A 72,089-nucleotide genomic window follows, 5' to 3' on the forward strand; every position below is an offset into this window, starting at 1 on the left:
AAAACTTTGGATTTTCAAGCCGACTGGCTTTCTACCTGCGAACTTGTCCTCTGCAATCGTTTACACACGTACACACGTGTACACACGTAATGAAGACTATGTAAAGTTGAATCTGCTTATGTTCGTCTGCTATACAGCACTGTCAGATTTACACTGTCAGACCACACACTCCTCAGATAGAATTCCAAGTCAGTGTCCACACCCACTCCCGGTTTAGCTGCTTGTTCACTGCTGGTATTGTAGGTGAGACATAAAAGACCACAATGTTTGTAATAGTTTTGTGCCTTACCCTCTCCTCAATTTTTGGCAAAGTGTCACAGTGCTCAACATTTATGATAAGAGTTTTAATAAGACAGAGTATTGATGTAATGTGGCGTAAAGGGAAGCATGAAAGGAAAGGGAGGGACTGAAGGCTGCTACAAGTGCAGTGAATGGATTGCAAAATGAATGACATATAAGCTGACCAATGATGGGAATCATGTGATGCGGAAAAAAAATAAGTAAAACTTTGCTTTGAGTGACAGAGTGGATCAGATGAGAGCCAGAATGGTGGTTGTTTAGTGACTCTGCACATAACGAGTCCCCTATTGAATTGTGCTGTACTATTCTTTGTGTTAGGGATCGCGTCACTTTGAAAAAATTTTGAGGTAGCCCTTGCCTTACAAAAGTCTGCCCACCCCTGATATAGGGGCTTGTCCAGTGCTAGAACTAATTAAATTATCAAAGCTGACCTTAAGTGTATACAGTTAGCATTTGGGGGATTTAAAATAGGAAGGTCTAAAATCATTTCCCAGTCTCACTGGTGCCATATGACCACTGCCAGTGCAGCCTACAAGATTAGGAAGAGTATTAACTGAGAAGCAGGTAGAGCCGTCACGGACCTGGTGGATTTGTGGTTAAACATGAGTCCATTAGACCTTTACAGATCTGATGGGGTACAGTTATCTGATGTAGGGATGGATTTATTTTTAGGGGATCTTAGAACAGCTATTGGCACTCGACTATGAGCATAGGATGGGTATAGGGTCACCTTCCTCTAAGAGATCTCTGGTGGTGAGAGGCAGCGGCAAGTTGCGTGAAGGAGAGGGAGAACAGGGGGAGTGATGGCCAGGCTGACGGGAGGGGCAGATCTCCGCAGGTTCACTTGTGTGCCCTTCCCCCATGTAGAAATAAAAGCAGCAGCACCAGTTGCAAAATTTTTATTAGGACAAGAGAACAAACAGACACAATGTTTCGGGGCTCATCCCTTAATCATGATTAAGGGGTGTGCCCCAAAATGTCTTGTCTGTTTGTTCTCTTGTCCTAATAAACGTTTTTCAACTGGTGCTGCTGCTTTTTTGCATTTTCTGGAGTACTGGGGAAACATCTCCTTCCTTGAAGCAGGCACAGTGTTGCTGGTTGTGCTGGATTCCGGTCTACACTGCTTCCCCCCGTGTAGGTAGGGCAGAAGATCTCATAACCCCTTAGTATCATCTCCAGCCGAGCAGAGAGCCCTCTATTATAGTCCGGGAGCCGCTGTCCTCTTGTTGTCCTGGGTCTCATAGTATCTCTATGCCGCCATAATCCTGTCAGCTCAAGTTATTTATATATGTATTGAATAAAGTTGGCCGTGATGGCCTGGTTTTTACCTTACACTAAAGTTGACTATGTCTCAGTTATTGTGTGTATGGGTTTTACTTCTACTGGGTAGTGAGCTGTGAGGCCTTTTACCCTTAGGCACAATGCCACTTATCTTTACATCAAGGGACAACCCACTTTTTTCTAACATTTCACCCAGTAGGCACTTGGCAAGACTGGGAAGACTGAAATAAGAATTTGTTGGCAGACATGATGATCCTTCTTGTATTGGGCCCATAGGTATACTAATGTAACGACATACAGCTTGTAAATTCTACATTAAACTGGAGGATTTTCACTTAATTGATCACATCAGCTGATAATTTGTGTTCAAATAATTATTTAATATAATTATGAGTAATGTTATAATTTACAGTTTAAAAAAACATTAAAGGGACAATAAACCCAATTTTTTTCTTTCATGATTCAGATAGAGCATGCAATTTTAAGCAACTTTCTAATTTACTCCTATCATCATTCTTTATTCATTCTCTTTCTATCTTTATTTGAAAAAGCAGGAATCTAAGCTTAGGAGCCGCCCCATTTTTGATTCAGCATCCTGGGTAGCGCTTGCTGATTGGTGGCTACAAGCAATGGGTGTTTATTATCTCTTTAAATGCCAAAAGTCTGGACAGCAATCATAAATTAAATTCTGATTACTGCATTTAAGTGGAGTGAAAGTATTGTAGTTTAAAAGTGTTATTTGAGATATATTTGCATCTACTTAGGAATATTTCTTTTATTAAGATTTAAAATAATTATATTCAGAAACATTATTATTGTGAAAATAAGACATCCAAACAGTAAATATATGCTGCTCAAAACAAGCCAAATCTGTATTTAAGAGTTGAAGGACGTAGAATTAAAGTGATAGTAAATCCTAGCATTTGTGAAACTCTAGGATTTACCAGTGGAACAAATAAAGGGGACTTTCAGTCATGAAGTATAAAATACTTCATGCTGAAAGTTCCTTTATTTTTCGAAGCATTCGCCACACTGAGCTCGTGAGACAGCCCACGGCAGAAAGCTATTTTGCTGTGAGATGACGTTTCCACCTCTTAGCCAATAGCCGTGCAGGCCAGCTGGTGCCATGCCGGATAGCTAGCGCGCTATTGGCTAAGATCACCTCACAGCAAAATAGCGTACTGCCGTGGGCTGCCTGGGGCACTCAGCACGGCAAACGCTTCAGACAAATAAAGGAAGTATCCTTTATTTGTTTCACTGGTAAATCCTAGCGTTTCGCAAATGCTAGAATTTATTATCACTTTAAAAAAATGTAACAGCTGCAACAACAAAAAACTGCTGTTGAGTTGTTGTCCCTATGCACGGTTTAGGTGATACAAGTGTAATAAGAATGCATCTGAAAATATGTTCAGAATTTGGATATCACAGGGCTTTACATTTACATACAAGGTACTCTGCACAGAATTTTTTTATAAATTGCAAAGTAATAGAGGTGAGTGTGTTTGCTAAATGTTTTACAGTTTTCCATCATTTTGAAATAATTGTTGATAGTCTACAAAACGTATTTCTATTGGCTTGGTAAAGTGACTTGACTCTGGATTAAAAACAATTATTTAGAAGTGACACAAATGAAAGAGCGATTTCAAAATGTTTTTTTTTTATTTTTTTTAAAGGGGCATCACATTGGAACAGTAAGTTAACTCTTGACAGCAAATGAAAAGCAATTAAATGCTCTAATGTGCTAAGTTATTTAATTCTGCACTATTACTTAAACAGAGCTGAACTGAACATCGCCAGTCAGGGGCAGCATATGTGCATAGCCATATTCAGCTCAGGATTAGCAGTGTACACACAGATATAAATTAAAATCTATTTAACGGAACACTAAATACATTTCATGCACCTCCCCCTAATCTAGGGTTCTGTCATTATGGAACCTAAGTTATACTGCAGGTACCTAAAGGATGGTTGCAGCACATGTGTAAATATGTAACAAGCTAGATTTCAAAATGGTGGTACCATTGTGTCTGAACACTCCATTGCAGCTGGACAATGAAGATGCCAGAGAAACTTTGCAAAGCTCGACTGACTTGCCTGCCAGTGATGCAATGCAAACAAGGTCAGGTCGATATATCAAAAAACCTAATCGTCTAATTGAACAATGTTAAAAGGGACTGAAGTTTTTTCACATAGACTACTTTAAGTTTTCTGTTGTTTAAAAAGAAAAGAAAAAGGGAAATGTGTGATATTGAGATTATCAGTTGGTATGAACCATATCAACCTGTTGTTATGTGCACAATGGTAGAGTCAGGTAGTGCCTCTTGCATAGACGTATGTTTGTATAGGATTCTTAATAAAGTTTACAGTTATTAAGACCTGTGCTTGATCTCCGGGGAGTACACTCACTGCTTATAAAATGTATTTAGTGTTGAATGTCCCTTTAATTAAAAATATCCTAAACAACTGGAGCTTTTTAATATTACTTGTATGGAATGTTTCATTACTGCTGAAAACAAAATTCACATATAATAGAAAAATGTGGATTTGCCACCAAAATGAGTATAAATTCTAATAACAGTGAGTGTTTAAAAGTAGGGGAAAAGCAGTTATAAAGGAGAAAAATAAAAGATAAACAGAATGTGTCAGCCTGCTTCACTCACTCTGTATTCAATCTGTATAGCGTTTCCTGCAAAGCCACATTAGCCCAGCATATTTTACAAAGAGTGAAATTCCTTTCTGACATGGAAGGGTTAAGCAGACTACTGCAAACTGCCAGCAAAACTAACAGGGAAACAAGCATGTGTTTGAGTTGAGCCCTCCTTCCTGTTCTCTTCATTGCTTTGAAAACTGGAGGAGGTGAGAGCATGGTCTGCACTTTCTAGGCCTGTGTTAGTTGTTGTTTGTCCGTGCATATTGTAATCTGTGTTAGTACCTAGGCTGTGTGTTTATCACACTAACTTTGTCACCGTTTGCGAAAGTAAATATATATTTATACCTTACCTAACTAATATTCGTATTCCTTGCTATAACTCTGGTACTATAGATTAGGAGCATTTACTTTTGTATTAGAACATTCCACATATATGGCTTTGAAGAATGTTTTTTTGAGAGAAGTGTGAATTTTAAGCAGGGTGATAATTAAAGGGACAGTATACACCAGTTTTAATCTATCTGCATGTAATAGACACTAATATAAAGAATAATATGCACAGAAACTGATATCAAAATCTAGTATAAAACCTTTTAAAAACTTACTTAGAAGCTCCCGGGTTAGCCCTGTTGATGAGATTAGTCTGAAAACCCCACTGAAAGGGGCTGAAAGCAGACCCTCCCCTGCATATGAATAGACCCATTATACAATCAGAAGCAATGTGAAGTCTGTATACATCTAAAACTTTGGAGCTTGTTTAGGAGTCTGAAAATCAGCGCAATGTTAAAAATAAGCAAAACTATACATTTTTACAAAAACACCCCCAGATGGGCTTTATAAATGAATAATCTACAACACATTTATACAGAGAACAATCTAGTGTGCAATGTCCCTTTAAATAGGAAGACTGTGTGACTAGATGTCACATGATCATCAGAATCGCTGCCAGTGGGTGTAACTTTGAGTTCAAGAAATCAGTTACAGTTATCTTGTGCAGAAATTGACATTTGCATACATTTTTACATATGTTTGTGTTTATTCAAATATGTATGTAATAAAAAATATATATGTGAGAGACAGAAATAAAATATTTATGAGGCTTTGTTCACTTGTTTTTGGTGCTTGTCAAATTGTGCTAGTATATTAAATGTTTAAAGGGACAGTGTACTTTTAAAAAAAACCTATAGATAACACCTTTACTATCCATTCCCCAGCTTTGCATAACCAACCTTGTTATATTAATATACTTTATAAACTCTAATTCTGTATTTTTCAAAGCCCCTGCAGGCTGCCACTTATCTCTATTCTTTCTATAAGCTTTTTACATCTTGCACAAGACAGTGCTAGTTTGTGTGTGCCGTATAGATAACATTGTGCTCACTCCTGTGGAGAATGATAATAGTTATACAGGAACCAGCACTGAGTGGTTAAAATGCAAGATTCTAAACAGCACTGAGCTAAGGGGCAGGATAAGATGCAGTCTGCAGGGGCTTAGGTGCAAGTAACCATAGAGGTAAAAAGTATATTAATATAACTGTTGGTTATGCAAAACTGGGGAATGAGTAATAATGGGATTGTCTATTTAAACAATAACAATTTTCAAGTAGACTGTCCCTTTAAGTAATGTTTTTAGCATAAATGGGCGATACAAGGTAACAAAATTATGCTTATTAAACAGGTTTTTTTGCATGAAATCAGCTTAAATAAAATGTTAGATATTGCATAAAGATTGCTGTTGGATCTTTTCTTCACAGATTGAGGCCTTTATATTGACAGTATACTGCACCTATTTTAGAAATGATATATTTTACAAGGTTGCTAGAATTACACTGACATAAAGGATGTGTGATGTGAAATGGAAGGTTTTTAAGTTTCCTTAGGGCAAGATTTGGGGGCTGAATTATCAAGCTCTGAATGGAGCTACTCCATAACTTGTCCGCCGCCTCTAAGGCCGCGGACATCAATCCGCCCGATCCTATACGATCAGGCTGATTGACCCCCTGCTAGCGGCCAAACTGCTTGTGCATGTCAGCATTTATCGATGTGCGGCGGACAGGATACACTACATCGTATCATGTCCGCTCGCACTTTGGTAAATTGGCCCCTAGATCTCAAATTGTGGAGCACATATGTTCCCCATATGTATCTGCTTCCCCCTACCCTCATGCAACCAATTGTGAGAGTAGGGCTTGTGAATCACCCCAGTTGAATAAATCAGGGGTGATTTACATCTGCCATCTCCTAGTTTGCAAGATCACCAGTTGCTTGAGACCAGCAGTTCTAATGTTCTAAACAATACCCACTAGTTGATAATGTGTCTTCAAAAAACAATTTGAGTAATGTTATAATAGTTCAAAAGGACATTAAACACCTCTTGCATTTGTGTAAAAGCGGTTCTTATCCCACGCTCCCTAGAAAGCCGAAAATTCAATCTGTTATATCCCTGAAAAGGGGGTTAAACACATAGTTAAAGTTTAGAATGCTAAAGACATGCTCCTATCAGCCTAGCTAGCTTTACTTTAAAAAAAGGATACTAAAAGAACAAAGCCAATTTCATAATAGAATTAAATTAGAACGTTGTTTAAAATTGCATGCTCTATCTGAATCATTAAAGGGACAGTGAACACCAGAATATTTTTTGTTTAAAAATGTAGACAATCCCTTTATTACCCATTTCCCAGTTTTGCATAACCAACACTGTTATATTAATACACTTTTTACCTCTGTGATTATCTTGTAACTAAGCTTCTGCAAACTGCCCCCTTATTTCAGTTCTTTTGACAGACTTACATTTTTAGCCAATTAGTGCTGACTCCTAGGAGCTTCACATGCATGAGCTCAATGTTATCTATGTGAAACACATGAACTAACGCCCTCTAGTGGTGAACAACTGTCAAAATGCTTTCAGATTAGAGGCGGCCTTCAAGGTCTAAGAAATTAGCTTATGAACCTCCTAGGTTTAGCTTTCAACTAAGAATACCAAGAGAACAAAGCAACATTGGTAATAAAAGTACATTGGAAAGTTGTTTAAAATTACATGCCCTATTTAAATCATGAAAGTTTTTTTTTTTTTACTTGACTGTCCCTTTAAAGTTTAATTTTCACTTTTCTGCCCCTTGAATTAAATGTTTATTTAAACTATCAAGAAATGCATATCCACAACTGATACTAGAATACGTTTTCTCACAGAAAAAAGGGACATGACAGAAAGTTGTTTTTATTAAGTACATCAATATTAAACATAACAAATAAGTTGATACATTCTTTTATAGCACTTGGTAATAAACAGGTCTTTTATAGCACTTGGTAATATACAGGTCTTTTATAGCACTTGGTAATATACAGGTCTTTTATAGCACTTGGTAATATACAGGTCTTTTATAGCACTTGGTAATATACAGGTCTTTTATAGCACTTGGTAATATACAGGTCTTTTATAGCACTTGGTAATATACAGGTCTTTTATAGCACTTGGTAATATACAGGTCTTGTATAGCACTTGGTAATATACAGGTCTTTTATAGCACTTGGTAATATACAGGTCTTTTATAGCACTTGGTAATATACAGGTCTTTTATAGCACTTGGTAATATAAAGGGAGTGCAGAATTATTAGGCAAATGAGTATTTTGACCACATCATCTTCTTTATGCATGTTGTCTTACTCCAAGCTGTATAGGCTCGAAAGCCTACTACCAATTAAGCATATTAGGTGATGTGCATCTGTGTAATGAGAAGGGGTGTGGTCTAATGACATCAACACCCTATATCAGTTGTGCATAATTATTAGGCAACTTCCTTTCCTTTGGCAAAATGGGTGAAAAGAAGGACTTGACAGGCTCAGAAAAGTCAAAAATAGTGAGATATCTTGCAGAGGGATGCAGAACTCTTAAAATTGCAAAGCTTCTGAAGCGTGATCATCGAACAATCAAGCGTTTCATTCAAAATAGTCAACAGGGTCGCAAGAAGCGTGTGGAAAAACCAAGGTGCAAAATAACTGCCCATGAACTGAGAAAAGTCAAGCGTGCAGCTGCCAAGATGCCACTTGCCACCAGTTTGGCCATATTTCAGAGCTGCAACATCACTGGAGTGCCCAAAAGCACAAGGTGTGCAATACTCAGAGACATGGCCAAGGTAAGAAAGGCTGAAAGACGACCACCACTGAACAAGACACGTCAAGACTGGGCCAAGAAATATCTCAAGACTGATTTTTCTAAGGTTTTATGGACTGATGAAATGAGAGTGAGTCTTGATGGGCCAGATGGATGGGCCCGTGGCTGGATTGGTAAAGGGCAGAGAGCTCCAGTCCGACTCAGACGCCAGCAAGGTGGAGGTGGAGTACTGGTTTGGGCTGGTATCATCAAAGATGAGCTTGTGGGGCCTTTTCGGGTTGAGGATGGAGTCAAGCTCAACTCCCAGTCCTACTGCCAGTTTCTGGAAGACACCTTCTTCAAGCAGTGGTACAGGAAGAAGTCTGCATCCTTCAAGAAAAACATGATTTTCATGCAGGACAATGCTCCATCACACATGTCCAAGTACTCCACAGCGTGGCTGGCAAGAAAGGGTATAAAAGAAGAAAATCTAATGACATGGCCTCCTTGTTCACCTGATCTGAACCCCATTGAGAACCTGTGGTCCATCATTAAATGTGAGATTTACAAGGAGGGAAAACAGTACACCTCTCTGAACAGTGTCTGGGAGGCTGTGGTTGCTGCTGCACGCAATGTTGATGGTGAACAGATCAAAACACTGACAGAATCCATGGATGGCAGGCTTTTGAGTGTCCTTGCAAAGAAATGTGGCTATATTGGTCACTGATTTGTTTTTGTTTTGTTTTTGAATGTCAGAAATGTATATTTGTGAATGTTGAGATGTTATATTGGTTTCACTGGTAAAAATAAATAATTGAAATGGGTATATATTTGTTTTTTGTTAAGTTGCCTAATAATTATGCACAGTAATAGTCACCTGCACACACAGATATCCCCCTAAAATAGCTATAACTAAAACAAACTAAAAACTACTTCCAAAATATTCAGCTTTGATATTAATGAGTTTTTTGGGTTCATTGAGAACATGGTTGTTGTTCAATAATAAAATTAATCCTCAAAAATACAACTTGCCTAATAATTCTGCACTCCCTGTACAGGTCTTTTATAGCACTTGGTAATATAGGTCTTTTATAGCACTTGGTAATATACAGGTCTTTTATAGCACTTGGTAATATACAGGTCTTTTATAGCACTTGGTAATATACAGGTCTTTTATAGCACTTGGTAATATACAGGTCTTTTATAGCACTTGGTAATATACAGGTCTTGTATAGCACTTGGTAATATACAGGTCTTTTATAGCACTTGGTAATATACAGGTCTTTTATAGCACTTGGTAATATACAGGTCTTGTATAGCACTTGGTAATATACAGGTTTAACTTTCATGAAGTGCTGCTTTTTTTCTTCCTTCAACTTATTTACACCAAGTTTCAGATATTCACCAGTCTAACTGAGTTATGTAGATGTCAGATGTCGCATGACAACTAGCTATGGTCACGAAAGAGCAGAAACCTATTTTGCCTTTGAATTGTTGATTGAGAGAGTTGTGGTCTGATTAAACTGTATCGCTATTATTATATATCATATTATTTTTATTATAGGAGTCATTTTTCTTTTTAATTCTTGCTTTACTTCTTGTGGGAATAAAAGTCTAAGCAGAGGAAATTTTTTTTTGTGAAAAGTCTAAACTGTACTGAATTTTACTTGACAGTAATGGTTTAGGAGGAGGTCTCCCTTCCCTATAAATTGCTAATAAATGTTCACTCTCTGAAAATGAGGACCCGGTAAGCCTTGCCCTTGGATCATCTAAACTATGCCCATGCCACGCCTTTACCCTTCCCATGTCACACCCTAATACCATCATTGTCAGAGCCCCTGAGTTGCCACACTCAGCTCATATTTACAGAGTCTCTCCTTCTCAGATTCTAGTGGGAAAATGTTGGGGGGAACGTGAGGTTTGTTTGTGTCCAAACACAGAGGTCTGTTAAACCAATGGTAAACTTTCCCCTTAGTATAAACAGATCTGAAATGTTAGTGATATTTGAGATGGAGTTTAATTAATCAGTTGTAGTGAAGATGCACTATAACTTAAATTTTAATGTAGCGCTGAAATTCAAATACAATTTGTTGAAAGCTAAACCTAGGTAGACTCATATGCTAATTTTTAAGCCCTTGAATGCCTTATCTCAGTGCATTTTGACAGTTTTTCACAGTTTGGCACTGCTAGTTCATGTTTGTCAAATGGGTAACATTGTACTCACTCCCATGGAGTTATTTATGAGTCAGCACTGATTTGTCTGTCAAAATAAAAGGGGGCAGTCTGCAGAGGCTTATATACAAGGTAATCACAGAGGTCAAAAGTGTATTAATATAACAGTGTTAGTTATCCAAAACCAATGACTAGTTAATAAAGGGATTATCTATCTTATTAAACAATAAACATTTGGTGTAGACTGTCCCTTTAAGTATGTGTAAGATGTTGTTATTAAAGTTTTGCAAAATCAACTAATTTGGTGCACGTTCTAGAAGGAAGCCTATACTTAGGGACAGTTATCATTAAAAATATTATTGTTTAAAAATTTAGATAATCCCTTTATGTACCTTTCCCAATGTTTGCATAACCAACACAGTTATAGAAATATACTTTTTACTTCTGTGATTACCTTGTATTTAAGCTTCTGAGATTGCCTCCTTATCTCAGCTGTTTTGACAGACTTGAATTTCTGGCAATTAGTGCTGACTCTTTAATTTCACGGGCGTGAGCACAATGTTATCTATATGGCACACATTAACTAATGCCCTCTAGCTGTGCAAAACTGTCAAATGCATTCAGATAAAAGGCAGCCTTCAGGGACTTATAAATTAGCATACAAGCCTACTTGGGTTCAGCTTTCAACTAATACCATTACCAAGAGAACTTGGAAAGCAAATTTGATAATAAAAGTAAACTGGAAAGTTGTATAAAATTGCCTGCCCTATCTGAATTCTGAAAGTTTAATTTGGACTTTACTGTCCTTTTAAATATCAAAACAAGAAACTATTTTGAAATATGTACTTTTCTGCATTTTGAAAAATTGATGCCTCTAAAAATGTTGTATTAAATTCCTAGATATTTCTCTGTTTACATTTTATAGGAGGACTCCTGTTTACAATCGCTAGAACAATATGGCTGAGAACCGTGCATCATCTTCTCTTTGTACAAAAGAACGTGGAGTTGTGGTAATTCTTTTCTTGCTCTTTGATATCACAGTTATTGATGGAACAGCCTCCTTTATACAATTTACCCCAAAAAGTTGAACTAGTATACAAGGTAACATATGCACTGTTTATTCCTTACACACCCTACACATTTCATAGGTGTGTTGTTAGCTTCAACAATGCCACTGTCAGCAATACAACAGACTACTGCGTTAGAATGCATTTCAATGAGCTATACAAAATGTACTTATTTAAACAGAGGATTTTTGATACATTAAAGGTAATAAAAACCCTGGTATTTGTGTAAAACCCTTAATGGTTTTTATACAATTTATCTGATTAATATGGGGCGTGTTTGTGGACTGCCCATGTTCCAAGATAAAATGAAACGTTATCAAATACATTTCTTTTTTTACTTATTCATTAAAAGCTGATTTTGTGCTTTGAAATCACAGCCTATTACAATGGGTTGAACTTAAAGGTGATATTATTATTATTATTATCAGTTATTTGTAGAGCGCCAACAGATTCTGCAGCGCTAATATCAGATCTCATTATGTTCTAAGTTTGTGTAAACAGACTTGCTTCCTTATCTTTTATTTGGCTGGAACACCAAAGCTCAAAACATATAGAGAACAATGGAAAATGATCATTTTATTACTTAACTATCCTGCATCCCACTGAGAGTGTAATCTCTTCTGCTGGCTGTGTATACTTAGACTATTCAATAGCCTATACTCCAGTATTAATTTGTTCAGTATAGGTGGCAATACCACAGGCTAAATCAGCTATTTCAAATGCTGAAATAGGAGTAAAGGAGCTACTTGCAACCAATTTAATACACTCTAGCAGGTTAAAAGGATCATAGGGAATAATTTAAAGGGGAGAAAAATTTTGGGTGAACTGTCCCTTTAAATGCTCATGCCACTCACTCATAGTACATACTGACCTCAGCGCTCCCACTTTTCACAAAATAAACCTGGAGGGATATTTATCAAAGTCTCAACTATGCTGCATTTGCTGGCACCAATACCCTCGCCTAACATCGCGGCCGTGGACCTGAATATGATCTCCATATTTATAAAAAAAGCCGGCAAAAAGCCAAGCACCAAGTACGGGGTGATGAGCATCGGACTGTTGTTAACTAGCAGTCATCAATCTCACGTCTATTCGTTTTTTTACCAACTTTATTTATACCCTGTCACTAAACACCTCCACTATACTAAAGTGTTTAACCCATATCCCGCCGCTCCTGGACTCCGCTGCAACTTTAATAAATGTATTAACCCCTATCCCTCCGCTCCCGGACCCTGCCGCCTCTAAATAAATGTATTAACCCCTGGCCTCCCACATCACTACCATTAACTAAACATATTAACCCCTAAACCGCCAGCCCCCCACATCGCCATAAACTAAATTAAGCTATTAACCCTTAAACCTAACAACCAGCTAACTTTAAATTAAAATTACCACATCCCTATCTTATAATAAATTAAAACTTACCTTTAGAATTAAAATAAACTATATTAAACTATTAATTAATCTACCCTAACTATTATACTTCAATTACATTAAACTAGCAATTAAATTAACTATATTACATATTGAAAAACCCTAACCTACTCAAATTATTTAAATATACTATTAAAAATTACTAAGTTACAAAAACAAACACTAAGTTACAACAAAAAACACAGTATAAAAATAAAAAACTAATTACACCTAATCTAATAGTCCTATCAACATAAAAAGCCCCCCCAAAATAAAAAAAAAACCTAGCTTACAATAAACTACCAATGGCCCTTAAAAGGGCCTTTTGCGGGGCATTGCCCCAAAGAAATTATCCAAGATGGTGTCCCTTGCATTCCTATTGGCTGAAAGTTTCCAATCAGTCAATAGAATTAAAGCTGGTAAAATCCTATTGGCTGTTCCAATCCAATTATTTTTCTAGTTTTTTTTTCTCTCTGTCTCATATTTTACAGCTTCCCATAGTGGTTCTGCTGCTCCAGTCAGTAAACTTATATTTGTCTGCACCTCCATGCTTCCTCCTCAGTCTTTCCCTTGCTTTGCTCCTGTTGGCTGCCCTAAATCTCTTTAAACAGCTCTAAATCTCTTTAACCAGCTAACCTCACACCAGAATTACATTCAAAAGCATATTAAATTAATCCACAGTGTAGGAATTTATATATTTATTTACTTATTAGTACTGCTTAGGTCCAGTTTCACATATTGCAATTTTTTAAATGATTAGCCCAGCAGTGGATGATCCACTTCTGGGCTAATAATTTAAAAAAATGATAAAATAAATTGATTTAGTTGTTTTTGGGATGTTGGGGTCGAGAGCGAAATTGCATCGGGGGGCACAAAAAAATGTTTGCCCAGGGTCCAGTCAATATTAAAGACGGCCCTGTCTTGCAGCATAGAACATAAGCTTTCGCTGCTTTCAGACTCCCATTGATTCCTATGGCATTCACGGCCTCCAGGGTGGCGGATTGAAAACCAGGTACACTGGGCCGGAATAGCTGCAAGCGTACCGGTTAACTATTTGATAACTTCGAAAAAGTGTTAAATAGTGCCGAATGTGTATTCGGAACATCTGTAATGATGTAAGCATCAATCTGTGTTGGATTGAGACCAGCGGATCTTATGTTACATCACAAATGTCTAATTTTTCCGGTCTGTAGGCTTTGATAACTAGGTCGAATCAAGCTTGCCACAATTACTCTGTGAAATTCCAGCGTATTTGCAGTTGACTGCTTGATAAATATCCCCCCCTGGTCTGGAAGCTCTGTCTCAATTTCCCTCATGTCACCACCCTTTCCCTATAAATGCCTTGGGTTCACTAAATGTAACCTGGGACCTCCTAGCCACTCCCCTGGCCTATACCACACTGGTGCTGCTCATTAAATCTGGCTTCACTCACATCATGAGCATTGATGATGAGCCTTTTTGGTAGGAAACAGTCCATTGTTGACCCTGCTGTGGTGAGCTATGCCCTACTGCTTTACAATATATATATTAATAAAGCATTGCAAGTTTTAAGTGAAAGTGCTACCTACTGAATGTTTTTTTTTTTGTCTATATTGAGAATCCACTCACTCACATGTAACCTAACTCTGCCCTGATCCATCCTGACTCCATCCTCAAGTTGCCACGGCTTCACCCAGCCATTCTCAATCCTCTGCTTAAAGGGATATTAAACAGTACTCATTTGGTAAAAACAAATATGTTAAATCAAAGTAAACATAAAAAGAAACATATTGTGTATAAAAACAGCACACAACTTAATTGTTTTCTTGCAAAATTATTAGAAATTATCAATGTAGCACTTACCCCAGTGTGATAAGAGTGGAGAATTTTTATTCTGTCGGTTCTGAGCATGAGCAAATCTGACTCTCGGTTAACCAGCTCATGTTACTGACATCAAGCTAGATAAACCTTCCTGTAGAGACCACAGCCACCTTGTAGGGCTGTGACAGGATGTAATGACACTACACAAAGTTAAAAAAAAAAGAAATAACAGGTAAAATCCATTTAAAATGATGAATAATACATATTGCAATTATTTCTATTATGTATAAGCAACTGCTTAGTATTTTTTTATGACAACAATGAAACAGACTGTTTCGTACCCTTTTAAGGATTCTTTCCATGTAAGAATTTGAGACTATTATTTCATGTGCCTGGATCAGCTTTATCAGTTGTGTATATCCTGAAATCAAGCTCTGTTAGATGTAGGGTTAACTCAAGTTATTTTGCTGCTTGAGTCCAATAATTAAATTACATCCACTACAGTTTAAACACAATCAAAGTTGATTAAAATTCCACAGATTGAAATTTCATGCAGGGGCATGCTCATTCCCAACCCCATATGAGAAGAATTTCTCTTGTGGGAAAAAAAATAGCTTGAATATGTTCTTCCTGTCAAATACAACCTGGGTCTTATGATACCACCTGGTTCAATGATAGAGCTGGCCCTGAACAAATGAAAAGCTTGTAAATATGTTGATATCCTAATGGATGTGTTCTTCCAGGGACTGATACCGACTTGCTGTGCTGATATTGAGAGATCCAGTTATTTGATCTGTTTACATATATTGTTGACTGGGTATTGAATTAAGTAGAAATGTAAAGAAAAAGCAAAGCAACATAATTAATTGTAACATTATACTCCTTATTGGGAAATAAACATTTTATTATTTTATTTTAGGAAACATTTAAAATGATTTTACTATATTAGTTATTGCCTCCTGCTGGAAGGTCATTAAACATCTGTTCCCTGCTTAGCATATTATAGAACGTGGATCAGACTGTTGACTCTGCAGATAGTTTCTACCATATTGCCATATCACACCTCAGATCAAGCCCATGGTTCTACAGCAACTCTCAACCATATTGCTACATCAGTCTTTAGATCAGACCCATGGTCCTACAGCAACTCTCAACCATATTGCTACATCAGTCTTTAGATCAGACCCATGGTCCTACAGCAACTCTCAACCATATTGCTACATCAGTCTTTAGATCAGACCCATGGTCCTACAGCAACTCTCAACCATATTGCTACATCAGTCTTTAGATCAGACCCATGGTCCTACAGCAACTCTCAACCATATTGCTACATCAGTCTTTAGATCAGACCCATGGTCCTACAGCAACTCTCAACCATATTGCTACATCAGTCTTTAGATCAGATGCATGGTCCTGCAGCCCCTCTGAAACACGTTGCCATTTCAAACTTCAGATCAGATACCATCTTAGTCATTTTTTTTTTACGTCAGACCTCAGATGATAACCCTGGCCCTGTAGCTGCTTGACTTAATATTCCCATCCTGGTTGCAACTTTTGGCTTTTGTTTCTGTTTTGGGAGCGAATTGTGGTTAAATCATAGGCATAGATTAAACTGAGAATTAAATACATTTTCTGTCAAGTATTATTTTTTCTCTCACCTTTATCCTAATGCTACTATTACTAGGATATGCACAAATTGAGTATAACATTATTTTATTTGAATAGAATGATTTAATTATGACAAACTTCAGAACTATGGTTTGATGTCATTTTGTTCAACAGATTCCCGATGAATGGCCTGGATACCAATTGGATGTGTTTTCATTACCTAACCATTACTGCGAAGATTTAGAATGTGTATATATTCCTCATGGTGTCATTGCTGACCGGTACGATTCCAAAGGACAAATTGATTCTTAACCAGTTTCTCTCTCTCTCTCTCTCTCTCTCTCTCTCTCTCTCTCTCTCTCTCTCTCTCACTCTCTCTCTCACTCTCTGCAAGATCATTTCTTATCTATTTTTACACATACAAATGAAATATTCATATGTCCTCTCCAACTATTATTCTAAACATACGTTTTTAATGATTTTTATACATACATAGACTAGTGCAATTAGAACAAGGCGCAACAAACTTAAAAGGCGCAAATTCCTTAAAATTAGGTCCTGGAACCCTGGTTTAGAGTCCCTAGGACACCCATAGCACCTTGGTGCTGCTGGATCCATTTAATTTAATATTATATAATGTATGTCTGTGTAATGTGTTACATTACTGGAGCCAGCTTCTTTGGCCCTTTGAGTTTATGTGTCAAATAGTCCAGTTCCCACTGTCTCTCTGAAAAATAGGTATTGCACAAGAGCTAAGTATTTCACAAACAGTAGTTAGTTTAAGTAAATACAACAGTCTAATATTGATTAGATATCTGCCAATTCAGTTATGAACTCTCGTGTGTAAATCTAAATTTTCAAACCGTCAGCTTTATAACCCTTCAGTTCCTTCCATCTCATCTTCCTAAGCCCCCTGGTGTGTATGTGCCACATGGGTAATTTAATAGCCTTTTACTTTAACAAATCCCACAGATGCAGGACAGTGAGGCAGTATCTGTCTGCCTGCCTATCTATATTACATAAAGTAAGGGGAGTCATTTTGGCCTAAGCCAACTAGGCCAGCAGAATTTGCATCACGTTATGAGGAGTAGTTCTGTGGCATGAATAATACTTTGCCATTTGACCTCATGTAGGCACTTACATTAGTTATTTCTTTGTAAAATTAATAATGAAATAAAAAATCCTGCATCTTCTATTACCTGTATTCAGTTAGTTCCAACACTGGATATATAAGAATAGTAAGGAAAGTCAAAAAGCCTTACTTTCACAGATATTTTAAGTGGCACTTCTGTTCTAATATATCTGGTGCCAGAAACAGAGGGGAATTTCGTTATTCATTTAAAAAACAAATGAACAAAATACAAAGTTTTTCAGATGTCTAATATCTAAATGTATTAGTACAAGTCAGTGATACATAGTTGTATAGTGCTGTGCATGAAAACACTAAAATTGTTGGGGGGTGTCTAGATTAAGTGGTTTTTTTTTTCCAGTGCCTTAATATATATTCATTTGTGAGCTTAATGTCCCTTTAATATTTAATATCTTTGCTTTTAAAACGCTCTTAATATTTGAAATCCTATAGATGAAACACATTTAAAAAATAAAATAGTTTGCAATAAACATAAAGGGACATGATACTAAAAAAAATCTCTGTTCCATTTTAAAGGGACAGTCAGCACCAGAATTATTGTTGTTTTAAAAGATAGATAATCCCTTAATTACCCATTCCCCAGTTTTCCATAACCAACACAGTTATAATAATACGCTATTTACTTCAGTGTTTACCTTGTATCTAAGCCTCTGCAGACTTATTTCAGTTCTTTTGACAGACTTGCATTTTAGCCAATTAGTGCTCACTGCTCGGTAAATTCACATGGATGAGCTCAATGTTATCTAAATGAAACACATGAACTAACACTGTCTAATGGTGAAAAACTGTCATATGCAGAGGCGGCCTTCAAGGTCTAAGAAATTAGCATATGAACCTCCTAGGTTTAGCTTTCAACTAAGAATACCAAGAGAACAAAGCAAAATTGGTGATAAAAGTAAATTGGAAAGTTGTTTAAAATTGCATGTCCTTTTCGAATCATGAAAGTTTTTTTTTTGGACTTGACTGTCCCTTTAAAGAGAATGTTGGTCTCAAAATATATTACAGTGCATTTGTTTGTGTTTTTGAAGGTAAAAAAAGGATATTCCTGTGCTAAACAAACCAGCTTTTTCTGAGGGAGTTGTCTCTATCAGTCAGATTCCCACACTGAGTTGTTCACAGTCATGCACTTCACCTTAAATTTACACAGCTTTTACTTTTCTTTTTGTTTCCTGCAAAATACCTTAAGAATGTTTATTTGCTGGATTTTCAAAGATAGACTTAGACAGAAATATTTTAAAGGGACAGTGTACTATAAAATTGTGTTTCCCTTAATGTGTTTCCAATGACTTGTTATACCTGAGTATGAAATGTATGAGAAATTTCTTCTTTACGTTTATTTTTTTACATGAAATACCTGTCTTTTGTTCTTTGAAACCACAACCCATTAAAATGGGTTGAGCTTGCAGTGAAATCAGATTTCCTTTTTTCATCACTTTCTTTACACATGCTTCTTTATATTATCTCTGCCTGTATACCATTTTATGGCGTATCTCTCCTACCTCCCACTGGGAGTGTAATATCTATTTGGATCATGAAAGTTTAATTTTGACTTGACTGTCCCTTTAAGTATAGAAACATTTAGTATAGGTAGGGATACTGCTGAGGAAATCAACTATTTCAAATATTGCCAATATAAAGGCAAAGGAGCTAGTTATAAACCATTTAATACACTCCAGCAGGTAAAATTGAAAATTGGGAACAAATTAAAGGGGAGAAAAATAGGGTAAACAGTCCCTTTAAGCGATATGTCCCATTTAAGGGACACAACATCCTTGTTTTTTTTTAAATTTATTTAAAAAAATAGATAATACCTTTACTACCTATTTGCAGTGCTTTTTAAATCTTGCGCAACAGCTAGGCAGTGGTAGTTTATGTGTGCCATATAAATAACATTGTGCTCACTCCCGTGGAGAATGATATTGGTTATACAAGGACCAGTATTGACTAACTAAAATGCAAGATTTTAAAAACACTGAGATTATGGGCAGTCTGCTGGTGCTTAGTGACAGGTAATTATAGAGATCACTCCCTTGATTTTCAGCTATCGATGCACTCTCTCAAACTTCACAAATTCCCCTTTTTCTCTTTCTGACCATCATCTCCCCCGTTACTGAGGAAGAAGTTTCTACCTTTATACTCTCCTCTCACCTCACTACCTGTCCCCTCGATCCCATCCCCACACAGCTACTCCTCTCCCTCTCTTCTACCCATACCCCTTTACTCCACCTCGGCACCGATATATTGTTCTCATCACTAAAAAATGCACTTGTCACACCAATCCTCAAAAAAACTTTCAATCCAACTAACACCCTATTTCCCTACCCTCCCCTTGCCTCAAAACTTCTTTAAAAGCTAGTTTATACACATCTATAACATTTTCTTACATTAAACTCACTCCTTGACCCACTGCCCTAACACTCCACAGAGACAGCAATCGTTAAGATAACAACATCCTATTTACAGCAACATCAAAAGGCCACTTTTCTCTGCTAATCCTCCTCGATTTACTGCAGCCTTTGATTCTGTTGACCACCCTCTTTTGCTCCAAACCCTCCAATGCTTCAGGCATTTGTGACACAGCCCTCTCGTGATTCTCTTCCTACCGGTCTAACCATACCTTCAGTTTAGCTTTCTCTGGCACATCTTCTGCCCGTTTATCACTTTCTGTTGGGGTACCACAAGGCACTGTCCTTGGCCCCCTTCTCTTCTCAATCTATACGTCATCATTTGTTTCCTTAATAAAGTTCCATGGGTTTCAATATAATTTGTATGCTGATGATGCCCAGATCTACCTCTACCTCTCTGCACCAGACCTATCTCCTTCCTTGTTAAAGTGTGTCACTAATTGTCTTTCTTATATTTCTCATCCTGGATGTCCTCTCACTACCTTAACCTAAACCTCTCCCTCATTTTTCTATAACTTTTGATAATTCCATTATTAACCCAACCCTGCATGCCTGATGTCTTGTGGTCACACTTGACTCAGATTTTTCTTTCACTCCTCACATTTAGTCTTTGGACAGTTACTGCTGCTTCCACCTTAAAAACATCTCTGAAATTCGACATTTCCTTACACAAGACACAACTAAGATTTTAATACACTATCTAATCCTTTCCCACCTTGACTACTGCAAATCCATCCTATCTGGTCTCCCTAGCTACCATCTAGCTCCTTTACAATCCATAATGAATGTCTCTGCCAGGCTTGTCTTCCTTACACATCATTCTTCATCTGCTGCACCTCTCTGCCAATCCCTTTGCTGGTTTCCTCTAGCCTACAGACTTAAAGGGACAGAAAAGGTTCAGAATAATGTTGTATAATTCTGAACACAGTGCAGAATTATATAATATTATTTAAGCGGTAACTTCGAAATTAAAAGTATTTCCCAATTTTGCTGTGTAACATTGGACTACGCTCCAGGATCTACTGAGCGGGTCTTGGATATCCAAAGCGCTTCGCAGGCTTGCTGGCTAGTCACAGCATGCCCGGTTGCTTTATTGGAATAAATGTAGCTCGCTCCCGCTCTGGTCTAGTAGCGGGAGCGAGTTACATTTATTCCAATAGCGCGACTGGGTTTGCTGTGACTAGCCAGCAAGCCCGCAAAGTGCTTTGGATATCCAAGACCCACTCAGTAGATCCTGGAGCGGAGTCCAACGTTACACAGCAAAATTGGGAAATACTTTAAATTTTCGAAGTTACCGCTTAAATAATATTCTATAATTCTGCACTGTGTGCAGAATTATATAACATTATTCTGAACCTTTACTGTCCCTTTAAACACAAAATTCTGACTGACATACTGTACAAGGCCTTCAATTGCACTGCTTTACCTTATATCTCAGACTTTGTCTCTCCCTCCCGTCCCATTCGCTCTGTTCACAACTTCCTCTCTTGTTATCTCCTCACATTCCTGTCTACAGGAATTCTCCTGACTGGCCCCTGTTTTGTGGAACTCTCTGCCTAGCTTCACAAGACTCTCTCCATTTTTCAAAATTTCAAGCGCTCCCTAAAGACTATACTGCTCAGGGATGCATACAACCTACACTAACATTTTCTAACCTCAGTTCCTCTTCTCCTTTATCCCCTTGAACCCTCTTAACATGTAAGCCTAAGAGTCCAGCTGTTTGCAGATCATCTTCATAAGAGCGGACTACAACAGTGCAACTCTTGGCAGGGCCCTCTTCCCACTTGATCCCTATAAAATTGCCTTGCATGTCATGCCTATATTTATAGCGCTACGGAATCTGTTGTCACTCTAAAAATAACTAATAATAATAAAAAGTATATTAATATAACAGTGTTGGTTATGCAAAACTGGGGAATGGGTATTGAATGGAAGAATGACATATCACATTATTGCTAAAAGTAATATGCCTTAAAGGGACAGTCTACTAATCCCTTTATTACCCATTCCCCAGTTTGCATAAATAACACAGTTATATTAATATACTTTCAACCTCTGTTATTACCTTGTATCTAAGCCTTTGCAGACTTCCTCCTTATCTCAGTGCTTTTTACAGACTTGCATCTTAGCTAATTAGTGCTGACTCATGAATACTCCACAAGAGTGAGCACAATGTTATCCATGTGACACACATGAACTAGCAGTGTTTTGCTGTGAAAAGCTATAAAAATGAACTGAGAAAAAGGCGGCCTTCAGGGGCTTAGAAACAGGCAGAAATTTAGAGGCTTAAATGTTATAAAGCATTTTAATATAACAATATTGGTTTTGCAAAGTTGGGGAATGGGCAGTAAAGGACTTATCTATCTTTTTGATTTTATAGGTTTCTGCTATAAACTAATTTTGCTTTTATCTTTCCCTGTTTAAAAAGGACACTATCAGAGCTCCTTTTCCTATCTTGTTCCAGAAATAATTATTTCATGTCAGTATCTGTAAAACAAATAAGTAATTGCTGGTTTGCTGTGTAAGGACTCTCTTCTTTGATCATCACTTGTGAGATTAAATCATAGACCTTTTGTAAATTATTATTTGTTTATTATTTTTTTGCAGGATTGAACGCATAGCTAACGACATAATGAAAGATATTGGGGATAACTATATTACTGTGCTGTGCGTACTGAAAGGAGGGTACAAGTTTTGCGCAGACCTTGTGGAACACATCAAGAATCTCAGTCGAAATTCTGAAAGGTTCATTTCTATGCGGGTTGAGTTTATCAGACTAAGAAGCTACTGTGTAAGTTTCATTTGTTAAAGGGACATTGTACACTAGATTTTTCGTTGCATAAATGTTTTGTAGATGATCCATTTATATTGCTGGTCTGGGAGTGTTTTTGTAAAAATGTATAGTTTTGCTTATTTTTTAATAACATTGTACTGATTTTCAGACTCCTAACCAAGCCCCAAAGTTTTAGATGTATACAGACTCCTGTTTGCTCTTGTTTGTGTAATGGGTCTTTTCATATGCAGGGGAAAGGGGGGGGGGTCTAATCTTACTGCTTTCTCAGCCTATTTTAGTGGGTGCCCCAGCCTAACCTCATCAACAGTGCTAAACTGTGAGCTTCTAAGTACATTTTTAAAAGGTTTTATACTGGATTTTTAGATCAGTATCTGTGCATATTCTTCTTTATAGTAGTGTCTATTGCATGCAGTTATATGAAACTTGGTGTATACTATTCCTTTAATATCAACAGTTGTAATGCCTAATAAACGGCTAGATTACGAGTTTTGCGTTATGAGCGGTGCGGTACTAACTTGCAACAAGTTATTGTCACCGCTCACTTCCCTACAGCGCTGGTATTACAGGTTTATAAAAACCCGGCATTATCAGGCAAAAAGTGAGCATAGAGCAAAATTGTGCTCCATACCGCACTCCAATACCAGAGCTGCTGAAAGCTGCGGTGAGCTGGTTTTACGTGCTCGTGCACGATTTCCCCATAGACATCAATGGGGAGACCTGACTGAAAAAAAGCCTAACACTTGCAAAAAAGCAGCGTAAAGCTCTGTAACGCAACCCCATTGATTCCTATGGGGAAACGTTTACACCTAACACCCTAACATAAACCCCGAGTCTAAATACCCCTAATCTTACACTTATTAACCCCTAATCTGCCGCCCTCGACATCGCCAACACCTACATTATATTTATTAACCCCTAATCTGCCGCCCCCGACATCGCAACACCTACATTATACTTATTAACCCTAATCTCCCGCCCTCAATGTCGCCGCAACCTACCTACACTTATTAACCCCTAATCTGCCGCCCCCAACGTCGCCGGCACTATAATAAACATATTAACCCCTAAACCGCCGCACTCCCGCATCACAAACACTAATTAAATATTATTAACCCCTAATCTGCCGCCCCTAACATCACCGCCACCTACCTACATTTATTAACCCCTAATCTGCCACCCCCAACGTCGCCGCCACTATACTAAATTTATTAACCCCTAAACCTAAGTCTAACCCTAACACCCCCTAACTTAAATATAATTAAAATAAATCTAAATAAAACTTACTATCATTACCTAAATAATTCCTATTTAAAACTATACATACCTGTAAAATAAACCCTAAGATAGCTACAATATAACTAATAGTTACATTGTAGCTAGCTTAGGGTTTATTTTTATTTTACAGGCAAGTTTGTATTTATTTTAACGAGGTAGAATAGTTACTAAATAGTTATTAACTATTTACTAACTACCTAGCTAAAATAAATACAAATTTACCTGTAAAATAAAACCTAACCTGTCTTTCACGAACACCTAACCTTACACTACAATTAAATAAATTACATAAATTAAATACAATTACCTAAATTACAAAAAAAAAACAAAACACTAAATTACACAAAATAAAAAAAGAAATGATCAGATATTTAAACTAATTACACCTAATCTAATAGGCCTATCAAAATAAAAAAAGCCCCCCCCCCCCTAAAATAAAAAATCACCCTAGCCTAAACTAAACTACCAGTATCCCTTAAAACGGCCTTTTGCAGGGTTTAGTTTTAAATAGGAATTATTTAGGTAATGATAGGAATTTTTTATTAGATTTATTTTAATTTATATTTAAGTTAGGGGGGTTAGGGTTAGACTTAGGTTTAGGGGTTAATAAATTTAGTATAGTGGTGGCGACATTGGGGGCGGCAGATTAGGGGTTAATAAATGTAGGTAGGTGGCGGCGATGTTAGGGGCGGCAGATTAGGGGTTAATAATATTTAACTAGTGTTTGTGATGCGGGAGTGCGGCAGTTTAGGGGTTAATATGTTTATTCTAGTGGTGGCGATGTCCGGAGCGGCAGATTAGGGGTTAATAATTTTATTTTAGTGTTTGCGATGTGGGAGGGCCTCGGTTTAGGGGTTAATAGGTAGTTTATGGGTGTTAGTGTACTTTTTAGCACTTTAGTTATGAGTTTTAGGCTACAGCTTTGTAACGTAAAACTCATAACTACTGACTTTCAGTTTACTGTATGGATCTTGACGGTATTGGCTGTACCGCTCACTTTTTGGCCTCCCAGACAGACTTGTAATACCGGCGCTATGGAAGTCCCATTGAAAAAGGACTTTTTGAAAGCTGCGGTAATTACGTTGCGTTACGGCCAAAAAAGTGTGCGGTGCAGGTAAACTTGCAAGACTCGTAATACCAGCGGTAGTGAAAAAGCAGCGTTATGAGCCTTAACGTTGCTTTTTCACCCATACCGCAAAACTCGTAATCTAGCCGAAAGTTACTTCTTCACCAAGCAATACATTTTGCAAGAAGTAAAAAATTAGCACGTCTGCAATTTAATCTATTAAAGGAACAATCTACTCCAGAATGTTTGTTAAAAAAGTTAGATAATGCCTTTATTACCCATTCCCCAGTTTTGCATAACCAACATGGTTATATTAATATACTTTTTACCTCTGTGATTACCTTGTATCTAAGCCTCTGCAGACTGTTATCTTATTTCAGTTTTTTTGACAGATATGCATCTTAGCCAATCGTTGCTGACTCATAAATAACTCTATGGTAGTGAGCACAATGTTCTCTTTGGTACCCATGAACTAACGCCCTGTAGCTGTGAAAACTGTCAAAAGCATTGAGATAAGAGGCAGTCTTCAAGGGGTTAGCAAATGAGCCTACCAAGGTTTAGCTTTCAACAAAGAATACCAAGAGAACAAAGTAAATTTGATGATAAAAGTAAATTGGAAAGTTGTTTAAAATTGCATGCCCTTTCTGAATCATGAAAGTTTAATTTTGACTAGACTGTCCCTTTAAATACATAGTTGCAATCAGTTTATGAGGCTAATGTTCTGTTATTTTTGTGTGGTTTGGTCAGAATATTCAAATTTATTTGATTAAACACTGTAGTTCGGCCAAGAACAAGATGTATTCTGCTTTACACCAGGGGTGGCGCTAGACCTGAAAATGTGGGGGTATTAACAGAAATGACCATAAACCTATATATTAAGTGTGGGCGTGGATGTGGGCTCTCACTTTCTACTACATTGTCCTGCTATTTATGTATAACTCCTTGTCCTAGTTAAACATATGTCATGAACATGGGACTATAATAATGATTAGGGTTCACAGAACCCTCAACACCTCCTAATAAACATCACTGTATTACACACAAGACTTAAGTGTTAATATTTTCTTTCATGCTATTCTCAAAGCAAATAGTTTGCTTCTTTCAGTCTGTTCCCTAATAGCCAAACCTTTAAAACATATTTGTTTAGCATAGTTTAGTTAATTACAGTAGCTTAGTGGTGTGTTTTGTTTTTGTGCTACCCCCTGAAGCCCCCGACAAAATGTTCCTCATATATTTCTCACAACCAAAGAGCAGAGATGCTTGGAGAGGTCATGAAACCCCTATTAGACAACAAGGGATTGGTGATCTGCAATACAATAATAAATAAAACGTGCTGGAAGCATACATATGGGAAGTCATCATGCTATAGAATTACCCCTCAAAATGTGCTTCCCTAGGCACAGGTCTAGTTGATCTAGGCAAAAGTACATTAAAGGGACACTAAACACAATTTTTTTTCTTTCATGGTTCAGATAGAGCATGCAATGTTAAGCAACTTTGTAATTTACTCCTATTATCAATTTTTCTTCGTTCTCTTGCTATCTTTATTTGAAAACGAAGGCATCTAAGCTATTTTTTTGGTTCAGAAACCGGACAGCACTTGTTTATTGGTCGGTTACATTAATCCACCAATCGGCAAGAACAACCCAGGTTGTTCACCAAAAATGGGCCGGCATCTAAACTTACATTCTTGCTTTTCAAATAAAGATACCAAGAGAATGAAGATAATTTTATAATAGGAGTAAATTAGAAAGTTGCTTAACCCCTTAACGACTGAGGACGTGCAGGGTACGTCCTCAGAAAAAAGCCAGTTAAAGCCTGAGAACGTACCCTGCACGTCCTCAGTGTGGAAAGCAGCTGGAAGCGATCCTGATCACTTCCAGCTGTTTTCCGGTTATTGCAGGATGCCTCGATATTGAGGCATCCTGCAATAACATTTTTTACCCCTCCGGTGCAGAGAGAGCCACTCTGTGGCCCTCTCTGCACCGGACATCGATGGCCGCATTCGTTGGTGGGTGGGAGCTGAAGTGGGAGGTGGGTGGGCGGCCATCGATGGCTTCTTGGTCAGAGAGGGGGGCGGGATCGGGGGCGGTATCGCCGGGGGCGCGCATGGGCGCGCGCGCGTGCACGGGGGGTGGTGGGCGGGCGCGTGCACGGGGAGGGAGCGGGTGGGAACCACTTACACTACAGAAACGGTTTCTTTTATTATGGGGAGAAAGGAGGGATAAAATCCCTGATTAAAGTCATCTAAGGGATCTGGGAGGGGGTGGGGGATTAGTCTTGGGGGGGGGGGAAGCTACACTGCAGAAAAAACAAAAATAAAAAAAAATAAAAACATTTTTACATGCAAACTGGGTACTGGCAGACAGCTGCCAGTACCCAAGATGGCCCCCAATAAGGCAGAGGGGGAGGGTTAGAGAGCTGTTTTGGGGGGGATCAGGGAGGTTGGGGGCTAAGGGGGGGAATCTTACACAGCAGCATATGTAAATATGCTATATATAAAAAAAGGATACCTTTTATTTTAGTACTGGCAGACTTTCTGCCAGTACTTAAGATGGCAGGGACAATTTTTGGGGTGGGGGAGGAAAGAGAGCTCTTTGGGAGGGATCAGGGGGTCTGATGTGTCAGGTGGGAAGCTGATCTCTACACTAAAGCTAAAATTAACCCTGCAAACTCCATACAAGCTACCTAATTAACCCCTTCATTGCTGGGCATAATTCACGTGTTGTGCGCAGTGGCATTTAGCGGCCTTCTAATTACCAAAAAGCAACACCAAATCCATATATGTCTGCTATTTTTGAACAAAGGAGACCCCAGAGAAGCATTTACAACCATTTGTGCCATAATTGCACAAAATGTTTGTAAATGATTTCAGTGAGAAATCTAAAATTTTGAAAAATTTAACGTTTTTCTTTATTTGATCGCATTTGGCGGTGAAATGGTGGCATGAAATATACCAAAATGGGCGTAGATCAATACTTTGGGTTGTCTACTACACTACACTAAAGCTAAAATTACCCCAAAAAGCTCCCTACATGCTCCCTTATTAACCCCTTCCCTGCTGTGCATAATACACGCATGGTGCGCAGTGGCATTTAGCGGCCTTCTAATTACCAAAAAGCAACGTCAAAGCCATATATGTCTGCTATTTCTGAACAAAGGGGATTCCAGAGAAAAATTTACAACCATTTATGCCATAATTGCAGAAGCTGTTTGTAAATAATTTCAGTGAGAATCCTAAAGTTTGTGAAAAAATTTGTGAAAAAGTGAACAATTTTTTTTATTTGATCGCATTTGGTGGTGAAATGGTGGCATGAAATATACCAAAATGGGCCTAGATCAATACTTTGGGATGTCTTCTAAAAAAAAATATATACATGTCAAGGGATATTCAGGTATTCCTGACAGATATCAGGGTTCCAATGTAACTAGCGCTCATTTTGAAAAAAAGTGGTTTGGAAATAGCAAAGTGCTACTTATATTTATTGCCCTATAACTTGTAAAAAAAAGCAAAGAACGTGTAAACATTGGGTATTTCTAAACTCTGGACAAAATTTAGAAATTATTTAGCATGGGTGTTTTTTGGTGGTTGTAGATGTGTAACAGATTTTGGGGGACAAAGTTAGAAAAAGTGTGTTTTTTTCCATTTTTTCCTCATATTTTATATTTTTTTTTATAGTAAATGATAAGATATGATGAAAATAATGGTATCTTTAGAAAGTCCATTTAATGGCGAGAAAAACGGTATATAATATGTGTGGGTACAGTAAAAGAGTAAGAGGAAAATTACAGCTAAACACAAACACTGCAAAAATGTAAAAATAGCCTTGGTCCCAAATGGACAGAAAATGGAAAAGTGCTGTGGTCATTAAGGGGTTAAAGTTGCATGCTCTATCTGAATCACGAAACAAAAAATTTGGGTTCAGTGTCCCTTTAATTTACTGTCTATTGCTCTAACCTATAGGCTGCTAGTCCTGAGTACTATAGCAACAATATAAAAATCTCTTATTTTGTAATAGCAGCTTACTTCTAGCGAGTCTGCAGCTGACCCCTCAATGTCAGCCAACTAGAGATTCCTTTCCAGTGCCAATTAATTATAACATTTCAGAAGTAATTATCATAATTAAGTTAACCATTTACCAAAATAATACATCCCTTAGTGTTCCATTTACCACTCTAGGTCACAAGCAAAATCTGTTTGTAGAATTCTGTTGTCTTACTATAGAATAACGTCAGCCAAATCTAAACATTTTTAAAACAAATTAGCATCTTCTTTGCTGCAATTGTTTATTAATAGCCAAACTCCACCGACCACTTGCGTTTTTTTGGAGTAGCCTATCCAGGTTCGAGTCTGCAGACAACAAGTCTAGCCAGGATCTGTTAAAAAAACAATTAGGGGAAAATATGTAGTAGGGTTAGCCTTGAAAAGTCTGCAGTGTGCATTTTAAACCCGGAGAAATAGAACATTTTCAGGGCTATATCACATGAAAAGGGGGAAAATGAATATTGCCATTATATTTCAAAGTTGTTTTACTATGCAGAAACATTTTATATTCAAATCTTAAGGTGTTTACTACACTTTTTAACCCTTTAAGGACACAGCTTTCAGTTTGCTCAATTGTTTTATGACGGAAAAATTCCGTCATATGTCCTTAAGAGGTTAAGTTCTACCCCATGCAATTTATCAGACTCTGCACTGACTTTGTTTAGGGTTTCTAGAAATTGGTATTAATATTCTAATAGTCTCATCTCACGAAGGACACTCTTAATGGATATTATATCCAGGTTCTTTCATTTCTAAAAAAACTTTTTTCCCTCAGATTAGGATAATGCTGTCTGGGTTTAGAAATGACTTAATGTAACTTGCAAATTCTCAGAGTGATATATGCTGAAAAGGTTAATTTACACCGTCTTCACAGCTTATAGCCCATACACAATACCACAAGAGCTATACATAGGAAATGCCAAAAATTCAGCAGTGTCTGTCCAGAGTGTGTCGTTCACCTGAAAACAAAGGAAGGAATGGGCTGGTATAGAATATTACAGCAAGAGGATGCTGAGAAAAAAATTATTTTAAAGGAGCATCAGGGATGTCATGCTTAGAAAAATAAGTATCCTGTATAATAACTATATGTATGTCTTTTATTTAGAATGATAAATCCACAGAAGAAACTCAGATATTTGGTGGAGCTGACCTGTCAAAGTTGACTGGAAAGGTATTGTAATACACATATTAACTTTTTTAATCAGGACATTTCACCTGCATCTGCTAAGTATTATCAAAATGCTTCTAATAAAAGTTTCAGTAGTTTGTGTGGAAAACATTTGCTAATACTTGTTTGTTTGTTTGTTTTTTCATATCAAACCTAACATTCAAAATATGTGATTACTATTTGAATGTTAACTCTCATATACATCAGTGTAAGTCCATGAAAATCAATATTCAAATATAATATTTGAATAAAGTTAACATTTGCTCTGTTAGAACATTTGAATGGTAGATTGAATGTCAAGGTGAACATTCTTTGAATGTTATTTTTTTGACATTTTTTCATACCTGTTCATTTGCTGCAGTTTTTATGCCATGACTAAGATAACTTGGGATCTCTTGCTGGCCATACTAACTACTAACATTTCTGGTAGGGAATATGTAGCACCCAAGACAGTAATTCCTTGCAGATACACAGTCCTACTTGCACCTTATTAGAAAGAAGGTTATTGCCTGCATACTATGCCTACATTTTTTAATTCGCTTTATTAAATGATATACTGTGCTCTAAGCATGTATGCCCACCTGCCCATGTCAGTACAAACCTACTCTACATTTAAAGGGACATTAAACACTTTGAGATGGTAATATAAAATGATAAATTGTATATATAAAACAACTCTGCACTATACTTTCATTATTTATTTTGTCCTCTTTGCCTGTAATTCCATTCTGAAATTGTGAGCTTTTCAGTTCCTGTTACAAATGGAAGTGCAGAACACTGTTAAATCCAGCACAACCATTGGCTGCACACTCTAGTGACCTATTTATAACTGCCCCTAATTGGCCACAGCAGAGAAGGTAACACAAGTTACAACATGGCAGCTCCCAGTGTTTTATAGACACTAAAACTTTACACTTATTTTGTCACTTTTTAAACAACTAATGAAACTTTAAAAAATACATCTACATGTTAGTTATGGACTAAACTTTTCTTTGAATGCATCATTCTATCTAGCATGTATTTAGTGTTTAATGTCCCTTTAAATATGTCAGAAATTTTAAATTGGCGATGCTTTGCATGGAATACATTGGATTTGTTTGCAACCTATATAGAATATGCCGGGTTTTACTATATGCTGTAAATCACACAATTAACCATGTGGGGGGCTGTTAGGTAATGCAGCAAAAACAAATAAGGCCTTTGCACCATTGCATTCTTAATGAGTGGCTACAAGGAATAAATTCAGCCTTAGTTTACAAAAATGAGTCAGCAAAGCCAGTGACAGTGAGCCTTTTAGACACTGGTTGCCTAAATTGGTCAAATTATTTTGAGATAGTTAAAACCTAAAGGGACAGTAAAATCAAAATTAAACTTTCATGTTTCAGACAGATCATACAATTTAAAAATAATTTTTAACTTCTATTATCTAATTTGGTCTCTTGGTATCCTTTGCTGAAAGAATACCTTGTTACGCTCAGGATCAACAATGCACTATTTTTGAACTATCAGCTGATTAGTAGCTGCACATATATGCCTCTTGCCATTGGTTTACCCAATTTGTCCAGCTAGCTTCCAGTAGTGCAATACTGCTCCTTCAACTAAGGATAACAAGAGAATGAATGAAGTATATGATAATATAAGTAAATTGGAAAGTGGCTTAAAATGTTATGCTCTGTCTGAATCATGTAAGAAAAAGGTTAGGTTTCATGTCCCTTTAATTGCTGATATATATAGCATGGATCCATAAACAAAATAATTGTATCCTTTAAAACCATGGTGTTAGCAAGTTCCAACAGATATTTTTTAGAGTGCTGCGTTGGGTACTTCTACCATATGTTTGCCTCCCCAGAGTAAAACTATCACCATTGAACTGGGATAGATATAAGCCTGAATTCCTGATCACACTGTGTTAATATCTTATTATCGTGGCAGTGTATCAAAATGCCAACTTTACAAAGTGTGTGTATATGAATGGTGCTGTGGAGTTACAGTGACCATTTGGAATATGCTGAAAGCTAAGAAAGCTTGGGGAGTTATAGCTTTAATACGTTTAAATACCTAAACTATTAACTTGCTAATTTGCAAATTTGTGTTTTACCTAAAATTGGAGACAATATAGTTGTAGCATTAACATATTTTGACAATGTTTTTTTTTCTTTTTGATTTAGAATGTACTGATTGTGGAGGTAAGTATTGTTTTTTATCAATACAACATTTTCAAATATTTTGTCAAGAGAATTTTTCTTTTAGTGGAGACTCATAGCATTTTTCTTGTAGGGTCCTACTACTCAAAATTATCATTTTTGTCCACAAACTGGTATAAATAGACACTATTTAAACTTTAAAGGAACTCTAACTTTAAAATTAGGTTTTCGTGATTCTACTGGTATTATCAAAATATGTATATCTTTTTTTTTATATGGACACTTTCTGAGGCACCAGCAGATACTCAGCATGTTGACAAATTCACAGTATATATGTATATTCGTTTTGTGATTTGGCTGATGGCTGTCACATGATACAGGGGACAGAAAAAATCTACTACTCAGTGAAAATTCAGACTATGTGCTATTGTATTGTCTTTTTATTATGCATCTTATTCTCAGTTAGAGCAGGCAATTTAAAATGATTATTCAAGTTGCAAATGTCCTCAAATTTCCTTTATCTTTCGTAAAAAAGTATACCTAGGTAAGCTCATACCTAGGTAGGCTCAGGAGCAGCAATGTACTATTGGGAGCTAGCCGGTGATTGGTTGCTACACATATATGACTCTTATCATTGGCTTACCAGATGTGTTCAGCTAGCTCCCAGCTGTGCATTGTAGCTCTGGAGCTAACTTTAACTATATGTTTAACCTTTTTAAAGGAGTTAACCACATTGTTAGAGCATTTTATTAGTACTCCATTACTTGCACATAACAAATTACAGCATTTTTTTATTGTACTTTTATAGCCTTTTAAATGTCATCTTATCACCTATTAAAAGGTTAAAGCACTTTCTCCTTCTTCTTCAAAGAGGCTGAGTAATAAGTACACTGTCCCTTTAATACTAAGAATGGCACCACATGCACTCACACTGTGCTGATTTGGATTCCCACCAGCTGTGCTAATTAGCACACATTTGCATAAATAACTATACAATATAATTAATAAACTAAAGCAACACTCCCCAACATTTCCCAAAGGCTTTGTAGGTCAGAGATATGCAGGAGACTTGTGGTGTTGTGTTATATGTAAGGCCATAGCAGAAGAGTAAGGGGGGGCTGCGAGTGTACCATAGATGGGGTCTGATGTGTTGTGGTTGTGGGGTGTAGTGGGCAGAGCTAATGCATCCATGGCTTTGCTGTAGAAACCAGGAAATTTGCCCTGATGGGGGAATGACAGCAGGCACAGCTCACAACCTGTGACAATCTTGCAAGATCTGGAATGGAATGTAAAGATAACAGGACAGATTTTAAATGATCTTTTTGTTTATAATTGGATTAAAACACACTTAGAAGTGTCACCATAAAGAATACCAAGGATATTTATTTATATATTTATTTATTCTTTATTATCTATATTGGCCTGAACAGTAAAATACTCTCTGGGTAGTAACTCTTGTGTTACACTGCACCTAAAGGGGAACAGAACAGTAAGTATTAGACATGTGCATTTTTTTTCATATTCACCATTCCTTTGAGAATCAAATGCCAAATATGGCTGCAAGCAAAGACAATCTGCTCTTTTTGCTGCCAGATTTATTTGTGCCAAAGTGCAACACACGTATCTGTGCAAGTCCAGATATTTGTGTGTTGCTCTTTGACATGAATAAATCTGTTGCTGCCTGTGGCCATATTCTGCATTTGTTTCTCAAAAGAATGCTGAATATGACAAAATGCACATGCCTATTAAGTATGCTTGTGTGCTCTAAGTGGAGCACACCCATACAGGTTTGTACGTGATGTGCATTCACTGCTAAACTCTTTATGTACATTAAGTCATGAAACTGAGTGCTACTATAAAAGTGTCATTGAAGTCATGGGCGTCCATGGGGGGGAGGAGCATCTGCCCCCCCACCTGGAGTATAAACTGCAGGAAAAAAATACAATTCAATGTCCATTTTCTTATTTTAATTCCACTGGATGTAGCTCCTTTTTGGAAGCACAGTATTCCACAAGTTGCATGGTATATTCTGGAATTTGTAGTTCACTATTTCCCTCTCAGTATTGTGCCACTGCACTTCTGCATTCCATTCCCAGCATGCATTGTACAGTGGTGGGGAGGGAGCTTCCTGAAAGGCAGAAAGTTTTGCATGACTTCACTCCCCTCCTCCATTCTCTGTGTGTATGTGCTATGAGCCATGTATTGGAATTTCAATTTCCACCATTTTTTAACAGCAGCAAAGAATACAGTATCTCATTAATGACAATATGCTCTGAGTTAACACTTTCTGTGCAGAGTCTTCCTATTCACATACTGGAATAGTTTGTTAAATGCCAATACCACAAGTAGAGGAATGTTTATTTTGCATATTTTAGGTAATGTTGGCAGATTTAGGCTTTAAATGTATAGGTTAACTTATGTTGTGTTTTTTTTTTGTTTAATTTTGATTAACTGTATAATGCAACAGATCAAATAAACAAATCAATACATAATAAAAATATATTCTCCTATTTTCATTTAAAAATTTGAAGTCTGGATAAAGATATTTATTTTATTACACCCCCCCCCCAATAAAATGTGTTTAACATATAGCAATTCCAAAATGTATAGTGTACTAGTATACTAGAAGTATTTTGGGACCATTTTCAACCATGCTATATATATAATTGATCTTCTTTGTCTTTGTACTATTTGAGAAGTTTCCTGTTGGAACCAAAATGTTTGTATTAAAAGCCTTAATTAATATTTGAGTGCCTCCTTGGGGACTTTCTTTATGTAGTTGGCTGTTCCTGAAGGATCCCACTGCTGTTTTGTTTGTGTGTGTGTGTGTATATATATATATATATATATATATATATATATATATATATATATATATATATATATATATATATATATATATATATATATATATATATATATATATATATATATATATTTGTGTGTGTATGTATCTATATATATATATATATATATATATATATATACTGTATATACGCATACATATGTTTATATATATTTTTATATATATATATATATATATATATATATATATAAATAAAAACAGAAGTATGGTCCTCTAGGAACAGCCACCTATATATACATATTAGAAAGGATAAAGTATGAAGCAATGTTAGCACTTCCATTCAGGTGCTCGCCGCCAGCCCCGGTTCTCTCAAACCGTGTATAAAAGCAGAAAGTGTTGAAAGTGGCGGCGCTGTGTCACCTTCAGGGAACCAAGCTGCCCACGTCCTCTGAGTCACCCTTGTTGCTTTAACCTCCAAAATAAAAAAACTCAAAAAACAATAGTGCAGCAGATTTTAGACAATGTGGTAGGCACGCTAACTGGTTATACTCACGAGATTGCAGTTAAAATAAGCCTTTTATTAAAATCATCACAAAGGTGTCTTCAGGTGCAGCTTCAGGTTTTATTTGAAATACAGCTCAACGCGTTTCGACTAAAAGAAGCCTTTATAAAGAGCATTAAGTTAAAACAATTTCTGGAACAAATGGTTATATATACAGTATGTGTGTATGTATGTATGTATATATATATATATATCAAAATAACAAGAGTATTGCATTGAGCAATGATACTTTTTTATTGGACTAACTATACATTTATAAGTTGACAAGCTTTCAGAAGAGTTCCTTCCTTTATCAAGTCTAAAGCCATACTGACCAATTCAATGGAATTTACAGATTGTATCTTAAAACACAGAATAGCTAAGAAGACAGTGCAGGGAGAGGAGGAGGTGTCTTAAAAATCATGAGTGGGGGCTTAGGTAACAGGCAGACAGTGTCCAGTGTAGGAGAACAGACAGGGGAAATATATAGCTTTACATAGAGCATATACTGACATAAAGTTATATATCAACATTGAATCAATATCTATAAAGATGTGAAATTGTATATACAGGGGAATACAAAAGTTAAAAAAAGACAAAAGTGTGGACATAGGCTTACCTGTGTACCTATGTATAAAGAATGTGGAATATGCAATGTAATTGACTAAATGAAAGTACATTACAAAAAATTTTGATAATGTATTAAGAATCCAGAGTCCACATTTAGTCCAGAATTAAACAGGTTGAAGTGCATTATCATTTTCATTTCAAAGGTTAACACGGCTACTCCAATCAATGTGTGTGTGTGTATATATATATATATATATATATATATATATATGCACACACACACACACACTCCAGAAAGATCTCTGCAGACACCCAAGATTGTAGTAAAAGAATACTAAAATAAAGTATGTTTTGAAAGTACTATGAAGATTTTGCAGCTGAACTAAAATATTCTTCCTGTTGATTGTAAGCTACTGTAACAAATATATATAGTAAACCTAGCATGTTACATTCTGAAATCATTTAACAACTGATTGAAAAAGACTTGCAGGAAATGATATTTGTTCATAAAAATGATATCTTTGCCCGTGTGCATAAAACATTTGACAAACTGATTTGCATATTTGTACTTGCAAATTGTACAGATTTTTTTTTTAAATTTTGATTTTCTTGGAACTGTGAAACACAGTAACTTTGTTCCAGATCATATTTTTTCCTAATTACTATTAGTCATTCTTAAAGTGAAAGTAAATCCTAGCGTTTTTGAAACGCTAGGATTAACTTTTGAAACAAATAAAGGGGACTTTCATTCATGAAGTATAAGATACTTCATGTAGAAAGCAACTTCATTTGTTTTAACAGATCGCCGTTTTTAGCTCCTACAGCAGCCCCTGGCTAAAGAAAAATTAGCCAATAGCCATGCGGTAAATCCGGCTTGGCGCCCATGGGAGCCGGATTTACCGCACGGCTATTAGCTAAGAGGTGAAAACGTCACCTCTTAGCAAAAAAACAGAATTTATGCTTACCTGATAAATTACTTTCTCCAACGGTGTGTCCGGTCCACGGCGTCATCCTTACTTGTGGGAATATCTCTTCCCCAACAGGAAATGGCAAAGAGTCCCAGCAAAGCTGGCCATATAGTCCCTCCTAGGCTCCGCCCACCCCAGTCATTCGATCGACGGACAGGAGGAAAAATATAGGAGAAACCATATGGTACCGTGGTGACTGTAGTTAGAGAAAATAATTCATCAGACCTGATTAAAAAACCAGGGCGGGCCGTGGACCGGACACACCGTTGGAGAAAGTAATTTATCAGGTAAGCATAAATTCTGTTTTCTCCAACATTGGTGTGTCCGGTCCACGGCGTCATCCTTACTTGTGGGAACCAATACCAAAGCTTTAGGACACGGATGAAGGGAGGGAGCAAATCAGGTTACCTAAACGGAAGGCACCACGGCTTGCAAAACCTTTCTCCCAAAAATAGCCTCCGAAGAAGCAAAAGTATCAAATTTGTAAAATTTGGCAAAAGTGTGCAGTGAAGACCAAGTCGCTGCCTTACATATCTGATCAACAGAAGCCTCGTTCTTGAAGGCCCATGTGGAAGCCACAGCCCTAGTGGAGTGAGCTGTGATTCTTTCAGGAGGCTGCCATCCGGCAGTCTCGTAAGCCAATCGGATGATGCTTTTAAGCCAAAAGGAAAGAGAGGTAGAAGTCGCTTTTTGACCTCTCCTTTTACCAGAATAGACAACAAACAGAGAAGATGTTTGTCTGAAATCTTTTGTAGCTTCTAAATAGAATTTTAGAGCACGGACTACGTCCAAATTGTGTAACAAACGTTCCTTCTTTGAAACTGGATTCGGACACAAAGAAGGTACAACTATCTCCTTGTTAATATTTTTGTTAGAAACAACCTTTGGAAGAAAAACAGGCTTAGTACGCAAAACCACCTTATCTGCATGGAACACCAGATAGGGCGGAGAACACTGCAGAGCAGATAACTATGAAACTCTTCTAGCAGAAGAAATAGCAACCAAAAACAAAACTTTCCAAGATAATAACTTAATATCTATGGAATGTAGAGGTTCAAACGGAACCCCTTGAAGAACTGAAAGAACTAGATTTAAACTCCAGGGAGGAGTCAAAGGTCTGTAAACAGGCTTGATCCTAACCAGAGCCTGAACAAATGCTTGAACATCTGGCATAGCTGCCAGTCGTTTGTGTAGTAAGACAGATAAAGCAGAAATCTGTCCCTTTAGAGAACTCGCAGATAATCCTTTATCCAAACCTTCTTGCAGAAAGGAAAGAATCTTAGGAATTTTTACCTTATTCCAAGGGAATCCCTGGGATTCACACCAGCAGATATATCTTTTCCATATTTTATGGTAAATCTTTCTAGTTACCGGTTTTCTGGCCTGAACCAGAGTATCAATCACCGAATCTGAAAACCCACGCTTTGATAGAATCAAGCGTTCAATCTCCAAGCCGTCAGCTGGAGGGAGACCAGATTTGGATGTTCGAATGGACCCTGAACAAGAAGGTCCTGTCTCAAAGGTAGATTCCATGGTGGAACCGATGACATATTCACCAGGTCTGCATACCAAGTCCTGCGTGGCCACGCAGGAGCTATCAAGATCACCGAGACCCTCTCCTGTTTGATCCTGGCTACAAGCCTGGGAATGAGAGGAAACGGTGGAAACACATAAGCTAGGTTGAAGGTCCAAGGCGCTACTAGTGCATCCACTAGAGTCGCCTTGGGATCCCTGGATCTGGACCCGTAGCAAGGAACCTTGAAGTTCTGACGAGACGCCATCAGATCCATGTCTGGAATGCCCCATAATTGAGTCAACTGGGCAAAAATCTCCGGGTGGAGTTCCCACTCCCCCGGATGGAATGTCTGACGACTCAGATAATCCGCTTCCCAGTTTTCCACACCTGGGATGTGGATCGCAGATAGATGGCAGGAGTGATCCTCCGCCCATTGTATTATTTTGGTCACTTCTTTCATCGCTAGGGAACTCCTTGTTCCCCCCTGATGATTGATATACGCAACTGTCGTCATGTTGTCTGATTGGAATCTTATGAATCTGGCCTTTGCAAGCTGAGGCCAAGCCCTGAGAGCATTGAATATCGCTCTTAGTTCCAGAATGTTTATCGGGAGAAGAGACTCTTCCCGAGACCATAGTCCCTGAGCTTTCAGGGATTCCCAGACCGCGCCCCAGCCCACTAGACTGGCGTCGGCCATGACAATGACCCACTCTGGTCTGCGGAAGCTCATTCCCTGGGATAGATGGTCCAGGGTCAGCCACCAACGGAGTGAATCTCTGGTCTTCTGATCTACTTGGATCACTGGAAACAAGTCTGTATAGTCTCCATTCCACAGTTTGAGCATGCACAGTTGTAATGGTCTTAGATGAATTCGTGCAAAAGGAACTATGTCCATTGCTGCAACCATCAACCCTACTACTTCCATGCACTGAGCTATGGAAGGAAGTGGAACAGAATGAAGAACTTGACAAGCGCTTAGAAGTTTTGACTTTCTGACATCTGTCAGAAAAGTCCTCATTTCTAAGGAATCTATTATTGTTCCCAAGAAGGGAACTCTTGTTGACGGAGACAGAGAACTTTTTTCTATGTTCACCTTCCATCCGTGAGATCTGAGAAAGGCCAGAACGATGTCTGTATGAGCCTTTGCTTTTGAAAGGGACGACGCTTGTATTAGAATGTCGTCCAAGTACGGTACTACTGCAATGCCCCTCGATCTTAGAACCGCTAGAAGGGACCCGAGTACCTTTGTGAAAATCCTTGGAGCAGTGGCTAATCCGAATGGGAGGGCCACAAACTGGTAATGTCTGTCCAGAAAGGCGAACCTTTTGGAACTGATGATGTTCTTTGTGGATAGGAATATGTAGGTACGCATCCTTTAGATCCACGGTAGTCATAAATTGACCTTCCTGGATAGTGGGCAGAATCGTTCGAATGGTTTCCATTTTGAACGATGGTACCCTGAGAAATTTGTTTAGGATCTTTAAATCCAGAATTGGTCTGAAGGTTCCCTCTTTTTTGGGAACTACGAACAGATTTGAGTAAAATCCCATTCCTTGTTCCGTCATTGGAACAGGGTGTATCACTCCCATCTTTAACAGGTCTTCTACACAATGTAAGAACGCCTGTCTCTTTATTTGGTTTAAGGATAAGTGAGACATGTGGAACCTTCCCCTTGGGGGTAGTTCCCTGAATTCCAGAAGATAACCCTGAGAAACTATTTCTAGTGCCCAGGGATCCTGAACATCTCTTGCCCAAGCCTGAGCAAAGAGAGAGAGTCTGCCCCCTACTAGATCCGGTCCCGGATCGGGGGCTACTCCTTCATGCTGTTTAGTTAGCAGCAGCAGGCTTCTTGGCCTGCTTACCCTTGTTCCAGCCTTGCATAGGTTTCCAGGCTGGTTTGGGCTGTGAGGCATTACCCTCTTGCTTAGAGGATGCAGAACTAGAGGCCAGTCCGTTCCTGAAATTGCGAAAGGAACGAAAATTAGACTTATTCTTGGCCTTGAAAGGCCTATCTTGTGGAAGGGCGTGGCCCTTTCCCCCAGTGATGTCTGAGATAATCTCTTTCAATTCTGGCCCAAAGAGAGTTTTACCTTTGAAGGGGATGTTAAGCAATTTTGTCTTGGATGATACATCCGCTGACCAAGACTTCAGCCAAAGCACTCTGCGCGCCACAATTGCAAACCCTGAATTTTTCGCCGCTAATCTAGCTAATTGCAAAGCGGCATCTAGAATAAAAGAGTTAGCCAACTTAAGTGCGTGAACTCTGTCCATAACCTCCTCATATGGAGTCTCTCTACTGAGCGACTTTTCTAGTTCCTCAAACCAGAACCACGCTGCTGTAGTGACAGGAACAATGCACGAAATGGGTTGTAGAAGGTAACCTTGCTGTACAAAAATCTTTTTAAGCAAACCTTCCAATTTTTTATCCATAGGATCTTTGAAAGCACAACTATCCTCGATAGGAATAGTAGTTCGCTTGTTTAGAGTAGAAACTGCCCCCTCGACCTTAGGAACTGTCTGCCATAAGTCCTTTCTGGGGTCGACCATAGGAAATAATTTCTTAAATATATGGGGGGGAACAAAAGGTATGCCGGGCTTCTCCCACTCCTTATTCACTATGTCCGCCACCCGCTTGGGTATAGGAAAAGCGTCGGGGTGCACCGGAACCTCTAGAAACTTGTCCATTTTGCATAATTTCTCTGGAATGACCAAGTTGTCACAATCATCCAGAGTAGATAACACCTCCTTAAGCAGTGCGCGGAGATGTTCTAATTTAAATTTAAATGTCACAACATCAGGTTCAGCTTGTTGAGAAATTTTTCCTGAATCAGAAATTTCCCCATCTGACAAAACCTCCCTCATGGCCACTTCAGATTGGTGTGAGGGTATGACAGAACAATTATCATCAGCGCCCTCCTGCTCTTCAGTGTTTAAAACAGAGCAATCACGCTTTCTCTGATATGCAGGCATTTTGGATAAAATATTTGCTATGGAGTTATCCATTACAGCCGTCAATTGTTGCATGGTAATAAGCATTGGCGCGCTAGATGTACTAGGGGCCTACTGCGTGGGCAAAACTGGTGTAGACACAGTAGGAGATGATGTAGTATCATGTCTACTCCCCTCATCTGAGGAATCATCTTGGGCAATTTCATTATCTGTGGCAGTACTGTCCTTACTTTGTTTGGACGCTATGGCACAATTATCACACAATTTTGAATGGGGAGACACATTGGCTTTCATACATATAGAACATAGCTTATCCGAAGGCACAGACATGTTAAACAGGCTTGAACTTGTCAATAAAGCACAAAAAACGTTTTAAAACAAAACCGTTACTGTCTCTTTAAATACTATATGGCCAGCTTTGCTGGGACTCTTTGCCATTTCCTGTTGGGGAAGAGATATTCCCACAAGTAAGGATGACGCCGTGGACCGGACACACCAATGTTGGAGAAATGTTTTTTAGCCGTGTGCTGCTGTAGCAGCTAAGAATGGCGATCGGTTAAAACAAATAAAGGAGCTTTCTACATGAAGTATCTTATACTTCATGAATAAAAGTCCCCTTTATTTGTTTCAAAAGTCAATCCTAGCGTTTATTAAACGCTAGGATTTACTTTCACTTTAAGTTGTTCCACTATGCCATCCTTATTAAACTAATAAGAGCGTGTTTATACTAATTAAAATTACGGACCATGCTAATCAGCATTTATTTAGCATAAATAATTATACACCATAACTCAGAAACTTAAGCTGCTAGGACTGATTTTAAATTATTATTTGTCCCAAATAAAATTCAAAAGAACTCTATATCGGCTAAATTTATTTTTAAAGAGATAGAATGGTCAAATTGAAATGGGCATTTAAATTTGAAATAGAAACATTTTTGCAATATACTTCCATTAGCAGAAATGCTTCTAGTAAAACTTATTACTGTTTTTAAGCGAGATACTTGCATATCCTGTGAGGGCTCATGCACCAGTATTCAATTACCACACCTTCGCAGAGAGTCGGCTGTTCTTGTATGACACAAATTATGTCTTCACTGAAGGTGTTTGAATATTGGTGCTTTTCAATTTACTTCTGTTGTGAAATTTATTTATTTTTCTTGGTGTCCTTTGTTGAAAAGTATATCCTAGGTAAGCTCAAGAGCAGCAACACACGACTGGGAACTAGCTGATGATTGGTGGCTACACACATATGACTCCTGTCATTGGCTCACAAGATGTGTTCAGCTAGCTCCCAGTGTTGCATTTCTGCTCTGAAGCTGACTAACTATGGTCCCAATCCAGTAAAAGTCTCTGGGCTGTTAATATAAGAATACTCACCAGTACTTCTATTTCCCTGGTGGATTCTATAAAGCCATTTTTACTCTTAAAACCGATTGTCTCACTAATGGGCATATACTGCATTTTTGTATGGGAAGGAGATGAATACATCACAAAAGTGCAGAATGAAAATCGTAATTTAAAAATCATACAAAACAAATAATTGAACCATTCCCCCAAAAATACAATTTTTATTGTTAAAGTGCTTCAAAAAGAGTAACAGAATTGTTCACCAAAAGTTATATTTTATAAAAAATGAAAATTTTTTATTTAAATTAAACAGGAATAAATCATATTAAATATTCACAGCGTAAATCGTAATTTAAGTACACTAGATATGCAAAAATCACATCGAAATTTGTACAAAGCGTAATTGTTTTTTTCCGTAAAATGGGCTGAACATAACTTTCCATAGGTGTACAGTATATGAAATTGTCTCTCAAATCCCAGCGTAATTCTGTAAATATTTTGCCCCAAAAGATCTCACATTTTTTTCTCTCAAATTTAAAAGGTGGCGAGCTTTTATCAAATCATTCCAAAACACTAATTGCTCTGAAAAAAACCCTATGCATACGAAAATAACAGCGATTGTAAGGTTCAGTGCACAGAAAAAAGTGTAATCTGATTTGTATTAGGCATAATATTAAATTTAAACATACACTGGGTTCTCCCTGTGTGCTTTGTCCTCCATTGCAAACTTTTACATAGCAGAGAGCAATTTTTTTTATTTTATAGAATTCCATAAGGGCTCCACTGCGGTGTCTGAGGCGAAAACCACATCTAAGCTCCTACGTGTTAACCCTTTTGCAGGGCTGAAATACATATTTATATGCATTCAATTGTGCAATTATAAAATGATCACATATAATCATTGGCTCATCTGATGTGTTCAGCTGCTTCTTCAACAAAGAATACCAAGAGAATGAAGCAGTTTGATAATAGAAATGAAGTGGAAAGTGAATTAAAATGATTTGCTCTATCTGAATTATAAAATAAAGTGTTGGCTTTGTATGTCCCTTTAAAAAGCACCTACAGGTATGTAACATACACCCCTATTCTAATCATCCCCAAAATTTAGAATGGATTATTTTTTACACCCCAAAAACAATTCTTAGAAAGATGACAATTTCTTGAAAACAACCTTTTCTTATTACCAAACAACTACAAACGCAAATTTTAGTGCATTTTAATTACATACAAAATTATACAGTTACACTTAGTGATTATCTTAAAATGCACAATTCACTGACAAAAAAATTCAACGAAGGGCGTGCAATTGGTTGCTCTAGGTAGGTAAATTATAATCTGTATTGAAGTGTTATCCTCTAATCTGTAGTTACCGAAAATAAACCTATATGGCTATAATGACTGGAAGTATTTGTAAACTTATGTTTTAATGAAGATTGAGATGACAACAAAATGTATTAGTATACTGTGGCTGCATATGTAGTATTTGGTTAAAGTGTAATTAGCTAGCATTCTTATTTACTTCTTAATGGGACATTAAACACTAAATTAATAAAAGTTGGATATAATTATATATAAAGAGCAATGATTATACTGAGAATAATATGTAATGTATTTTTAGATATTGAAGAAATACGTGTCAAATTTAAGTCCGCCATGTTGTAACTTAAGTTTACTTAGGTTTAAAGGCTTGTTATATTATCTTTTTTTTTTCCTGAGGCCAGTTAGGGACAAATGTAAATGTTCTAGGAGAGTAAAAAGCTCACAATGTTTAATGCTGTTTTATTATTATGTTAGCCATGATCATATTGTTTATAAATGTCTTCTTGTATAGGACATTATTGGAACTGGAAGGACAATGAAGGCTCTTCTCAGTCACATAGACAAGTACGAGCCCAAAATGGTGAAAGTGGCTAGGTTTGTATCTACAAGTATTTTGAAGTAGCATAAAAGATCTTAGCTGTGTTATGGTGAAAGCAACTCCTGCATATTCAATAATATCTTTACTACAGTCTTGATTTACAATGTCTTCAACCATCCCTGGCACCTAATTGAGTTTCTAGAGTAGGCATCATTTTATTAAAATGAACCTAGGATGATACCATTTTATTCATTATCTCTTGAGACTTTCACTAAAATGGCTTCCAATAAAAGATAATTAGATTAAAATGTATTTGCTAACTAGTAAAATAGATTATGAACACATTTTTTTTATTTTATTTAAAGTTTGCTGGTGAAAAGGTCTTCTGGAAACAACACATATAGGCCGGACTGTAAGTATTTCACAACCATTAGAAAATATCGAGTAGGAATATGGCTTAAAGGGACAGTTCACCCAAAAACTTTCTCCCCTTTAAATTATTCCCAATGATCCTTTTTACCTGCTAGAGTGTATTAAATTGGTTGCAAGTAGCTCCTTTACTCATATTTCAGCATTTGAAATAGCTGATTTAGCTTGTGGTTTCCCAACCTATACTGAAAGTTTTGATACTGGCGTATACGCTATTGACAAGCCTAAGTATACACAGTCAGCAGAAGAGATTACACCCTCAGTGGGGGGCATGATAGTTAAGTAATACAATGATAATTTTCCATTGTTCTCTCTATGTATTGAGCTTTGGTGTTCCAGACAAATATAAGGTAAGGAAGCAAGTCTGTGTACATAAAAGTGATAACATAATGAGATCTGATATTACCTGAAGCTCAACCCATTGTAATAGGCTGTGGTTTCAAAGCACAAAATCAGCTACTTTAGATACACAAATAAACCCGAAAATGCAATTTCTCAAATATTTTATACTCTGCAGTTGGTATAACAAGTCATTTAAAATACATTTATGGAAAAACAATTTTACAGTGTACTGTCCCTTTAACCTTTTCTAAAAATAAAAAAATGTGTATGTGATGTATGGAGACATCTTAGTTATATGATCAATATAGACATTTCTTTTAAAGGGACATGAAACTCAACATTTAATCTATAAATAAAATGTTGTAGTAGGAAAAATAAAATAGCATTGCCATATACAGTCTTTATTTATTTTGCCTGCTTTTGCTGTAAAATGCCTCTGATTATTGTGCACTACCTCCAGAGGTGCTGGAGTACCTCCATCATGTTTAAACATACAGTATACACTCATTTTCATATAACTGCAATTAATAGACACTACTATAAAGAATAAGATGCACAGATACTGATATAAAAATCCAGTATAAAACTCTGTTTAAAACTTACTTAGAAGCTCCCAGTTTAGTTCTGTTAAAAAGGTAGCGGAAACACCGACTGCAAGTGGGGAATAAGACACTCCCCCTCCCCCCTTCCTTTGCATATGAAAATACTCTTTACACAAACAGGAGCAAGCTGGAAAAGGTATACGTCAGTATTCTCCTAAAACTTTGGGGCTTGGTTAGAGCAATGTTATTTAAAAATAAGCAAAACTATACATTTAAAAAAACAAAAACAAAAAACAACCTGTATGTGCTATTTAAATGGATCATCTACAAAACGTTTATGCAAAGAAAAATCTAGTGTATAATGTCCCTTTAAGCATTGTGACCTTTACATGAGCCTTCAACATGAGCCTTCAAAAGATGGATGTAACTAAACTTGTGAACTAATCTAACAATCACTATGGGTTTGAACCCATAGTGATTGTTAGATTAGTTCACAAGCTTAGTTACATCCATCTTTTATTGGCTATGAAAAAGGATAACAAGAATATGTATTCAACAAAGTATTTTAAGGGTCTATCCCTAAATTGTTCTTGATTTGCAAAACCTTGTAAATTGTTCAAAGTGACAGTGTTAACTTATTTAAAAAACATTTATTTAAATGTCAGTGCTTAATTGCTGATATATGCCATAATGAGTAATTACAGGATTCATAGAAGTGCTGCTAAAGTGCAATCTCAAAAAGGCAAAATGTAACACTTCAGATGGCATCCAAAAACTGTGCACCTCATTCACAACTTATTAGACGTGTGTAAAAATGTATTTTTTTTATTCATTTGTTGAACCAATAACAAATTTGTCCAAAATGTATTCATTAACTAAACCAACTAATGAATGAATATGAAAATTTGATTATTCCTTCATTTGTTTTCTCCATTCAGATGCTTTTTTATACATAACTATAATTATTTATACTGTGTCCTTCATTTGATTTGATGCATCTTTATGCAGGTTTAGAAAGTTTGGCAAGGTTAGGGGGTACTGATGATAAATTATTTGCCAAACAGCCACCAGCATAGAGGTGCGTGCTTTAATAAATGTCTTTCACAGATTTTGTTAATCTATGCCTCTGCTATTACTCAGCTCCTTACCTTTTCTGCATTACTGAAGAGCTACTTCATTTAAATATTTGTAAATGAAAAAATGACAATAATTGGGCTTGCCCAAAAAGCATCCCTTTTGTCAAAAGGAACTTTTTTAGGAAGGTTGGTAGTCAGTTCCTGGTATCAATAATATTAAAAGGAAATGGTCCCATAGTTCAACTAAATGTTAACCTATTAGTGCATAATTTATATTGCATCCAGCTAAAACATAAGAACATTTTTGTAAATACAAAAGTTCTCATCAGAGAATGGCTGGTTTCAAACAGGAGAAAGGGTTGAAGCAATAGGCAGTGGTAGACACAGCCAAATCATCTGTTGTATTCAGCTTGGCAGCTGCAGTGCTTGCTGCTCAGAGCAAGACTTTAACGTGTTTAACCCTTTTGAAAGGGTTAAACACACAGAGTTGGAGCCTCACTAATAAAACATTAAGTTTGAATTAGAGCAAATCATTTGTGTACTAAAATTTCCCTTTAAATTAAAATAGTTTCAACGAGGTAAAAAGTTATATATCATAATAAAGAGTGTAAACAAGTAATTAATTGCTCTTGTTAAAGGGCCAGCCTGAATAAAAACATTGAATGCTCTAATTTGGGGCCCATCAGTGCAACTAGTGTTGCTGACTTTGTGAGTTTTCATGGGAACAGCAATTGTCTAGAGCTCCCAAGTGATACTTTAACTATGTGTTTAACCCCTTTGAATTGAGCATGTAGGTTTTTTTTACTACAATGGTCCTTTTACAGTTCTTACGACCTCAGCAAACTCCAAGTCTTTAAACACAGTTTGTACAATATACATATAGCATCTTGCAATTTATGTTTATTTATATATTGATTTCATTTATTTTTTGACAAAAACAACATATATCCTTATTGTGAAATGTTTACTTTGTTCTAAAAGTGTTTTTAATTAATTACTTTGTGGACATACAGTTCAGATGAGACTTATACAAGATCTTCTACTCCAGATCTACCAATTCACAACCAATCTAATACAGGATGACTCTGACTACAGAGGGTAGTCAAAGGAGATCAGCCATAGACACAGACTTGAAAGGGACACACTGTGGTTGACAACTTCCACACCCAGAAAGCATCAGACTATATCAATCTAAGTTTACCATGAGACACTTACTTTTATTTACCTCCCTAGATTAATACACTGTGAACTTTTGCACGTGCTCAGTAGTCCCTGGTGCCTTAAAAAGTGTGCATAGTTGGAAATTAGACTGTGCACAATCTGATAAAGAAAGTACATTGGAAAGTTTCTTATAGCTGCATGCTGTATCTGATCCATGAAAGTTTAGTTTTGACTTTAGTGTCTCTTTAAAGGACCATTATAGTGAAAAAAAAATACTTGTTTTCATTTAACATGAAATCTTATCCTTATCTATGTAGTTAACCCCTTTTTAAATTTGTTAAATACATAGTTAAAGTACTGATCGGGACCCATAGAGAACTGCTGCTCTCGAACAAAAATTGCTGCTGACCCAATCAGCAGCCCTGGTTGCAAGACCCAGTTGAAGGAGTTAAACGCAGAGATTTTCAAGGTTGACAGTAATAAAATGACATGCTGTAATGAATGAGAGCTTGTCATTTTGACGGACCATTAAACAGTATAATTACATTATCAGAAATATATAATAAGAGATAATGCAACAGTACTCACTTTGAATTTCAAATGGGCAGTAGATATTTTTTCTGACAGATTTCAAAATGTAATCTATTTCCCTGCCCCCTGTATCATGTGACAGCATTCATAGAATCATAGACTATACTCTGTGCAGGTAGTGCCTCAGAAAGTGTGCCTATAAAAATATTGGTCACAAGGAAAGTAAGTTTCTGTCCTTAGAAAGCAGATGTGCAAGTTAGTTAGCAGATGTGCCACTTAGTTATTTCTCACTCCTGTTCTAAAGCTGAGGTTAGTACTTTGCATCAGAGATTTTTTTCATGTGAGGTAACCATAAAAATGATTCCATAAAACACCACAATTTCTTATGAGAAAAATGCAATAATTTTGGTCACTTTGAACAATCTTGCATTTATGGAGCAAATAAGTATAAATAAATATATTATTATAACATTTTAAAAGTACACTAAATTGTGATTGAAAAAATTGGTGACAATGCATATCCTTACCCAGTCCAAACTTGTAACTCGTTATTTTAACAAAATGTAAAAATAAATGAAACAGAAATCATCCTAAATAGGTTATCTTAAAATATAATTTATTTTTACACTCGGACCTATTTCAAACTCGGACCTATTTAACAATGACCTACATGAGATCTCTCATTTGAATTTGTAAGACTCTCCTCTTTAAAATTATGTTTTTCTTATCTCTCTAAGTTGTGTCATCCACTGCATTAAAGGGACACTGAACCCAAATTTTTTCTTTTGTGATTCAGATAGAGCATGCAAATTTAAGCAACTTTCTAATTTACTCTTATTATCAATTTTTCTTGTTCTCTTGCTTTCTTTATTTGAAAAAGAAGGCATCTAAGCAATTTTTTTGTTCAGGACCATGGAAAGCACTTGTTTATTGGTGGGTAAATTTATCCACCAATCAGCAAGAACAACACAGTGTGTTCACCGAAAGTGGGCCGGCATCTAAACTTACATTCTTGCATTTCAAATAAAGATACCAAGAGAATGAAGAGAATTTGATAATAGGAGTAAATTAGAAAGTTGCTTAAAATTGCATGCTCTATCTGAATCACGAAAGAAAAAATTTGGGTTCAGTGTCCCTTTAAAGTTTAAAATAGCTGCTAACAAACAAAGGCTATGGGGTCGATTTATCGTTTGCCGGACGGACATGATCCGCTGCAGCGGATCATGTCCACCCGACATCAATAAATGCCCTACAGCATACGCTGTCAGCATTTATCATTGCACAAGAACCTTTATCATTGCACAAGGCATTTATCATTGCACAATAAATTGTCCCCCATGCCACTCTAATAGATGACCAACTAGGTCTTATTGTTTAAAGGGACACTAAAGTAAAAAAATAACTTTATCTTTATTACAACTGATGAATTAAACTCCATCTAAAATATCACTAACATTCCAGATCTGATTTTAAAAAGGGGAGAGTTTACCGTCACTTTATTATCCCCATTACGGGCTAGATTACGAGTGGAGCACAAAATTAAGATAATGCGAGTGCGATATTTGCACTCCACTTGTAATACCAGCACACGCAAATGTGTACTGGTATTTAAAGTCCTCCAAGCTCGCGTTCACATAGCATGGAAGCTTTGCACTCAATAGAGCGCGCTTCCATACAGGGAGTGCAGAATTATTAGGCAAGTTGTATTTTTGAGGATTACTTTTATTATTGAACAACAACCATATTCTCAATGAACCCAAAAAACTCATTAATATCAAAGCTGAATAGTTTTGGAAGTACTTTTTAGTTTGTTTTTAGTTATAGCTATTTTAGGGGGATATCTGTGTGTGCAGGTGACTATTACTGTGCATAATTATTAGGCAACTTAACAAAAAACAAATATATACCCATTTCAATTATTTATTTTTACCAGTGAAAAAAATATAAAATCTCAACATTCACAAATATACATTTCTGACATTCAAAAACAAAACAAAAACAAATCAGTGACCAATATAGCCACCTTTCTTTGCAAGGACACTCAAAAGCCTGCCATCCATGGATTCTGTCAGTGTTTTGATCTGTTCACCATCAACATTGCGTGCAGCAGCAACCACAGCCTCCCAGACACTGTTCAGAGAGGTGTACTGTTTTCCCTCCTTGTAAATCTCACATTTGATGATGGACCACAGGTTCTCAATGGGGTTCAGATCAGGTGAACAAGGAGGCCATGTCATTAGATTTTCTTCTTTTATACCCTTTCTTGCCAGCCACGCTGTGGAGTACTTGGACGCGTGTGATGGAGCATTGTCCTGCATGAAAATCATGTTTTTCTTGAAGGATGCAGACTTCTTCCTGTACCACTGCTTGAAGAAGGTGTCTTCCAGAAACTGGCAGTAGGACTGGGAGTTGAGCTTGACTCCATCCTCAACCCGAAAAGGCCCCACAAGCTCATCTTTGATGATACCAGCCCAAAACAGTACTCCACCTCCACCTTGCTGGCGTCTGAGTCGGACTGGAGCTCTCTGCCCTTTACCAATCCAGCCACAGGCCCATCCATCTGGCCCATCAAGACTCACTCTCATTTCATCAGTCCATAAAACCTTAGAAAAATCAGTCTTGAGATATTTCTTGGCCCAGTCTTGACGTTTCAGCTTGTGTGTCTTGTTCAGTGGTGGTCGTCTTTCAGCCTTTCTTACCTTGGCCATGTCTCTGAGTATTGCACACCTTGTGCTTTTGGGCACTCCAGTGATGTTGCAGCTCTGAAATATGGCCAAACTGGTGGCAAGTGGCATCTTGGCAGCTGCACGCTTGACTTTTCTCAGTTCATGGGCAGTTATTTTGCGCCTTGGTTTTTCCACGCGCTTCTTGCGACCCTGTTGACTATTTTGAATGAAACGCTTGATTGTTCGATGATCACGCTTCAGAAGCTTTGCAATTTTAAGAGTGCTGCATCCCTCTGCAAGATATCTCACTATTTTTGACTTTTCTGAGCCTGACAAGTCCTTCTTTGGACCCATTTTGCCAAAGGAAAGGAAGTTGCCTAATAATTATGCACACCTGATATAGGGTGTTGATGTCATTAGACCACACCCCTTCTCATTACAGAGATGCACATCACCTAATATGCTTAATTGGTAGTAGGCTTTCGAGCCTATACAGCTTGGAGTAAGACAACATGCATAAAGAGGATGATGTGGTCAAAATACTCATTTGCCTAATAATTCTGCACTCCCTGTATATATTTAAACGGGGTGGCCGGAGTTCAGGGTATTTGAATTTCAGCATTAAAAAGTTATAGCGCATCTTTATAACAACTGATTAATTAAATTCCTCCTAAAATATCACTAACATTCCGGGTCTGTTTATACAAAGGGGAACGTTTACCATCACTTTAATTGCCGATATATATTATGAGTTGTATGTCCCTTTAAATTTGTTTAATAAATGTATCATCCGTTCATCATTGCTCCTGATGTTATATTGATATAGACAATGACTTTGACACCAGTGCTCTTTTTAATGTTCTCATATGAATGTATCTTTTTGTCTATTTTTTTTCTTATATCAAAAATGTTTTTTTATCATTGAAAGATACTGGATTTGAAATTCCCAACCTATTTGTCGTTGGCTACGCCTTAGATTATAATGAGCATTTTCGAGATCTTCATGTAAGTACATTTCATTTTCATTAGAAATATACAATACATGTTTTTAATAAAGAGATATGAAACCCAAACATTTTCTTTCATGATTCAGGTAGAACATGCAATTTAAAAAACGTTCCAATTTACTTTTATTATCTTATTTGCTTTGTTCTCTTGCTAGTCTATATTAAAAAGAAAACCTAGGTAGGCTTAGGAGCAGCAAAGCACTACTGGTAGTCTGCTGCACATTGGTGCTGCACATATGTCTCTTGTCATTGGTTTACCTGATGTGTTCAGCTAGCTCCCAGTAGTGCATTGTTGCTCCTTCAACAAAGGATAGTAAGAGAACAGAGCAAATTTGATCATAGAAATAAATTGGAAACTTGTTTAAAATTGCATTCTCTATCTGAATAATGAAAATAAAGATTTTGGGTTTCATGTCCCTTTTAATTACACAAGCCTAAAATAATAAATTTACCAGCAGCCAAATTATAATAGCTAACATCAATATCAGTGTTAGTTACAAGCTCTCAGCTAAGATTAAAAGCAAAACGCTCTCCGTATTCCGTATTGCACCAGCAGCTCTTGTGAGCTGCTGGTGCAACGCCACCCCTGCAGACTCGCGGCCAATGGGCCGCCAGCAGGGAGGTGTCAATCAACCCGATCGTACTCGATCGGGTTGAATTGTGGCGATCTATGTCCGCCTCATCAGAGCAGGCGGACAAGTTATAGAGCAGCGGTCTTTAGACCGCTGCTCTATAACTTGTGTTTCTGGCGAGTCTGAAGACTCGCCAGAAACACGGGCCCTCAAGCTCCATTCGGTGCTTGATAAATGGGCCTCTTAACCTTTATACAAGCTCTATAGTCGCTATAACCAGATGAGGTATATGGTTTTAGGGTTTAATATTCTATACTTTCATATAATAGAGATACACCTATGTCATCACAATATATATATATATATATATACAGGTGTATTCTAGGTCACGCACCTTATCATGAGCAACATTGCTAAATAAAACTTTTGCACAAGCTTTGTGAGTCCGGAGTTCCAGTTCTTCCTAATTTGGATGCTGAGTTGTATTTTATACACATAGTACTGCAAAACTCCAGTAAGAATGCTTTCAAAAACAGAAATGTTAATAGTTTGTTATTAATTAACAAAATGCATAGTGAGTGAACAGAAGAAAAGTCTAAATCAAATCAAAATTTATTGTGACCTATATATGCATATAAATATATAAATATATATATATATATATATATATATATATATATATATATATATATATATATATATATATATATATATATATAAATGTGTATATGTATACTTTTTTTCTTTTTTTACCCAGCTTTCATGGAATAAATGTTTACAAGATACTTTTATTAGGTCCCAACTAACACAATGTAAAACTGTATTAACCTGAGCGAAAAGTCACTGCTAGAACATCAAATCTTCTGAACATCAAACCTATACATTCTTTGTGTATTTTTTTTTATCTACATTTAGGGATTCTTTGTTCAGCTGTTACTCAATAACCTTGTTTCTCTCCCCTTACTATACAATGATATCAGCTATTTCTGTTTGTATCTTGACATTAATTATAATGTTATTGTTGGTAAAAGGTTTTACTCTAACTTACAATGGCTGTATTATATATATATATTAAATACTCAAAAGAAGGTTAAACCAACAGGGAGAGGCAAAAAAACAGCATATACCCTCCACTGTTGATTTAAAAGTATACCCTTATCTGGCACAAAACTAATAAAGTCATATTAAGAAAATCAGTTAGAATACCACCAACGATTGCTTTTAGACACATCATTTAATATTATAGCACTTACATAAATGCTGTTCAGTAGCTACCAAATATCAACATCAAAATATTGCTGAATATAAGCCACCTCAGCGGTATTGAAAACTCACACAGTCACAGCAGAAAAATTATTATATTGAAGGGTACCCTTAAGTAAAAAAATATTATTATAGGGAGCTCCCTATTGATAAATTGCATCTCTTCACCGGTATCGGTTTAAGTAAAACCACAAAGGAATTTCAGTGGTAATAAACTCCGCATCCACAGGGGTCAGTAAAAGTCCTTAATTCAGCTGTAACCCCAGTAAGTAAGCAAGCAGGGAAGCGGTTAAAGCAGTCTCCTCCAGATAATATGTATTCAGTCTGTTGTAAAGCACATGATAGGGTATAGGCAGGGTAGGTTACAACACATGACTCTCACCCGATGTTGTAAACTGGCGATTAATATGTCCGTAGCAGAGGCTCAGTGTGTGACTCACCTTACCTTCTTACCCTATACACCTTACCCTATATATATATATATATATATATATATATATATATATATATATATATATATATATTTCATATACATTTTGTGGTTCACACATACCAACTACTTTTTTAATAAATCAACCCATTTGCACGTTTTATCGAATGTGCTGTATTTGGCACTTACACTCAATAATAGTCAAGGAAAAATCTGTATTAATCTCAGTTATTGAGCAGCTGTTGTTGGATGTGATTATGAAAGTGTTGTAAATTAGTATTGTTATTTGTTTTTCAGCATATTTGTATCATCAATGAAAAAGGTAAAGAAAAATACAAGGTGTAGCCAGGATACTGATTTTGTGAAGAGGAAAAAGCTGTTTTGATTACAAATTATCAAGAACATTTTTTGTAGCATTGTGTAGAATTTTTGGTACAATTTTTGTACATTTTGGTATATTTTCTATGTTTTGTTTTTTTGTTGTTGTTTTTTTTTTAATAAAGCATTTTTCCTTCTATTAACTTTTTACTTGTTAATACATTTATAATTATAATTTAGTAACTGTATTGCAGTCACACTGTGGTAAGATTTAACCCTTTTTAACCCTTTTACTACCAGTAATTTTAGAGAAAAACTACCGGAGAATATTTAACATTTTTGCTATGTCACTAATTACAAAGAAATAAAGCCTTTGTTTGTTTGTTTTTATTTACCTATGAAATTTATATATTTTTTGGCATAAACGGAGCTTTCAGTGGATAACTTTCAACTAGCTATTTATTCACAGAATTAAGAAATTATAGTAAATTTGCTCCCAAAAAAGTAAAAAAAAAGTATATATAATATAAATTATCACATTCCCCAAGAACCTGTAGCTTTCTAACTGTAGAAAAAAAAATCTCAAAATTTGTTCATTGGCACCCTCTGATTCAGCTAAGTCCACACGTGCATATTGCATTATTTTTTGATCATTTTAAGGTTTTTATCTACAGGTGTCTATACCATGATGTTCGAAAATTATGCAATGGGGGTAACGCTCATTTGGTATAGGAGGGCTGCCCACATTCTCAAAATTTAACCTCAAAACTATTTATATTTTTAAAGTGGACAACAAAAAGTTTTGATCTAGGCCCATTTTGGTATATTTAATCAAACCATTTGGCAGTCAGATGTATACAAAATACAATCATAGAAAAAAACAAAACATTAACTTTTTCACAGTTTGGGTTTCTCGCTGAAATTATTTTAATAGAACTTGTACAGTCATAAGACAAATGCTTGCAAAAGCTTCTCTATAATCCCTTATGTTATTATTATTATTTATTATTATCATTTATTTATAAAGCGCCAGCAGATTATGCAGCGCTATACAAAGAATAAAAATATTAGTACAGTAGGGGTAAATAACAGTTGTAGGTGCAATAATTAAGTTATACAAAAGGAGAGGAATGCCCTGCCCTTGAGCACAATCAGTAGTAGTTCACTTTAAATACAAAGTGGCCTGCAGGTAGAGAGACTCTCAAGCTTACAATCTAAAGGAGAGGGAATGGACACAGAAGGTGAGGGAGAAGGGAAATAAGTCTGATATAAGGCTGGGTAAACAGTGAGTGATGATATAGGGAAAAAATTGTATAGTGACTGAGCAAAAGAGATTTTGAAAAGTGTGAAAGAATGTGGTAAAATGTCAGTACAAAGGCTGTAAGTCTGAAGTGGTTTCTTTATTCTGGATTATTAGTGACAGTTGCACATAATTACTGTTAGAAGGTGTGTGTATATATTAAGGTAAACACTAGGGTGGGATGGTGGTGGGAAGGGACTGGAGGGCTAGTGCTTGCATATCTCTGGAGTCTGATGTTAGGCTTTGCAAATCTGATGTTAGGTGTGAGTCTGTGGAAAGAGAAAGAGGGTAGACATGCCTGGTAAGAATGTTTAGGGGGGGGAGGAGTGGTTTGAAGCACAGCAGAGTGGGTGAAAAGGTTTGGAGAAAAACAGAGATTGGAATATTACAATGACATTTAATAATAATTCCATGATAGCCCAACAGAAATAAGAAATAGTTGCACTCAGTGTCTTGATTGGAGAGAGACCAGACAGGTGAATTACCTTGTGAAATGTTTTTTTTTTTCAAATATCTGGATTCTGATGTTAGGCTTTGCAAATGTTCAGAATTAGATTTATGTGTTTACCATTGCTTGTGGTGATCAGAAGGTCGCTAATTGCACATGTGCGCCACACTTCTTCTAATATAGTATTTGACAAAAATATTTTGAAAAAGTCTGCTGGTTTGAAAATAGTTATGTCTTCATTGATACCACCAGACTTGGTAAAATCAGAAATTTAAGCGCCGTAAAAATGAGTAGATTCCAAATTATATTGTCACCTCAAGACTCTTTAAATTGCTCTTGTAGAGATTGGTCCTTTGTTTTTTGTTTTTTTTTGGGGGGGGGATATGGGACTTGGCATCAGTGTTCATTGTTTCCTCACTGTCTGAATTAGGATGGTATTCTGATTCAGAGGGTTCAATTTCAGAGTCTGTATCATTAACAATTTTGTCATGCCTCCTCCACATTATAAAATCTTTTTGCCATTTTTAGTTTGCCAAATCTATAGTATATATCTTGCTGCAAGAAAACCAAAATCTGGTAGTATAATATTGTACAGATTACTTCTGCGCTCTCTCTCACTAAAATAACTCCGATGAGAATTATAAAAATGTTACAAAAAAAAAAAAACAAGCTTTGTATTATTTTTTGCTTCTCTTAGTGGAGCACCTAATTACTGGCCGATAATAGGAAGTGTCAGCAGGCTTCTCACTGGTCAGCAAAACAATAAAAGACAGTAGACGGTAAATCTGTAGGTGGCAAATAGTCATAATTCTGTAAACCTATAAATCCATAGGTGGCAAATAGCTTTTTAATGAAAAAAAATAATAAAGTAACTTTGAAAAAAAGTTGTTGCTTTATTGATGCTTATCTGTAGATGTATTGATTGCAATCAAAGGGTTAATGGGTTGAAAAATAGCTTACAATAACGCTCCTGCTTGACTAGAAGCAAAATTGCAATTGGCGGTTGTCAGGCAGGAATGATTTTTTATTTTTATTATATTAGACCCCATGTTGTGATCACTGCAATAACCTATTACAGTGATATAAGGAAGCACTATTACTGGTTCCTTCTGTTTCTATATATGCCCCTTGCCCAGAAACTTATCATTTTTATCTATATATATTTTTTTATTTTTCTGTAGTGATTCACCTCCCCCTGTATGAGCGTAGGGTCTCCCTCCCCCTATATTTATTTAGATTGTATGGCCCCATCCCTCCCTCTACCTTCAAAACTAATGTTTAATAGTGTAGGGTCTCCCTCCCCCTATATTTTTATTAGGCAGCATAGGCCCAATCCCTCCTTCTCCCTTTGGGCGGTACCTTACACTATGGATGCTAATCTCTTGCTCCCAAACATTTTTTCTGTGGGTAAGGTCCTGCTCATCCCAAGCTGGGCCAACTACCTGCCTCCCACCTTCCCACCCACACCTCCCGCCGGCACCAGCAGATGGTCTTTACAGATGGTGACACACAGTGTCAATGCCTTTAACGATCTGGCAATCTGCCTTCATATAGATACAGAGCACCGATCATGCTCCATTATAATATGAAGACAGATGCCTATAGCTCCGCAACAGCAGCTCTTGGATGTCACTTGACAATCGAAACAGCTGGGACTTCCTTAATCTACAACTTAGATCTACGTTATGCAGTATGGTGAGATACGTACCGCATGATGTAGGTCTTCGTCACTTTGGCTTTTATAGACAAATAAGTAAAGGGTGTGCTATTCAGCACATTTGCAATATAAAGTATGCTTAACCTATTTGAAGGCCTATATCTTGCAAGAAGAGATCCTTCCTTTGACAGAGAGGAGTCTGCCCATGAGTGGTTGCATGTCCTTGTAAGGTGATCATTTGTGTGGGTCAAAACAGAACCTGCAATTGTGTTAACTCACATAGAGGTAAATAGGGTAGCTAAGCATGTCCCTGTGGTGTCTGGAGTGAGCTTTTATGTTTGGGCTCTAAGGTGGTCTATGAACCTGAGCTACTGCCTTGAGTTCTCACCAGGTAAGAAGGTTGGATGAGCAGGCAATATAAAGGTTAAATGCTGGTCTTTTATATATTACAGGCATTGAGTTAGTTAAATCCCTTCACTTTGGTGGAAATAATGTGCTCTGTGAGCATATTGCTGACAGCAAGAATTTAAAAACTAACCGATCAGTCCCAAGAAATATAAATGAGAGAAATATATCAATCTGGGTGGGTTGGCCGATTTTGATGTCTAAGGCTGCGTAAAACCTAAGTACACCCCTGAAAGGACACACAAAATGTACAGTTCTTTAAAAGCCGTCAGTAAGTAAAGAGGTTTACAGTAACACGAAGCAGTATATGGAAATATGCAGAAGTCTTGAAGATGTAAAGTGAATGTTTGTTTGAGCATCAGAATTTCAGGCTACTGTGCAGACATTTTATAATTACAATAAATGACATTCAGTATTTTAAACAAAATTAAAGTATAAAAAAACGACTTCAATAAAAACTGAGCTTGGTGACACCTGGTGGATATCAGAGGTAGAACGCATGGAGACAAAAAAAAGAAGCAATATATACATTAAAGGAACAGTAAACATCGTTTATAATGTTGCATAGTTCTGTTATTAAAGGGAAATGAAACCCCCCAAAAATATGTTGTGATTTAGACAGAGCATACCATTTAAAAAAAGTTTCCTATCGACTTCTATTATCAAATTTGTCTAGTTCCCATGATATTCTTTGTTAAAAAGATACCTAGGTAGGCATCTGGAGCACTACATGGCAAGAAACAGTGCTGCCATCTAGTGCTCTTGCAAATGGATACAGTTCTTGCAAAACTGCTGCCATATACTGATACTGAAATGAGCCTGCTCCTAAGCATACATCGCTGATTTTCAACAAAAATAATTGATAATAGAAGTAAATTAGAAAGTTGTTTAAATCACATTCGCTATCTGAATCATAAAATAAATATTATGGATTTCATATCCCTTTAATGTTACACAATAAGGAAAATTAATTATTTAAACCCCCCGGCCGCTTACTTGCCTTGCCTTCCTTGTAGTCTTCTGCTTTGCTCATTTTTTCCCCCCTCTCTAAAGCGACTAAATGTAGCCAACAGCCTCAGCAGATCAGCTTTAAAGGGACATTAAACACTAAATAAATGTCAGATAGAATGATGCAATCAAAGAAAAGATTAGTCTGAGAATAACTTGTAGATGTATTTTTTAAAGTTCCATTAGCTGTTTAGTGTCAAAATAAGTGTACAATTTTAGTTTCTTTTAAACAATGAGTGCTACCATGTTGTAACTTAGGTTACCTTCTCTGCTGCGGCCAATTAGGGACAGCTATAAATAGGTCACTATAGTTTGCAGCCAATGGCTGTGTGTAATATAACAGTGTTCTGCACTTCCATTTCTAACAGCAACTGAAAAGCTCACAATTTCAGAATAGAATTACAGGAAAATAGGGGCGGAGTTTGGCCGCACAGTGTGATGGCCGCATGTTAATCTAGCTCCTAGGCCCTGATTCTCCAGCCCGACATCTAATAACAAGCCATCAGGTAAAACAACAGCCAAACTGCACAGTGGGGCCAGTAAACATAGGGAGAAGTCCTGAACCGTGCGATCAGTAATCTGAAGCCTCTGCAATCTTAGAAACTGAGCTCCGTCTCTGGAACAGGCCTGAGTGGTGGTCAGTCATTACACACAGTGTGCGGCAGGGAGACACTGAGCCGCATATTAAGGAACAGCCAACGGATTATACAGACACATAAACGGCCGATCAGCTTGACAGAGATCCACAGAGGGACACAATGCTGCCAGTAAACCGCAACCAACTACGGCACCCGGCACACATGAGTCACATGCCATCCTTAATTCTGAGCTCCCGCAACAAGGATGCCTGCTGACACATAAAGTCCCACAGACCACTCCAACATTAGACCTATGATTGAGGGCTACTGAGGCAGATATCAGGGAACATAAAATCCTAAACGCAGTCTACTGCAAACAGAAGAACCACCACATCACCCTACAAGACTTAAGCCCGAGTGTACTCTTGATTTGGCATAGACCTGAGTTATAGCAGGCACCCCTCTAACACTAATTATACAGATATTAATTTATTTTGGGCACAAACACTCCTATCAGGCTTAGTGTAAAAGGAATATAACCTTACAATCTGTCAGTAGGCATCAAGAGCATCCAATAGAGGGTCACAACTCCAAAACTGCACACAACTCCCCTCAGTGTAAAACCTGCTATCAGCTTATACGCATCCCACGTGTCAACAAGATACGTTTACCAGGTATACAATATGTATTACTTGGAGCACAGACTTTTCACTACTGCTAAAGGTAAAAATACCTCTAAAATAAGTGGACACCTATCACGTTACATTCACTGCTCTCCCACCAACCGCTACCAAAAGCAACCTTTTACCGACCCACGCCGGTATGCTAGCCAAAAAAACAACAAAAATTAGAGACACCAGCTAAAACAAAGATGATCAACCACTATCTTAAGCAAACAGAGGGACCCTCACCATCAGTCCCAGACCCTCCAACTACCACATCCATACCTACCATTATAGAAGAGACGCAGATACACAACTTAAGAGAGCCCTGCAATTCTAATGAAATAATAAAGGATGACCTAAAGCTCTAAGTGTCAAAAGATGACATGAAAGAATCCATGTCAGACATGCATAACATGTTCAATGAGATAAAAAAAGTTGATCACAGAGTTACCAACTTAGAAGTTAGCCATAATACTGCTACACAGGATATTCAACACCTCTCTCAGCTACTATATAATCGGGAGGAAACCATCCACCACCTTTTACAAAAACAGAGGGCACAGGAATAACCTGCGCATCAGAGGAGTGCCAGAATCTATCCAACCAGCAGCACTATAAGGCTATTTACAGGACCTTTTCAGAACCATAAAAGGCACAAACAATTCACCAAACATTGTTATGGAATGAGCACACAGAGCCCTCAGAGCTAAGCCTCCAGCAAAAGCTCCGCCACGGGACGTAGTGGTGAAACTCCTCAACTTACCAGGATAAAGAAGAAATCCTAAGACACACAAGATAAAAAAACCCACGTGGGCTTTCCAATAAAAATCTTTGCAGACTTGAGCCCTACCACATTAAAAAGTGTAGGGAATTACAGTTCATAACTTCAGTCCTGAGATCCCAAAAGATCCCATACAGATGGGGATTCCCAGTAAGCATTACAGCCTCAAGAGGAGACAAGTCAGCCACCTTACATAACATGGATGATCTGTCAACATTCTGTGAAACTCTACAAATACAAAACTCACCACCTGCGGACTCCTGCGAAGTCTCAACAAAATTCTCCACTCCAAGGGAACAACACACCAAGGAACAGACTTCAGAACTACCTTAATATCACACCCCTACCAAGAACAATATCCTTACACTTGAGACTCTTTAAAAGGAATCTTTCAACCACTGATAAAACTACTCCTCTTGGTACAGATGATGATCTGACTTCACCTCTGACAGATGAGTATGATAGTCCAGTTTATTCCTTTGTTACTTATTTGATAAACGGACATTGCATAAGACTTTACCTTTCCTTTATGGGACTTAAGATGATTATGCAAAACATAACTCATACATGGGAGCTGAATACAAAACAACCTTAGCATCATCTCAACACCTTCACCTATAAACTCAAGGTCTACACAAATCAGAACCAGTTATCAACCTAGAGTCATACAAATATCCACCTTAGATAACCTGGTTGTGACACAAAACACCAAGATTAACCCCACCCACCTTTATATACCCACAGAGAAAGATACTAGGACAACCCCACTGGGCTATACACCACACCCATGATACACTTACCTTACTACAATAAGATTGCTACAGTGAGTACTCCATTCAAAATATAAACACCTCACCTGATGGCTCAAATAAGCACCAATGTACTTTATTTACTCTCCAGCAAGATGTTGTCCGTGGGGAGAAGGACACTACCCTCAACTGTTGTACTTAACTTTGTTTCTCGTTGCTTTTTTGGCAATATATTGTACTGTTATTGATTGAAGTCAATAGTTATTTTTCTTGTTTTTTCTTGTTTCTTCCTTTCTTTTTATTTTTTGGTCTTTCTTTTTGAAGACTCTGAACTGTTAAAGTACATATCGACTGTTCTCAAGCACTTCTATTCATTTTATAAAGTCAATTGTGTTATCTTGAAAAATTCCAGTGATCTGGAACTTGCATCACATACCCCTGCCCAAATCCCATACCCTCCCCCATTTCCCTCAAACCCCAACTAGGCTTAAATCACTTCACTGCATTCCCCACAAGTTACTAACTCTTGATCTCTCAAAGTGGTAAAATTTTCGCATTTCAATATGCAGCGGACACCTGTAGCGCACTCAAAAAACCTTATCACAGTTAAAGTAAAAGGATTTAATGCTTCACAAAAAAGATACATTATACTCAATGACCTTTACAGACAAAATGAAGCGATCATTCTAATCCAAGAAACACAATTCAAAAAGGGCAGGGAACCTAGATGTATAAATATACAACTGCCTACTTCTCATCTGGCCCAACCAGAAAGAGCGGTGTAGGTATATTGATCAGACACAACATACTCTTTCAACTTATACAGATAGAAAAAGACACAGAAGGTAGAACGGCACTTTATTAGTTGGAGGTTATTTTAATATCCCGCTCGACCCCAAAATAGACACATCAGGGGGCTCCACCAATGTCCCCAAAAGGGACATCAAAAATATAAACACCCAATTTAGATCACTGGCTTTACATGACACATGGCGCACATTTCACTCTACCTCTAAGGACTTCACATTGTACTCCCATCCTCATAGAGTATACTGCCGAATTGACTATATAATGACAGATTCAATAGGCCTAGCACTTACTAAAGAAAGTCTCAATCTGTAATGCTTTAACAGCAATTAGTCTGTTACGGCTAGATTTAGAGTTTGGCGGCCAAAGGGGTGCGTTAGCTACGCGTGCTTTTTTTCTCCCGCACCTTTTAAATACCGCTGGTATTTAGAGTTCACAGAATAGCTGGGTTTTCAGTGCGTTAAGCTCCAAAAAGGGAGCGTAGAGCATAATTTAACGCCACTGCAACTCTAGATACCAGCGGTGCTTACGGACGCGGCCAGCTTCAAAAACGTGCTCGTGCACGATATCCCCATAGAAAACAATGGGGCAGTTTGAGCTGAAAAAAAACCTAACACCTGCAAAAAAGCAGCGTTCAGCTCTTAACACAGCCCCATTGTTTTCTATGGGGAAACACTTCCTACGTCTTCACCTAACACTCTAACATGTACCTCGAGTCTAAACACCCCTAACCTTACACTTATTAACCCCTAATCTGCCGCCCCCGCTATCGCTGACACCTGCATATTATTATTAACCCCTAATCTGCCGCTGCGTATACCGCCGCAACATACATTATAGTTATGTACCCCTAATCTGCTGCCCCTAACACCGCCGACCCCTATATTATATTTATTAACTCCTAATCTGCCCCCCACAACGTCGCCGCCAGCTACCTACAATAATTAACCCCTAATCTGCCGATTGGAGCTCACCGCTACTATAATAAATGTATTAACCCCTAAAGCTAAGTCTAACCCTAACACTAACACCCCCCTAAGTTAAATATAATGTTTATCTAACGAAATAAATTAACTCTTATTAAATAAATTATTCCTATTTAAATCTAAATACTTACCTGTAAAATAAACCCTAATATAGCTACAATATAAATTATAATTATATTGTAGCTATTTTAGGATTAATATTTATTTTACAGGCAACTTTGTATTTATTTTAATCAGGTACAATAGCTATTAAATAGTTAAGAACTATTTAATAGCTACCTAGCTAAAATAATTACAAAAATACCTGTAAAATAAATCCTAACCTAAGTTACAATTAAACCTAACACTACACTATCAATAAATAAATTAAACTACCTACAATTATCTACAATTAAACCTAACACTACACTATCAATAAATAAATTAAATACAATTCCTATAAATAAATACAATTAAATAAACTAACTAAAGTACAAAAAATAAAAAAGAACTAAGTTACAAAAAATAAAAAAATATTTACAAACATTAGAAAAAAATTACAACAATTTTAAACTAATTACACCTACTCTAAGCCCCCTAATAAAATAACAAAGACCCCCAAAATAAAAAAATGCCCTACCCTATTCTAAATTACAAAAGTTCAAAGCTCTTTTACCTTACCAGCCCTTAAAAGGGCCCTTTGCGGGGCATGCCCCAAAGAATTCAGCTCTTTTGCCTGTAAAAAAAAAACATACAATACCCCCCCCAACATTACAACTTACCACCCACATACCCCTAATCTAACCCAAACCCCCCTTAAATAAACCTAACACTAAGCCCCTGAAGATCTTCCTACCTTGTCTTCACCATGCCAGGTATCACCGATCGTTCCAGGCTCCGAAATCTTCATCCAAGCCCAAGCGGGGGCTAGACATCCATCATCTGGCTGAAGTCTTCTATCAAGCGACGGCTGAAGAAGTCCAGAAGAGGCTCCAAAGTCTTCATCCTATCCGGGAAGAAGAGTAGATCCGGACCAGCAACCATCTTCTTCCAAGCGGCATCTTCTATCTTCATCCGATGACGACCGGCTCCATCTTGAAGACCTCCACCGCGTACCCATCTTCTTCTTCCGATGACTTCCCGACGAATGACGGTTCCTTTAAGGGACGTCATCCAAGATGGCATCCATCGAATTCCTATTGGCTGATAGGATTCTATCAGCCAATCAGAATTAAGGTAGGAAAATTCTGATTGGCTGATGGAATCAGCCAATCAGAATCAAGTTCAATCCAATTGGCTGATTCAATCAGCCAATCAGATTGAGCTCGCATTCTATTGGCTGATCCGATAAAGACTGTTAGAGAAGCTGCAGCTGCAGAGCGGTCCGGATCCGAAGCGAGACAGATGACATCACAGTCTGAGCGGTCTGCGTGTAAGTCACTACGCAGAGCTCCGACGAACAGCTGATGTGAAGGGGAATCCTGGAGTAGCGTTGTCGCTACGGAACAATGTAGAAGGTAACTGGAGAAAACCCAAAAAGTTAATAAACTCTCAGAACTTAACTTGGTAGATGAATCCCATGAGTCAGGAAACTTAGTGGAACGAGTTGGAAACTCAGAGTAGATTAATCAGGTTCTGGATCAGAAGCAGTAGTACTTATGACTAACAAAATTATTCAAGCAATGAGTAACAAGAAGTATGTTGTTGTTAAATGGGAGGAGTATATACCTTAAAGGTATAGGTGAACATCACACAATCTTAGCCAGGACCTGGTCTGACCACGCACCAGTCTCCTGCCTCATTGAATGGCCAGATAGTCCCCCGATCCCCTTCTTATGGTGAAAGGATGACAGGCTACTTGACCACACACTAATTAAACCAAAAATAGAAAAAATACCTGACTGAATACTTCCAATTAAATATCACCCTGGACACTAACTTGGTCAATGTATGGGAAGCAAATGTGTACTTTGAGGGGAATTACTAAAACATAAAGCTAACTTAGTAAAGCAGAAAATAAGTATGAAACCCTACTAAAAGAGTTACGACACATAGAACAAACACATAAGAATGATCCTAAAAATGCTGATCTCATGACCCACCTCACACAAACCAAGAAAGACCTAAATGCTTTCCTACAGCAAGAACAAAAGAAACGCGCTCTGCTCTTACAGCAGAGATACTATGAACAAGGGAACAAGGCAGGAAGGCTATTAACTAGAACTCTTTGGCGTAAGCAACTTAAAACCCACATACACCACCTTAAATCTAAAACGGGCCTCATCAAAGTGACAGCCCTTCAATAGCGGAGATATTCCGCTCATACTAATCATCTCTCTACAACATTGCAGGTGAAAACACAAACCGAATGGTAAACAGTAGCAAAAAGGAAGCTATCAACAGATACTTGGACAATATAGACTTACCCATTAGAACAACCAAAATCATGACAGCTATCAAGGCCTTACCAACAGGGAAAAGCCCAGGACCTGATGGTTATGGAACCAAATATAAAAGTTTGCACACATTTTAGCCCCTAAACTCGCAATGTTATTCAATTCCCTAGACACAGCAGAAGGCTTTCCTAAATCAATGCTAGAGGCTTATATTCATTCGAAAACATTCTCCCAAAGTCGAGTAAGCCACCCAATGCCCCAGGAAACTTTAGACCCATATTTCTTTTAAACACAGATATAAAAATTTTTGCAAGAATAATGGCAGACAGACTGAATCCATTACTTTCGCAGCAGATCAAGTAGGGTTTATACCAGGCAGAGAGGCTAGATACAATACCCTCAAAATATTACAATTAATGACATTTGCATGCAATACCCAACAAACCTTAGCACTTATCTCGACAGATGCGGAAAAGCCCTTCGACAGGGTGGATTGGGATTTTCTCAGGGCCACCCTGTCTAAAATGAATATAGGAAAACATTTTATTGATAGACTATTCTCGCTCTACAACTATCCCACCGCTAAAGTCAACAACAATTCTATTCTTTCAGAATCATTTAACATCAAAAACGGTACACAACAAGGATGTCCCTTGTCGCCCATCCTGTTTGCTCTGTCCATCGAAGTATTAGCATGCAAAATTAGATCTAAACCTAGCATTAAGGGAATAACCACACAAAAATCAGAGTACAAACTGGCAATGTATGCAGATGACATCTTGCTTACACTGACAGAGATAGAGTCTTCAATACCAGTTCTCTTAAAGGGACACTGAACCCAAATTTTGTGATTCAGATAGAGCATGCAATTTTCTAATTTACTCCTATTATCAAATTTTCTTCATTCTGTTGCTATCTTTATTTGAAAAATAAGGCATCTAAGCTTTTTTTTTTTGGTTCGGTATGTGGAAAGCACTTTTTTATTGGTGGATGAATTTATCCACCAATCAGCAAGAACAAGCCAGGTTGTTCACCAAAAATGGTCTAAACTTACATTCTTGCATTTCAAATAAAGATACAAAGAGAATGAATAAACTTTGATAATAGGAGTAAATTAGAAAGTTGCTTAAAATGTCATGCTCTATCTGAATCACGAATGAAAATTTTGGGTTCAGTGTCCCTTTAAGAACATTTACTGACTATGGCAAACTTTCAAATTTCCATCTTAACTTATCCATTTAGAGCTACTTAATATCACCACCCCCACACATGTTATAGACAAACATGCCACCTACACATTCAACACTAACAATTGAAATATCTAGGGATACTCCTAACTAAAGAACCCCAATACCTATTTGCTGCTAATTACTGCCTCTTACAAAACAACAATGTAAGGGACTTGTCTAGTTTGAAAAATAAATCACTCTCTTGGGTAGGTAGAATTCATGTTGTTAAAATTAACATTCTGCCACGCATACTATATGTTCTTCAAACCATACCTATACCAAACCTGTACAATACAATACCTGTACCAAAAGACTACCTTAGTCAGCTACAGGGAAATATAGAACAATTTCTCTGGAATGGAATCAAACCCAGAATCCCCCAAAAATACTCTGTACCTCCCTAGAGACAAAGGAGGAATTGGAGTCCCCGATGTGACACGATACAGACTGGCAACCTAATTTTAATGAATAATAGACTGGAGCTTTGACTCAAACAATAAACAATACGTTCAACTAGATAGAGAAATACTACAAACAGATAACATTGGGTGGCTGGCATGGCTACACCCATCACATAGACCAGACAAAATCCAGAAGTATCCATTATTGACAGAACTATTTACACAATGGGACAAAACTATAAATACAAGTAAACATAGAAATAAGAAAAGCTGTCACTCACTTTGCTTTCTGCCGACTCCAGATAACAGCCGTTGCTTCCCCGGCTAAGGCATGTGCAGCACCTGTAAGAATCCCTGGTGCACACTCGTATACAAAACTGCAAAAGGTAATATCCAGAGAACAGAGGTACAGAAGCTTATTAGTAAGAGAGGCAACAATCTTAGCTTGGATCGTGGTGTGGATAAAACTTCCCATTTATTGGCATATACGTTTAAAACTTACTATACACTGGACATGCTGAAGAGGAGTGTAGGTACAAACAGGACAGGTGCCTACATCAGCTGACGCGTTTCACGTCATTCTGGCACTTTTTCAAAGATAGCCTGAAGGAGGTCAATTGGTTGCTCAGTTGTGTACGCCCATTTAGGTGCATTAGCCAATCAGCTAGTAGAAGAGCCAACACTCCTACTCCAGGATATATAGCGTAGTTCACCATTTACAAATGCAATACAGAAACAATTCACACATAAATTATATACAAAAGACATAATTTTAAAAGTGACACATATAGAACTGTGTAAAAATATATCTTTCAATATTTACAATAGCAAGTAGCGATATGAACCACAGATAGATCCTCCAAAATGATTAGTTGCTGCCAAATTTATATAGCTAGTTTGCTGTGAAATCAGAGAAAACAAATTATAATGTCACATTCTTTGTATATTCAAATTATCATCTATACTTAATGTATAAAGTATTAGGCAATCAACTATATCAACCTGCATATAATTTGGGACCTACAATATAACCTCTGCATACATATAGACAAATAATAATTTGTATGGCATGCAATAATACCAATAATTTTGCTGAAAGGTAAAAAAAACCCACAGTATATTGTCAGAAATGCCGGACATGCAAACAAGGGCACCAAGATGGAAGGGTGAGAAGTCCTTATAAGAACAAAGAAATATACTGTATATACATTCCTATCTCTACAAAGTTGCACCCACATGTATGTTTTATTAGCCTTGGTATAGGTCAATGTCCCATCTCAAATTTATACCATCAGATTCCTTGGTGATCAATTTAAAAATCCACTGAACTTCTTTATCAATGAGTCTTTTGAACTGGTCACCTCCTCTTATTTGAAATGGGATAAAGTCTATAGCCTGAAATTGTAAAGCTTTTTTTTCCTTCCTCATGTTTAGCAAAATGTTTTGCTACAGGGGTCTTGGGAGGATCTTTTTCGATAGATAAAAGATGTTCTCTAACCCTATCTTTCAGGTTTCGACTGGTGCAACCTGTATATTGCTTATTACAGACTTTGCAGGTGATCAAATATATCACATATTTAGAGCAGCAATTGAATCTATAATTAAGGGTATAGTTTTCTCCTTTGGCTGTTGAAACAAAGCTGTCACCAACAATTGCATAGGGACAAGTCATACATGGATGTCTCCCACATTTGAAAAAGTATTTTCTAGAAAGCCATGTTTCAGACCCCAGTTTTTGTGAATTGAAGACATAGTTAAAGGGATAGTAAACCCCGAAAATGTATTATTTTTATTTTAGGGACAGCATTGCACTACTGACAGGAAGTTGAAAATGTCTATTTAGCCAATCACAAGAGACAAATGTGTGCAGGCACCAATTAGCAGCAGCTCTCACTAGTGTATGATATGTGCGTATTCATTTTTTAACAAGGGATACTAAAGAACGAAGCACATTTGAAAATCTAAGTGAATTTAAAAGTGTTTTAAAATGACATGCTCTATCTGAATCATGCAAGTTTAATTTTAACATTCCTATCCCTTTAACCAGTTCAGTACCTATAGTGGGTGCTCTTTTTGAAACAAATTCTTTAGCCCTTTTCTAGGATATTGCCAAACTGGGGATCTAATTTTAATATAGCCATATTGTTTCTAATTATGTTGGTAATTTGGTGAAATTGTCTACTGAAAGCAGTAACAAAATAGATAGGTCTAGTTTTGTTTTTACTTTTACACCCATCTTTATATTTTTTCTTATGTTTTCTGTTTAGAAGTTTGTTTCTATTTAGTAGCCTCACTTCTGCCCTTAATTTGTATTATGGTTTCTTTGTTAAATCCTCTATCCTCTAAATGATGTACTAGATCTAGAGAGTATTCATCATATTTGGATATAGTGTTGTTATTCTTATTAGTTGTCCTTTGGAAATAGGCCTGGTCACATGCATAGGATGGCAAGAGTCAGCCCATAATATTGTGTTCCCTGTAGTTTCTTTTCTATAAAGTTCAGTGGTCACGTTTTCTCCACCTGTGACTTGTACTGTATATCTAAATACTGCATCTTTTTTTCATTTATTGTATACTTAAATTTTAAATTGACATTATTACTATTTAGCTGCTCGACGAAGGACTCCGCCTCCAGACAGGTGCCATCCCACATTATTATCAAATCATCAATATATCTTGCGTACAATTTGATATTATTGAAATAAATATTTTTATTGCCAAATATATATGAAGACTCGAACCAACCCATGAAAAGGTTTGCATATGTCTCGGCAATTTTCGCCCCCATTGCTTTGCCACAGGTCTGGAGGTAGAATTCTCAGTAGAACAGTAAATAGTTATGTGTCAGAAGAAAACGTAAGCCTTCCAAAATAAAGTCAATTAGTTTATTTGAAAAAATACTCTTCAATAGAAGATAATATTTAACTGCCTCAATTCCTAACGTGTGGGGAATGCAGGAATATAATAAACTGACATCTATTGTAATCACTTGAAGTTGCTGTGCCATTTAAACTTCTCTAGTTTTAATAGTATATCAGTTGTGTCTTTAATAAAACCTGGCAGGTCCTGGACATATGGTTGTAATAAATTTTCTCTCCAAGGTGTTCACCCAGTAACCCCCTCACCTGCCACTATGGGCCTACCTGGGGAGAAGTTATGTCTTTGTGAATTTTAGGTACCAATCTAAAATTTGCTATTTTTGGATGTGGATTATAAAGATATTCACATAGAGATTTATCTAGTATGTCTAGGTGTAAACCCCAATCAGATTCCTAAATTCATGTTGGAACTGTGTAGTGGGATTTTTTGATAATCTATTGTATGTTTGCTCATCCTTAAGCTGATTCATTGTTTCATTATAGTAGTCTGTCATATACT

At 37.1% G+C, this 72,089-nt stretch overlaps 1 protein-coding gene across 1 annotated transcript; it reads left to right on the top strand.

Moving 5' to 3' along the window:
* The first annotated feature begins 4,380 nt into the window (after nucleotides 1-4,380).
* On the top strand, nucleotides 4,381-55,725 carry PRTFDC1 (phosphoribosyl transferase domain containing 1). The gene is made up of 10 exons (XM_053713935.1): nucleotides 4,381-4,437; nucleotides 11,419-11,503; nucleotides 16,556-16,662; nucleotides 22,544-22,727; nucleotides 30,222-30,287; nucleotides 32,453-32,470; nucleotides 44,959-45,041; nucleotides 45,351-45,397; nucleotides 52,661-52,737; nucleotides 55,302-55,725. Exons 2-10 carry the CDS (start codon nucleotides 11,450-11,452, stop codon nucleotides 55,347-55,349), a joined length of 684 nt encoding a protein of 227 aa, XP_053569910.1. The 5' UTR covers nucleotides 4,381-4,437; nucleotides 11,419-11,449; the 3' UTR covers nucleotides 55,350-55,725.
* Nucleotides 55,726-72,089: the final 16,364 nt, after the last annotated feature.

This window comes from Bombina bombina, chromosome 5 (genome assembly GCF_027579735.1).
Source record: "Bombina bombina isolate aBomBom1 chromosome 5, aBomBom1.pri, whole genome shotgun sequence".
Classification (NCBI taxonomy): Eukaryota; Metazoa; Chordata; class Amphibia; order Anura; family Bombinatoridae; genus Bombina; species Bombina bombina.

Coding starts and splice junctions, on each gene's coding strand:
- PRTFDC1 (XM_053713935.1), top strand. CDS start 11,450: ATGGCTGAGAACCGTGCATCATCTTCTCTTTGTACAAAAGAACGTGGA. Junction 11,504..16,555: donor CAAAAGAACGTGGAGTTGTG/GTAATTCTTTTC, acceptor TTTGTTCAACAG/ATTCCCGATGAATGGCCTGG. Junction 45,042..45,350: donor AAAATGGTGAAAGTGGCTAG/GTTTGTATCTAC, acceptor TTTTATTTAAAG/TTTGCTGGTGAAAAGGTCTT.